This window comes from Hordeum vulgare, chromosome 7H (genome assembly GCF_904849725.1).
Source record: "Hordeum vulgare subsp. vulgare chromosome 7H, MorexV3_pseudomolecules_assembly, whole genome shotgun sequence".
NCBI lineage: Eukaryota > Viridiplantae > Streptophyta > Magnoliopsida > Poales > Poaceae > Hordeum > Hordeum vulgare.
This window is the reverse complement of record NC_058524.1, coordinates 288,959,982-289,032,070: the sequence shown is the minus strand read 5'-3', so window position 1 is coordinate 289,032,070 and position 72,089 is coordinate 288,959,982. Positions and strand designations below refer to the sequence as shown.

The 72,089-nt window shown below is 44.7% G+C and overlaps 1 long non-coding RNA gene across 1 annotated transcript; it reads left to right on the top strand.

Annotated features, from left to right (window-relative positions):
• The first annotated feature begins 39,234 nt into the window (after nucleotides 1-39,234).
• On the top strand, nucleotides 39,235-40,009 carry LOC123412383. Its single transcript, XR_006613488.1, has 2 exons — nucleotides 39,235-39,505; nucleotides 39,592-40,009. It is a non-coding gene; the product is annotated as an uncharacterized LOC123412383 (long non-coding RNA).
• The last annotated feature ends 32,080 nt before the right edge of the window (nucleotides 40,010-72,089 follow it).

Genomic DNA, 72,089 nt, shown 5'->3' with positions numbered 1-72,089 from the left:
TGCATCAGTTTGAGTTCTCCATGGTGTTAGTGGAAGTGAAAAGTTTTAGAATCTTGTTACCCTTGGGTACTTGGTTCCCTAGAAATTGTTCTTTGTCGAGGCTTTGGCGTCCTAGAAGCTTGACGGTGCCTCGGAGCTCAATCATTGTGGTGTAAAGCTCCGGGCAAGCGTCAGGGTATCCAATTAAATTGTGGAGATTGCCACGAGCATTTGAGGTCATCTTGGAGCCACAGACCATTGTGGTGAAGCTTTATGGTGTCGTTAGGAGCCTCCAATTAAGTTGTGGAGACTGCCCCAACTTTGTTTGTACGGATTCGGTCACCGCCCTCAAGAGTCCCTTGGTGGAATCATGGCATCTTGCATTGTGCGAGGGAGTGAGGAGATTACAGTGGCCTTAGTGGCATCTTGGGGAGCATTATGCCTCCACACCACTCCAAATGGAGATTAGCATCCGCAAGGGTGCGAACTTCGGGATACATCATCGTCCCCGCATGCCTCGGTTATCTCTTATCCAAGCCCTTTAATTATGCACTTTACTTTGTGATAGCAATATTGTTTCTTGTCATATATCTTGGTATCACTTTGTTGTTTATCTTGCTTAGCATAAGTTGTTGGTGCACATAGGTGATCCTAGTTGTTTTAGGTTTTGTGCTTGACAAATTAAACGTTACTTTTATTCCGCACTTGTTCAATCCTGAACCGTAATTATTTTAAAGCGCCTATTCACCCCCCTCTAGGCGACATCCATGTCCTCTCAGCTGCCACCTGTAAGAGGAATTTAACATCAAATTGACTTGATACCTGCCGCCGCACTACCCAACCGTGCACCATACCGGACTAATCCAGAGGAGACCAAGGAAATCGAGCGACAAGTTCAAGAACTACTCGACAAAGGTTACATTCGTGAATCGCTTAGTCCATGTGCGGTACTACTTGTTCCCAAAAAAGACGGTACTTCATATATTTGTGTTGATTATAGAGCCATTAATAATATTACAATTTGATATCGTCATCCCATTCCTAGATTGGATGACATGCTTGATGAACTTAGTGGCTTAGTTGTGTTTTCTAAAGTGGACTTGCATAGTGGCTACCATCAAATTCATATGAAACTAGGTGATGAATCGAAAACTGCTTTCTAAACTAAATTTGGTTTATATGAGTGGTTAGTTATGCCTTTCAGATTGACTAATACACCTAATACTTTCATGCGACTAATGGATGAGGTTTTGCGATCTTTCATTAGATGATTTGTGGTAGTATATTTTGATGATATTCTAATTTATAGCATGTCACTGGAGGAACACTTAGACCATTTGCATGTTGTTTTTTCTGTTCTGTGTGCTGCACATCTATTTGGTCATGTTGATAAGTGCACTTTTTGCATGGATCGAGTTGCTCTTCTAGGTTACGTTGTGAGAGCACACAGAATTGAAGTTGATAAAGCCAAGGTTTAAGAAATCCAGAGTTGGCCGACCCTTACCTCGGTCACACATGTTGAGAGTTTTCTTGGACTTGTTGGGTTCTACCGCCCTTTCGTGAAGGATTTTAGTAGCATTGCAACGCCACTCAACGAGCTCACAGAAAAATGTGCCTTTCGTATGGAGCGACGCACAAGAGCAAGCCTTCACTATTCTTAAAGATAAGCTTACACATGCTCCTTTGCTGCAATTACCTGATTTCAATAAAATGTTTGAATTAGAATTTGATGCTAGCGGAATTGGTCTAGGCCGTATGCTTTTGCAAGAAGGCAAACCAGTAGCATACTTTAGTGAAAAACTCGATGTGCCTAGTCTGAATAATTTAACATATGATAAAGAACTTTATACACTAGTTTGGACATTGGAGACCTCGCAACATATTTATGGCCTAAAGAGTTTGTCATACATTCTGATCATTAATTGCTCAAGCATATTAGAAGTCAAAGCAAACTGAATCGTATACATGTAAGATGGGTTGAATTTATTGAATCATTTCCATATGTTATTAAGCACAAGAAAGGGAAGGAGAATGTTATTGTTGATGCATTGTCTAGATGTTATACCATGTTATCACAACTTGACTTCAAAATCTTTGGACTTGAAACTATAAAAGAACAATACACTAAGATGTTGATCTTAAAAATATAATCCTCAATTGCAGAGAGGGTAGAACATGGAACAAGTTTGTTGTTAATGACGAATTTGTTTTTCACGCTCACAAGCTATGCATCCCAGATAGCTCTGTTCGTCTTTTGTCGTTACAAGAGGCACATGGACGAGGACTCATGGGACATTTCGGTGTCAAGAAGACAAAAGACATCCGTGCTGGTCATTTCTTCTGGCCGAAAATGTGAAGGGATGCAGAGAGATCTATTGCACGCTGCACGACATACTAAAAAGCTAAGTCAATCCACATGGTTTGTATATGCCTCTTCCTATTCCTAGCACTCCTTGGGAAGATATATCTATATATTTTGTATTAGGATTGCTCGGGCACGACGGGGGAGGGACAGTATATTTGTGGTTGTTGATAGATTCTCTAAGATGGCACACTTTATACCTTGTAATAAAAGTGACGATGCTACTCACATTGCTGATCTGTTCTTTAGAGAAGTAGTTCATTCACATGGGGTGACAAATTCAATTGTTTCTGATCATGACATAAAATTTCTTATCCACTTCTGGAGGGTATTGTGGAAAAAATTTGGGACTAAACTTTTATTTAGTACTACATGTCATCCTCAAACAAATGGTCAAACTGAAGTGATCAACCGTACATTGTCTACTATGCTTGGGGCTGTTTTAAAAAAGAACTTAAAAATGTGTGAAGAATGTCTACCTCATGTACAGTTTGTTTATAATCGTTCAGTTGATCCTACCACAAAGTTATGCCCTTTTGATTTTGTTCATGGATTTATACTGTGTGCGCCTATTGATTTATTACCTATTCCATCTTCAGAGAAGGTAAACCTTGATGCTAAAGAACGTGCTGAGTTAGTATTAAAAAGCAAGAGATGACTAAGAAAATATTGAACGCATGGATGCCAAGTATAAACTTGCTCGTACTGAGGGTAGGAAAAGTATTGTGTTTTAACCAGGTGAATTAGTATCGTTGCATCTCCGAAAGGAGTGTTTTCCTAATTTACGAAAGTCAAAATAAATGCCTCGTGCCGATGGACCTTTTCAAGTGATTGTAAAAATTAATGATAATGCCTATAAGCTTGATCTATGTGTAGAGTTTGGGGTTAGTCCCACATTTAACATTGGCCCTATTTGGATACTCTAACCTGGTTAGAGTTAGAGTTAGATTCTAACCCTTGAACTAACCTGAACTAACTCTAACTCTAAAGGTGTTTGGATGGGAGGGTTAGATGGACAATAAATGCTCTTTTTTAATCATTTGGCTACTTTGAACCTCTCTCTTTCCCTGGACCCCACCTACTCTAACCCAAAAAGCACCTCTTGGGTGGGTTAGAGTTTTTGGATGGGTTAGATGCATCTAACCAACTCTAACCCACCTGTTTGGATCTTTGAGGGTTAGATGGCTCAAATCTAACCCACTCTAACTCTAACCCTAGGAACCAAACAGGGACATTGTTGATTTAAAAACCTATTTTGATGAGGACGAGGAGATATCATCAAGGACGACTTCAATTTTAAGAAGGGGGAGATGATGAGGACATCACTACTCCCTGGGTGGCTCCTTCATCAATTGTTCCATCTCGGCCTATAACTAGAGCACTTGTGCGTCAAATAAACGGTCAGGTACTAGCGCTTCTTTGTGCATATGATTTAACTAATGAGAATATAATATTACATTCATGTTTTGATTTAATTGTACTAAGGAATAAAGGGATCAAACAATCAAATAAAGGGTCTACTATGACAACAGATGACCATGCATGTACACCCCACACCAAAGCATCCATACATGTACTTATGTGTACAAAGACCAAGTATGCATGGATCAAAGGACCTGGGTTAAGCTCTCAGCTCAGCCACGAGGCGAAGGTGGGCCTAGAAGTTTTGGGTGTTCGAGATACTCATCAAAACATATTGATTCATGCCTACAACAATTTTGCCTCGACATCCCAACCCGTGTACGCACTGACCTCAAGTAGTCCGTACGGGACATAATGATTAAACTCAGCCATGCGTCGACCAATAATAAATATCTAGCTTAGATTAGAGATTAGAGATTAGACCTGCGCCGACCAATGATTGTCTAGTTATTGCTATAAATCGCATCTACGGGACGTGTAGGACTACCGCCTTGTCAGATCCAAAGTGAAACTCCAATTTTCATCATGTTCGTGCACTCAATTTTTTATCCGCAATTTCAGATTACAAATCATCATTGCTCTTGTCGGTTCTTCGGTTCCTTGCAGGAACTTGAAAACCGTTGTTCAGGATGATCGTGGCTATGGCAAGATCAATAACCATTGAAGATTGGTTTAGCGATTACTGAGGTGTATCGTCGAGTACAGTATAGTCGGATCGTCAAGGTTAAAATCCATCAAATCGAAAATTATTCCCACTCTTATCGAAAGATCGGGTCACCGCCACATCAAGTGGTATCAGACTTATAGTTGTATAAAATTGCACTGAAACAACTTAATCAAAATCACACTACAGTGTTTTGAACTTGTGAGTAATCATCATCACTTTCAAGACTTATATATTAAATTTTTGGTACGATGGATGGTTCAATCGCTCACAAACAATTGATAAACTGGCACATACTTTATTGTAGTGCACTGGTGTCAATACCACAATTTTTTGTAATGCAACTTAAACTAAATAATCAATTGTGACTTCTTAACTATGTCATGTAGATGAGTAGTTGTGTGATATCATGGCCACTGATTTTATTTTCGATGGCTAGATGCAGACTGCTTAAGTTGTGGTAACAGTTCTAACTACACGCGATATGTGTCTTGTTTTTGTAGAAGTGATGTGGGTCAGTCGACCTGTTAAAACTTACTCATCATTTGACCCGTTGGATCTTTAGAGCGCAACTAAGAACATATATATAACGGAGTAGGAACATGATAAAAACAAACCAAAAACAAAATGCATATATGAAAATGGCTAAATATTGTTGGTCTCGGACTTGAGAAGCAAAGCCATCCGAGAAGTAGCAAGTATATAAATTTTCTAACAGTCATGTGGGTAAGCCCACCACAACCAAAAAAAATTGCATGTTAGAGAATGTTTGTCTTCCATCTAGATCGAGCTTCAAGATTTGAAAAATTGGTGGAAAGAATTTGTTTGATTGGTTAAGGGGGAGAAATGAAGGGGTATCTGAGGGAGTCCGAGACTAAGGGTTCCTCGAGACGCCGATATATCTATATCAGGCCATACTCATGGGCCACTTCGGACAGGCGATGCCATATACAAGGAAGATTCCACAAGACTTGGTGATCAAGACAAGGATTCCTCTACACCGACGTTACCGACTAGGACTCTTGTTATCCTAGTCCTATGGTGCATTATATAAACCGAGGCTGAGCTAGTTGATAGACAATCTCATATTGAGACACATTAAGCACATTACAATTAGGGTTTAGACCACAACATAAGATCTTGAAGTAGATCAACTCTGTACTTTGTACTTCTCCAGCAATACCAACAAGAGCAGGACGTGGTGTTTTACCTCCATCAAGAGGGCCCAAACCTGGGTAAAACACCGACTTCATCGTCTCTTGTTACCCATAGACCCTAGATCCATAGTTTGTACCCCCTACTCGAGATCGACCGGTTTTGACACCGACATTAGTCCTTTCATTGAGAGTTTTGTTGCGTGATCAGCAGAAGGATTGATGGCTCGTCTGGAGATTGATTGCAGTTTTTTACGGACAGCAAATTTGTGTTTGTCATCCCCATTTCCTCGAGCGTTTTATTGATGATTGGTTCTCTGGAATTGTGCAGAATTCTATTTGGAAAACGGTGCAAATTTTCATCGCGTTCCGATGGAGGAATCTCGAGCGATCTCTGATATACCGGAGCCATGCTGAATCTGGACAAGAATCTCGAGAGTTTAGGACGAGGGGTCTAGTATCTAGCACAGAAATCCGTTGGAAAATCCTAATGTTCATTGGCTGCGGAATTCCTATATCGATCACCCCTCAAAATTTCATCCCAATCCGACCGTCCAAACTCCAAATAACATCCGATGAGTACAAGAATTTTGGATATGTTTTATTCGCAAAAACAAATCCGAACCGAGTTCATCTTTCTTCATGAATGGGGTTTGGATACCCTTTTGGATGGAATTTTCTAAAGTATTATGTGTTGTTCTAAAACACATGCCCAGAAATTTTGATCCTTTTCCAAGGCAATCTTCACCATTATGCTGGTGTCAAACCAGCCCGATAACATTGATCCATGGTTGCCGACCTACACTGAACAAATCATCGCTTCTTCGAGTTGAGGTCAACCTCATCGGATCTACAATTCGGTGATCCGACCAAGAGTTCGGCATTGTGAGGGCCGAATAATCTCCGGAGATTCTTGTCGCCCACATGACACACTAGTCGGGCACACCGTTGCTTCATAAAGCCAACATTGACCACATTACAAATTTCGATGTCTGTCGGCATCGTTGTGTCGTTGCTTTCTTCAAACTGATACTTAACACACTGACCTGCTTCAACACATCGGCTGGGATGGGGCTCTAGGAACACCTTACCGAACTGCTCTGTTACCTCGGCTAGACCGAGGGCTTCGCCATCTCTTTATCAACCTCCTCTAGGGACTTCGGCATCATCAGCCGACCAACTTCGTCATGTTAGCTGGACTAACGGCTTTGCCTCGCCAGATCGATCGTGTTGCGTCACCACTTCATCAAGCCGAGCTCTTCGACAAGCTCGGCCCACGTCACACCGAGCACATTAACGAGCTTAGTCGCTTTCATGCTCAATCTCTTTTCAATTTTTAATTTCTATGCGGATTAACCAAGCATTATATTCGTGTCAAGAAAAAACGTTCTGTGTTAAAAACTTAGCTTGGTAAGAGCATTGTTTGTTAATTTTTTTTCCTTTACCCATGTTACCAAGGGGCTCATAAAGTTATATGAGCCGTCTTATAATAAATGTTTTCTTCTTGGTTCTTTCAAAGTCTTCTTCTACTGCTCCTTTCTCGACTCTATTGTTCGGTCAATAGCCGGATTGCCTGCTTTCTTTTTAAAGCCGCTGGAGTTTAGTTCACTAAATTGGTCATGAAGAAAAGCTCTGACTTTGAGATATGCAGGTTTAAGCCGAAGGCTGACCCACTTGAAATCTTGAGATCGAATGTATCTTGTTAAAGCACGACAAAAGCACAAACTAATTTTAAGACCAATTTTTGGATTGGAACAAAGAAACTTGATTTAGTTCGGAACATAATTTGTTGCTAAAGTTTTTTGGTTTTCCATGCGTTAGACACCATTAAACTATTTTTATGTTTTTTCTTTCAGGATGCGGGACGTCCTCTTGTTTGACGTGTTCTGCATGGTGGTTCTGCTCGGAAAATCTTTTCCGACCCACAGTTCGGTATCTTCCCTACCGAGTTCCACCTCGGTGTTGTCAAAACACACGTAAATGATGAAATGGTTCCTAAGGAGGTACGATCCTAGGGTTGGCCATGTTTCCCAACCCAAGTCTCGGGGCTACTGGTTATACAGCTCGTCAGAGAATAAATTACACCAACCAAAAAATGTTTTCCAACCCGCAGTTCAGCATATTTCCTGTCGATCTACACCTCGGTGTTGTTTAACCACATATAACAAGTGTAATACAGTTTCCGGGAAGATTTGATCCTCAAGCCGGTCGGCCTCACCCAACCTGAGTCTTGGGGGCTACTGCACACCATGTTTTAATTCCTAAAGTTTGTTGTCGAGCAAGGAATTGATCCTCGCGATGATTTCGCGAATCGACCTGAGTCTCGGTGGCTACTAAGATGAGCGGTTTTATGTTCTCCTTCAGGTGTATTTCAGGTTTTTGACCGACACGTACCTTGAGGGATACTAGCTATATATGCACAAAAAATAAGCCCACAGCTGAGGTGGTGCACTACCTCGGGATCAGTCCAGCATAAAGCTCGGGCGCAAGTGGCTCGCTCCATAGAGGGCATTTTCGGCGTTGAGTTTGGCTGAATTCCTTTAATTCGGAGACCGAGGTAATCAATGACACCTCGGACGCCGACCATCATCGGAGCTCGGCTCCACAAGAAGACACCTTAGATGGAGTTCACCTTGGGATCTCGGACGCAAGGGCTCATCGCCACATGGGAAATACTTCAAAACCGAGGGCTGACATAAAAATAACGAGGCATTAATAAAGGCCAAAATCTTAAAGCCCAGCTTGGCATGGGTGTATTTTTATACACTTGTATTTGTTTTACAGAGGTATTGTACCAGCCATAGTTAATTTCCACCTGCGAAAGAAAACGACCAATGGAGGTATGTATAATTTACAGGTGTATAGGGCTGTAAAACGCCAATCCAATCAGGGCATAAAGGGTTCCTCGGATGCCTGACGTGTGAACTATTCAGAGTCATCTCGGCGATCCTCAAGATCGAAGATGGGAAGACTTGTTGAACCAGTTTTGAAGACCGACAACCGGAAAGAAAGAACAGTTTCGAAGAACTGAGGAAGCATCCCCAACTTGAAGACATATGCTCGGAAATCGGGAAGTCATCAGCGGTCGAATTGGTGTTGGATGAACATAAATGGGGAGAAGAACTCGGCCCACAAGACGAAGACTTTGGACGCGTGAAAACGCTAAGGATCAAGACTACGACATTGGTGGCCAGTTCGAGGGCTACTTAGGGAGTCTGGGACTAAGGGGTCCTCGGGCCACCGACCTATCTCTACGGGCTGAACTCATGGGCCACTTTAGACAACTGATGATATATACGAAGAAGATTCCACAAGACTTGGTGATCAAGATAAGGACTCCTCTACACCGACGTAGCCAACTAGGACTCTTGTTATCCTAGGCCTATGGTGCATTATATAAACCCGGGACAGGCTAGTTGATAGACAATCTCAAGTTGAGACACATTAAGCTCATTACAGTTAGGGTTTAGACCACAACATATGAACTTGATGTAGATCAATTTTGTGCTTTGTACTTCTCCATCAATACCAACAAGAGCAGGATGTAGGGTTTTACATCCATCAAGAGGGCCCGAACCTAGGTAAAACTTCACCTTCTTCTTTTCTTGTTACCCATCGACCCTAGATCCACAGTTCTGCCCCCTAATCAAGATCATTCGGTTTTGACACCAACAGTATCCACTTACTGGTGGCAGTGGTGGGTAATTTTCTCTCAACTCCAGCTTCTAGAGTTTTTTGGAGCACTCTCTCAAGAGCTTCATAAAAACTTGAAGATGTACCCGAGAATCTAGTTTTTTTGCGGAGCGGCATATCACGGAGCTACCTCGTTTGGCTTGTCTTTTGTGGAGGAGAGTTGAATTTTAAGGAGCAGAGCAGCCCCAAACAAGCTATTTGTCTATATTACCATAAAAATCCAGCCCATACTGAATGAGATACGAATCTGAGACATGAGGGGCCAAATTGACCTCGCCCCGCCATTGCGCCAGTTTTTGCCACGGCGGTGATAGGACCTGCTCCAAAGGTTGTGGGAGCACACATGCAGGAGTTTCACCGATGGTGATGATAGCTGGGGTCAGTGACCTCGGGCATCATCATGGTTGTAGGGTGACAATGACAATGGTCTGCTTCGGCGGTAAGGGTAGCAATGAGGCTAGTGGAAGGTGTTGTCCTATCTGTAAAGGATCGTGGAGCGGCATGGCAAGATTTGGGTGCGGATCACTGCTCTTTCGAGAGGGTCAGTCTGGTGGTGGGTGTTGATGGGTCAATCCGCGGCTTGGTCCCATCTGTGGATGTTGGCCTGCAGCCTGTGGTAGGAACAAGCATCTTGAGCGCAAGGCGTCTTCAAGGGGAAATTTTCTTTTCGGGTTTTTCTAATCCGGCGGGGGAAATTTTGTGTTCTTTTCTCTTTAATCTCGTGACACCCACATGTGCCACAATTTGTTTGAAAACGTCATCATCGAGCTGTGCTCCTCCACTCTCTGCAAGACCTTGCCTCGGGACGGAAACCTCATATCCTTGGGATCAGGCGATTGAGGCGCCTTTGTATCTTTCTTCTCTGTGGGGTTAGTATCTTGGTTTGTCGAGGAAACTTGCGATAGGGTCATTAAGGTCGGTTTGGCAACGATGATGGCGTCAAGATGAGTTTTGTCGTGGCTAGAGCTTGCGTAGTTAATTTTCATCTCGTTTGATGTGCCTTTTTCTGGTTCACTTTGTTGATATGGGGTCATAGGCGTGATAGATGACATGCACTAGGTGGTAGTTTGCGGAAGACTAGGTTGGCAGCGGTCCTGCATATTTTCCTTGCAAAGGTCGCCATCAAAGTTAAAGCTATTGGCCGTTGTCGTGGGTGTCCGGTTGTTGGCATGGGCAGTCGTGTTCTCTACGTTGTTTGTGGAGATCGCGTTGTGGTGGTGCTCTACGGTGATGTTTGTGTCCCTTGTTTGGGAGGCAATGGGTGATGCACTATGAGAATCATGCTATTTACCGTCAGGCAACTACAAATGATAAAGGCAGGAATACACACGTGAAAGATTTCCTGTCAGTCAGCAGATGGCAAAGATTGTCGGCAAAGTCTAAATCGACAAATAGATTCTTTGCTGTCAGGTTTCTTTCCTACGACCAACGACAAATGGGGATTATGATTTTCTATTAACAGGTAGGCCCCCACAGCGTTTGTTGTCATCCTCATAGTCCACACACGACAAAGATTTTTTAGTTAATTAAAGGGTCACAATATTTACGCTACGTTAGTTACTTGCGGGGTGACACTTTTGTTACCCCTCGGGATGGCAACTTTAGTTACCCGGAATGGCAAATGTAGTTGTAAAAGCATGGCATCTCTCTTTGTTTTGGTTCACTATAGTTATCCGTGAGATGACACTTTAGTTAGTCAGGAATAATTGTCATATATGTTTACCTAGTTTCCACGTGTGGTCCAGACATAGTTTTCATGTATGGTTAATCATAGTTGTCATGTGTGGTTACGTGGTTGCCACGTACACGCAACTGTAGTTGTCATCTAATAACGAATTATAGTTATCATGTGTGATTACCTAGTTTCCACGTATGCGCAACTGCAGTTGCCATCTAGCAATGTATGAATGTCGTGTATGCAAAGAGCATTTCATCCACACACCCGTGAACTATGTGGTGACTCTATGGGTAGAAACTCGTTCATCCACACATCACAGCTGGCAACCGACGTTGTTGGTCGTGGAGGAGAACTCTCCAACGTCCCCACACACACAATGATGCCTACCCAAAAATCATGTGGGCATTATTAATTAAAAAACGGTGATGGCGTCCTCGGTTGTTCTGGGGACAGCGACATCCATGCGCTCCTTGGTTGTTCAGGCGGTAGAGAAGAGATATGGCCACCGACGATCTTGTGTTGCGCGCGTCCAGCGGAAAGTTGGCGGCCGGCGGTCCAGTGGTGAGCACACCCCGCATCCCACGGTGGTTCAGGTGGAGAGGAAGAGGCAGGGGGATCATCGGGTGTGGAGGGGTCTGGCATGGGCGGTCGCGGCATGGTCCGGCGATGGGCGGCCAAGGTGTGGTCCGATGAGGCGTGGCCGCGGCATGGTCCGGGCAGACAGAAGGAGGCCGGGGCACTGGCGCTCGGGGCAGAGAGTAGGAGACTGGGGTTGCTCGGTTGTGACGGGGTCCGAAAAGGGGCGGTCATGGCGGAGTCCGGTGAGGGGTGGCCGCGACGGAGTCCCGCCAGTTGTCCGACAAGGGGCGGAGTGGAGGAGGCCGGGGAGGGGCGGCTGCGGCGGGGTCGAGGCATTGTTAGGGTCGGTCTTGAGATTTCGGGGGCTCGAGAAGCTATAACCCAAGGCCCTTAATATAAATGTAGATATTAAAAAATTAATTAACTAATATATGTATTTATGAAATGTTAATAGTAGTACATAAAGTCAACAAAACACAATTTTCATATCAAATACTTCTTACGTACTATATTTAAAATAAATTCTAGCTCTATTTACTTTTCTTATAAGCCCCTTTTTGAGAACACACATTTGGAGCTCGGCCTCCATGGAGGCCGATTTTTTTTGAAAAATTCAAATTTCAAACATTTTGGTTTTTTTCTTCGAGAAAACACAAGGAGCGCTTGTGTTTCATTTCATTGAGAAGGTGGAAGATTACAGGCCTCCAAAGAGGTGGTGGTTACGAGGCCAGATCGTCATCAATGGACGTCACGGGAGGCGGGCAGCACAACTCTCAGCCCTTGTACCCCATCTTGTGCCCAACATTTGGCTCCTACTTTGATCTTATCAACTAATGCATCTATCGGGGGTCTCGCGTTGTTGAAGACACAATCATTCCGCTATTTCCAAATCATCCAAGGGACAAGCATTGTGATGGATTGTAGAGCCTTGTGGAGTGCGGGCGGGGTTTGCTCCTTCACTCGTTTCCACCAGTCCTGCAAGGTAGGTTCGTTACCTCGTGGTTGCACTGGTATGTGTGTCCAGTCCAGAATGATGTGCCAAGTTTGCTTGGCCAATGGGCATGCTAGAAGCAAGTGATGGATTGTCTCTGGCTCTTGGTCATAGAGGAGGCATTTCGGGTGGTGCTGTAGGCCGTGTCGGGCAAGTCTCGCTGCCATCCATTATCGGTCTTTGTTGGCGAGCCAATGAAAGAATATGACGAGGGGAGGCACCGAATCTTTCCAGATGAGTTTCCAAGAGGGGCAGCGAGTGGAACCCTCGAATGTGGCAAAGTAGCAAGACTATGTCGTGTATATGCCGCTGGCCGTCCATTTCCAAAGCAGTCAGTCGGGCTCAGTCGAAAGGGCGAATTGTTGGGCAGCCTGCCACAACATCAGTTATTGACCTATGTCGTGTATCCCGAGGGTTCCTTGGATGTCGCGGCCCTAGGTGTTCTCGTGGAGGCCCTCTCCCACCGTTCTTGTTCTGCATCACCGCTTGGGGATGCACTGGTGTAGCAGGGGTGCGAGTTCCCGGACTAATTTTCCGTGTATCCAGCGGTCCTCCGAGTAAAGGGCTTTCAATCCATGGCCAAGGGCCATACTGGTGGATGCAAAAAAACATCGCACTCTCCTCTTTCGTCAACTGTAGGTCTAGTCCTTGCCAGGACCATTCATCGTCCGTGCGGGCCAACCACATCTATCGGACCGAAGTGCCAAACCAGTGCGCTCCAGATTGCGGACCCCAAGTCCACCATATTTTACGGGCCGACAGGTGTGGCGCCAGTTGACATGGTAGTGCCCTCCATTGGCAGTGGAACGACTGGCTCAAAGAAATCCACGTTGTAGTTTCTCGAGCTGTTTTATGGTCTTCTTTGGACTGGCAAAAGCGAGCAGCTGGTGGATCAGTATTGAGCTCAGAACATACTTTACCAGTGCTAGTCGCCCAGCTTTGTTCAAGAGCCATGCCTTCCATGCCGGGAGCCTGGCCGCCACCGAATTGACGAGGGGTTGCACCTGGGTAGCAGTGGGGCGGCGGAGCATCAGCGGGATGCCCAGGTAAGTGATGGGCAATTCGACCACCGGCCATCCCAGTTGAGTGATCATTGCTGCAGTGTCGGGGTTGCCACGGATGATGGTAGCTAAGATCTTGGTGTAGTTTACTCTGAACCTGATTTCTCTGCCAAACAAGGCGAGGATCCGCTTGATGGCAGCCATGTCGTCCTACGTGGTGTGGCAGAACACCATGACATCGTGGGCATAGAGGGAGATCGTCGGTATGTCACATTTGTGGTGGAGAGGGCGAAGTATGCTACACTCATGGGCGCGTCGAATGAGGCGGCTGAGGGTGTCCACGGCGAGCACGAAGAGCTGTGGGGACGTCGGGTCTCCCTGGCATAGGCCACAGCAAAAAACCGAATGGGTGGCGCTTCGCCGTTGAGCATGACGCGGGTGCTGGACGTCGCAAGTAAGATCGCTAGCCACTCCCGAAGCCAGGTTCCAAAACCATACTGGATGAGAACCTCGAAGAGGAAAGGCCATGATATGGAATCAAAGGCCCGCGCGAGGTCCTGTTTCAACATGATCCATAGAGCCTTTAGGTGGTGTGTCATCTTGAGCGATTGCCTAACCAGGACCAAGTTGTCATGAAGACTCCGGTTGGGGATGAACGTGTTCTAATTGTGGCTGACCAGGCCACCAAGTCTAGGAGCGAGCCAGAGCGATAGCACCTTCATGAAGGTTTTTGACGTGAGGTGTATCCAACAAATCGATCGGTAGTCGCGAAGTTCACTAGCGTCAGCGTGTTTGGGCAGCAGGATCAGTAGCGCCTAGTTAAGCTTGCAAAAGCCGCGCCCGCATAGCTCATGCAGTTGTTGGAAGATGTCCATGATGTTTTGTCGAATAATACTCCAGCAAGCTCTCAGGAATTTGATCGTGAACCCGTCCAGCCCAGGCGTTTTCTGCGTCGGGAGCAGTTTGACTGCATTCCATATCTCCTCATGGTTGAATGGTGCATGTAGACTTGCTAAGTCGCATGGCTCGATGAGATTGTCCACGTTGAGCGAGCATTTGCGGTCAGCGGGACGACCCAAAAATTGGTCGAAGTGCGTGAATGTTGCTTGCGCCATCTCTTCCTGATGTGTGATGGTATGGCCGTCGCTGGAGCGGACGTGCACTTGGTTTTTTTGGTGGAGGTAGGAGCATTGCGTGTGAAAAAAGGTTGTGTTGGCGTCGCCATCCTTGAGCATGCTGATGTAGGAGCGCTGCAAAGAGATGGTGTGGTGAGGGAGGCCAGCCCAAGGTAAGATATCTTGAGCTGCTTCCGTAACCAATCCTCTTGAGGCAAAAGCGCACATTCTTCTTGGGCCGTATCGAAATGCGATATCAACTTGCAGGAGATCGCCATCTTGTCCTGTATGCAGCCGGTAGATCAGAGCACTCTGTCCAAGTGCACTAGCGTGGGTTGAGACTGCTGGTTCGACCACATGTAGCGTCGTCTTTCTTTACTTTTTGGTTTTATAGAAATCTATAAAAATATGCAAGTAAAGAAGGATGTTATGTGTATGTGTGTAAAATTTTAGGATGAAAAACTTGAAATACGATCTGCACAAAAAATACAAATTCATGGCGTGGAATGATGGATAGTATCATGTGTTAAAAAGCCTCACATTATCTTTTTTGTACAGCCCACATTTTAATGTGTTTTTTTAAAAATTTACACACATGTGTGTTACCCCCTTACTTATCTGTGTATTTGTTTCTCAATTTTTGTGAGATGCAAAAATATGAATTTTCTTGAAATTTGAATTTCAAATCTAAAGGCGTGCATGGAGGCTGAGCTCCAAAAGCAATTTCCACCCCTTTTGCACTATTATTTTGCTTTATTTGTTTATAATAAATTTTTCCCAAATCGTTTTCACATAGATATACATCGTAAAATTTGATTTTCAGTTAAGACTAGCAAATTCTATAAAAGAGGAATTAAATATCTGCACATAATCACTTACATTGTTATCATATGATGGTTGCCCTTGTCTTCTCGACTAAGACCAGTTGTTCCTTCAGAACAGATGTTAGTCCCAGATTCCTTTAACTGCTTGTGTTATTCCTAAAACAGTGGATCCTTTCTTTAGCTACATCAACTGATCTGCTTGTTCCTCTATATGTTTTCCTCATCATCGGGTGCATCAGTTTTAGATGGCATGCGATGGTAAAATTCAAAGAAGAAAAATAGTAATTGGAAATTAACGCAAAAGGGACAAGGGTATTAAATAAATTCAATCAAATCTTACCTACTATCATCTTATCATGGCACACTCATAGATTTCAAATCCCAATACCGAGGAAGATGATGAAGACTACGCAGGCTGTCCATCTTGGGCGATTGTCGGAAAGGTTCTGGCTCCTAACACCCTTCATATCTCAACGATCAAGCCAGTTCTAAGGCCGGCTTGGGGTAATCCTAGGGGTCTTGAGTTCCATCCGTTGTGGCCGAACAGATTTCTGGCTGAATTTGGGTGCAAAGCAGAAAAATATCGGGTGTTGATGGGATCGCCTTGGACGATTAGGAGGCACTGTATTTTCTTCAAGGAATTTGATCCAGCCCTTCGTCCGAGTAATGTTCATTTTGATACTCTTTCGATGTGGGCTCATATTATGAATCTTCCTTTTCGATTTATGAATGATGTTCGAGGAAAAGCCTTGGCATCTAAGTTGGGCAAGGTGTAGAAGATGGATGTTGATGATAAAGGGCGTGCATGGGGGGATTTCCTTTGTGTCAGGCTCTATGTTGATGTTAATCATCCCTTGATGCGATGTGTATCAGTGTTTTCTCATAAGCGGAATGCTACTGATGTTTACCAGGTGAAGTATGAAAGACTCCCGTTATTCTGTCTCTCCTGTGGCTGTGTGGGGCACTCGTCCGTCCTGTGTCCATCGCCAGGTGTACGTGACGCTGAAGGACTCCTTCCGTATCACAGTTCAAGATTGTGTTTCCAAAATGACAGGAAGAAGATGCCGGCAGGGGCTAAATCATGCCAGAACTCGTTTTCAAAGAATACTGCTCCGGGGTCACGTGGTGGTGTACATGCACTGGATAATATGCAACCTGGGGTGGGTGGTAAGGACATTGCGGGTGAGGGTATTCCTCCCCTGAAACCAAGGAAACCTAGAGCTACTCGGGCAAAGAAGGTTGCCGCTTCTGATGTGAATATGAGGAGGTCTGATGGCTCGGCAGGCAGTGCGTGTGCAGGGAGTCTTGCTCCGTCTAGTGGGCAGAAGCACAAGGAGTACCAGCCGATTGTGCCGGTGCAGCAGGATGTGCAGGAAACCTCTCCATTGCCTATGATTCTGGTTAGTAACAAGGGATCGCCGGCCGCTTTTCAAACCACCATATCTGACAATGGCCAACTTCCAGCAGTCGAGACTAATAAGAAGCAGAGAACATCAACCTCAACTAGATCGGCGGATTAGGCTGCGGCTGCGGAATAACCCAGCCAGACGCAATGAGTCTTTTATGCTGGAACTGTCGAGGGCTTGGGTCGGACTCGACAGTTGGCGAGCTTCGCTAGTTAGTGAGGTTCTTCCGACCTTCCTTCCTCTTTCTGTCAGAAACGAGGATGAACAATACTAGGGTTCAAAATTTCATGTGGTCTCTCGGATACTCGGGTAGTTTTGTTGTGAGCAGTGTTGGTCTCAGTGGAGTTCTGGCTTTATTTTGGCAGCATCAATACACTGTCTCTCTTAAGGGTTTTAACTCTCATTTTATTGACGTGCTTATAGCACAGCAAGAGTGCGCCCCGTGGCGTGCGAATTTTGTGTATGGTGAGCCTCGCCGTGAGTTGCGTCACGAATTCTGGAGGTTGTTATCTCGGCTGCGGTCAGAATGTAGGGGACCGTGGATTTGGTGTGGAGATTTTAGTGAGGTTCTTTGCAGTGATGAACATCTTGGGATTACTGATCGATCGGATGCTCAGGTGTCTCAGTTTCGTGATTGCTTGGATGAATGCGGTTTGGTGGATCTCGGGTTTGTTGGACCAAAATTCACATGGAATAATAGACAGGCTCGTGATGGTCTAGTGAGACTCAGGCTTGGTCGAGCTGTGGCCAATTGTGAATTCATGGAGTTGTTCAGCAATTTCAAAGTGGAAAATGTCATCACTTCTACGTTTGACCATTTTGCAATTTCTATCAATCTATCTACCCTAGCTGAGGAGATGCGGGCAACACCGGTGCAACAACAATTTCGTTTTGAAGCGGCTTGGCTACAAGCACCAGAGTATAGGGAGGTAATGGAAAAGGCTTGGGTTGATGGGCAGGATAATTCTTTGTCCCTGCAATCCACATGTGATAACCTAAGACGTCTTGCCATTTCTCTTAAGAGGTGGAGTCATGTTTCCTTCGGATCTGTTCATAAAGGAATTCTAAAATTAGAGCGTAAGTTGAAGGAACTTCGGTGTTCATCGCAGCCTAATACTCTTGAGATACGAAGGACTCAACAATCTCTATGTGAATTATTTGAAAGGGAAGAGGTAATGGCACAACAAAGATCAAGAGTCGATTGGCTTCGGGAGGGCGATAGAAATACTGCTTTCTTTCATGCACGGGTTTCAGCGAGGAAGCGTACGAATAGAATCACTAGCCTTTTCCGTGATGATGGATCCAAGTGTGAACACATGGACGAGATCAAAGGTATGGTACACCATTTCTATGGTAATTTATTCAGTTCGGAGCCATGTCCTTTTGCTTCTTCCGTCCTTGATGCTATTCCTCCTAAGATCACTGATGAGATGAATGAGGCTCTTTGCAACGAGTATACGGATGATGAAATTAAAACTGCTTTGTTTCAAATGGGTCCCATGAAGGCACCGGGTCCAGTTGGTTTCCTGGCTCTATTCTATCAAACTCATTGGGACTTCCCGCAGAAGGAGATTTGTAGTGTTGTCCGAAGTTTCTTGAATGGTGGATCCATACCCACTGGTTTTTGTGATTCAGTGATTGTGCTCATTCCGAAGATAAATAATCGACAACGTCTCAAGAACTTCCGACCAATCAGTTTATGCAACGTCCTATACAAGATCGCCTCGAAGGTACTCTCAAACCGTCTGAAAGTTTTTCTGCCGGAGGTGATTTCAGAAAACCAAAGTGCATTCATTCCTGGTTGCCTTATCACGGATAATGCTCTTATTGCTTTTGAAAGTTTACATACGATAAGATCTCAAAAAGTGAAGAAGCCTTACTTTGCCATTAAGATCGATATGATGAAAGCTTATGACCGTGTGGAATGGAATTATCTTCGTGGATGCCTATATCGTTTGGGTTTTACTGAATCTTGGATACAATCGGTTATGAGGTGTGTTACTTCTACTCTCTATGCTATCCGGGTCAATGGAGATCTCACAGAGCCTGTCATACCAACCAGGGGTATTCGTCAAGGTGATCCAATCAGCCCCTACCTTTTTCTTGTTTGTACTGAAGGGTTGGCATGTCTGCTTAAACAGCAGGAAGACCAAGGAGTGGTACATGGTATTAAAAATGGTCGACTTGGTCCTCCTATTTCCCATTTACTGTTCGCAGATGATAGCATTTTCTTTTCAAGAAGTGACAGGAGGAGTGTGGAGGCTTTGAAAGAAACACTTCATCTATATTGTCAGGGGTCTGGTCAAAAGATTAATCCGGATAAATCTTCTATATTCTTTGGTAATGGTTGCCCAGAGGTGATCAAGAATGAGGTTAAACATAGTCTTGGTGTTTTTAATGAGGCTCTCCAGGATTCATATCTTGGTATGCCAACTGAAGTGGGGCGATAACCTACAATGACATTCAGATATTTGTATGATCGAATGTGGCAGCGCATCAATGGTATGTCTGATCGACCTTTATCTAGGAAGGGACTGGAGATCTTATTAAAGTCTGTGATTCAGGCGATTCCTACATTTGTGATGAGTTGCTTCCTTATACCTCTTGGTTCATGTGAGCAAATGAGGAGAGCTATTTCTGATCAGTGGTGGGGCTTTGCTGATGGTAAAAGGAAAATGCATTGGATATCTTGGGATTGGCTGACATGTCCAAAATCTATGGGTGGACTGGGCTTCAGAGATATGAGCATGTTTAATCAAGCAATGTTAGGCAAACAATGTTGGCATTTACTCACAGAATCAGATTCTCTATGTGCTAGGGTCCTTAAAGGACGTTATTTCCCAAACTCTGATTTCTGGGATGCAAAATGTCCACGATCTGCTTCCTACACATGGCAGAGTATCCTTCATGGCATAGAGCTGGTCAAAATTGGAATCCGTTGGGTGTGGGTAATGGTTCTACAATCAAGATTCAGGAGGATAATTGGATCCCGGTGGTGAATTCTCAGTTCTTGCATTTGCTTTCTCCTATCTCGGTTGGCCAGAAGGTTAATTCTCTTTTTGCCGAGGATGGTTTGCATTGGAATGAAGAGTTGGTTCGGTCAGTCTTCGATGTTGCAGTTGTGAAACAAGTGCTTCAACTTCCTATCAGTCGTTTTGGTGACAGTAATTTTGTTTCATGGCCACACACTCGTTCTGGTACATATTCGGTCCGTTCAGCATATCATTTGGCTAGAATGACAAAGGTTTATTCCTCCCGCAGTATCACAGGCCGTGGTATGTCTTCTACTCTCCAATGCGAAGCCAATTCTTGGAACAAAATTTGGGCGATCAAGGCACCGGGGAAAATGTTGACAACTCTACGGAGGTTTGCCCATGATTGCCTCCCAACTGGGACGCAGCTTCACCGGAGACATATTCCTGCATGTAAGGTTTGTGTCCACTGTTCTGTTGATGAGCTTGTTGAACATGCTTTGCTTTTTTGCACCTATGCACAAGCTATTTGGTCTGATATCAAAGATTACTTCAACGTGCATCTTTGTCAGCAAGGATTCACAACTTGCAAATCATGGATTTTTGATTTCATGGCCCGATGCGATGACCTTGCAGCTACAGTTTTAGCAGACACATGTTGGCATATTTGGGATGCTCGTAACAAACTCAGAGAAGAAAATATTCACCAGCACCCGTCTAGTCTTGTTCTGAAAATCAAAGCATATGTTGACATGATTGTGGAGCACTTTTTCATTACCACACCTAACCATAGGCGTGAACCCTCTTCAACAACATCTTGGGTTCCGCTGCCGGCGGGTAAGGTGATGATAAACGTTGACGCTGCCCTCTTTACCAATACGAGGAGCATGGGGGCAGGTGTAGTGATGCGAGATCATTTGGGCGCTTGCATTGTTTCCTATGGTATTGGTGTTCCTGAAGTTTTAAATCCTGAGCTAGCGGAGGCAATTGCTATTAAGAGAGGCTTGCTATTTGCTTTGAGTGAAGGTCTTCAGGAGGTTGTTCTCGCTTCAGATTGTTTGACGGTGATTCAGCGTATCAATTTGTTGAACATGGATCGATCTCTTTGTGGTCCTGTGATTCAAGACATCAAGCATCTTAGAACTTCTTTCAGTACATGTTCTATATTTCATGTGCGTCGTGAGCAAAATGTTTCTGCACATTTGTTAGCTAGATCTTGTAATCAGCTAGGGTGTCGTGTTTGGCGTGGTGTGTCTCCCGAATGCATCTAGAAATCTATTTGTATGGACATTAGGCCATAATATATAAAGTGGGTGTGTTATAAAAAAATCCAGCATCGCACAGGAGGCGATCACAGCATGCCAAACGCCGAACGACATACGCGTTGCCCGCGCTAACTTTATTAAGGAACCACCCAACGTTAATGCATCTGATTGTCCGCTACTCACGGCCCACCACGCTAGTTTTTCATAAGAATTACCCATGACATTAAAATTGACAGGCCCGAGTACATAACACCCACCTGATAGGGGGCCTTCGTTATCGGGGGCCCGGGGAGCCGCCCGGCTCTGGCCTGGGCATGGTCCGGCAAGGGGCAGACGTTGCTGGGACGCGCATGCGAGGTACTTTTTCCTGTTTTATTCTGCGCATAACTTCTTTCTTATTAGTATGCGTGTTCTGCATATTTCTTCCCAGTTTTCAAACGTGTCTTACTTTGACAACAGTATTTAGCTTGGTTTTAACAGTAGCAACGAAGCGACAACCAACCAGTCATGCCATGCAGCAGGCCGCTTGCTCCACACATGGGATGGATAAAAGCAACCGCCGGGAATGGCCAATCCACTACATGCAATAGTTAAAACAACTCATAACTTTTCATGCATGCACATGGGTAAAACAATCCAAGAATCAATCAATAAGGCTCTCCTTGGTATCCGAAATGCTATTTCCTCCGTCACGATTTAGAAGGCGTGTTTAAAAATTCTTTGGAACTTAGGTGGTTATCAATTGACTATAAGATGGGTTGAAAGATAGCATTCACACTATGCATGCATATAGAAGTAGTATAACGGAGTACTAATTAACTACTAGGAATAAATGCAATGCGCCTTAAACCTTGTCTATTGTGGAAATACACGTAAATTTAATTGTGTCTTCTAAACCGTGATAGAGCGAGTAGTTATAGACAGAGAAAAATGGATCGGGGGAGTACAAGAAAATATCGAGGGAGATGGGAGATGCGCCTCGGGGTGAGAACGTGGGATGCGTGGTGGTCTTGTTTTTCTTTTTGGACAAGCAAATGCACTGAGGTGCCAATTCATTCAGCTCATAGTGAAAGTACAAAGAGAATTACATAGATCTGCTAAAGATATAGAGAAGAAGAGTAGCAGAATCTAGAAGAGAGAACTGAAGAAAGTGAATATTCTGTTAGATAAAACGAGGTCAACGAGACACGAGAGACAAGGATTTTTACGTGGAAACCCTTGCGGTAGAAAAGCACGGACGCACGAAGGCGTACTCACTATGAGGGTGGAGTATTACAAGCACGAGACGACATGCCGTCTTTAGGTGCGACTACAAGGAGTATATATGAGGGGCAATACATGAGAGTCCTTGTAGGACAAGTAAACGAGTTGTACTCGTACGCGTCGGTACAAACGCAAAGGTCAACACTATATGTACTACGTCTAGTCCAATACGGTAGAATTTGGATCACAATTTAACAATCTCCACTGATGGGTTTATAGTCCTAGGATAGGGTCATAGGCCTGCCCTATGGGTCCTACCCAAGGACTATCCTTCATAAATGATAAGGCCCTTAGTCAGTTCCGACTGAATTAAGGACTTCCCATCATCCAGTCGGTGACGATTCCTCCATCATCTAGTCGGAGATGAGCATTCGGAGCGTATCAAACTTACCGACTGGATTCCACTCTGTACATCGTAACCCCCCTGGAGGGCAACGGTCATACGTTTCCATGTACCTTTATTAGCATTTAAGACATACGTTACCTGTAACGTAGGCATTTATTCACCACTACTCCACCCCTGTGCACCGAACCGTTGTGAAGGGCAGCGCACTCTATATAAGCCGCCCTTCCCCACTGGTGCAGGGGTTAGCAATTCACTGTAATCCATATTCCACTCGACAACAAGCTCCCAAGAGCACTGAGACGTAGGGCTTTTACCTCCACCATAGAGGGGCCTGAACTCATACAACCTCGCCGTAGCTAAGGCTCTGCCCATCCTTTCATACCCTACACATCTACTGTCAGACTTATACCCACGACAGTTGGCGCCCACCGTTGGGCATGGCGTCTATCGAGCTATGATGCAAATGGTTTTTTGTTCAATCTTTGGCAGCAGATCGACGACAATCGCGAGAGAGATCGTCTGGTGGAATTCCGACCATCGCGCCATTCAAAAGGATCAGGGAGGTATCCATTTCATATATTTGTTTTGCAATAAATTATTTAACAATGAGTTTGTCTTTTCCTCCTGTAGGATGAGACTCATCAATATAATACATGAATCGTTCATGAAGAAGAGAAAAAGGGGCAGGGACAAATCATTCCCCATATTTCTTGCCTTCTCATGGGATCATCATCAGTGATGGCCGCAAAAAGGCCACTGACGCGGTCATCCCTTCGTCTTCAACCTCGTATACGACGTCGTCGAGCCGTCACAGCCACCGACGCCGTCCGCCCGTCTCCATCTTCGATGCCCGGTCCGGCCCGCTCCACCAGTGTCGAAGTGTGAGTCCGACTGGCACACAGCTCCGGCTCCGCGACAGTGAAGCATCGACCTTACCCTTGGCTGCGCCGGCATACATCACCGGCGACTGGACTGCAGCCTGCCTCTCGTCCTTGTCGTCGCCTATCAGCTGCGGACTGGTTCCGAGCAGATCGGCAGTTTCCACCGCGGCAGAGCTTTCCTGACTCCAGGCTGCCTCTACAACTCTCCTAATTTAAATTCCGTTTGAGTAGTTGACTGCAGGTCATCTCCAGCGACGTCGCCTGATCCAGATCTCTGGACTTAAATGAATAGTGGACCTCCCACGATTTGGCAATAAACGACATGCAGGAAGATAAATGGCTCGTGGAAGAAGGAAACTTCCATTGCAATGAGTAGCACGGCTTGAATTCTTGCTTAATTAGCGCTGGTAAGCGCTAACACCTTTTGCATGCAGGTCCTAAATGTGTGCAATTCCTTCAATGCGGTGGTCAAGGTCGTGGGGTCATGTTTGCATGCAAGGCTGGAAGCCGAATAGAGCTGCCCACCTCCAGCGAGCAGGTTCCACGTCCGATGCTACCTGAACGCCTCTGCGTCACCATTATGAGAGATGCTTCTACAACACTCACACGCCCCACGCGTCGCCGCTCCGACGGATGCTTCTACAGTACTTAGACGCCCCGCGCATCACGACTCCAACGGATGCTTCTACAACACTCTGACACCCTGCGCGTCGCCATTCCCATGGATGCTTCTAGAATACTCAGACGCCCCGCGCGTCGCCACTTTGTTGGATGCGTCGTCATCACTCGGCCGCCCCATGCGTCGTCACTCGACTGGACGCTCCTTCGTCACTCAGCCGCTCCTGTGCCATCAAACAGCTAAGTCATTCTTCATATGTTGCATTCAATTGAATAGTTGTTTCTGCATCACCGAGTGTCGAGGAAGTCGGACATGACGTCCACTCAGAGGCCACGCCACCGAGTGTACCTATGTGCTCGGTTGTTTATTTTTATGTGAGAACACTTCAATTCCGCTTCGTTTGGGTCCAGTACTCAAACAAGTTCAGTCGGATCCTGCACTCTGTTAGACCCTTGTTGATCCCGAACCAACAAGTACCTAGCGCACCCAGCGGGTGTCAATGGGTGTTATTTACACAAATTATTTTAGCAAACTCATATTACTTTTATAATTTTTTATGTTGGTTTGTGAAATTTTTCATACACAGGTTACGCGATCACTCGACGCATCTGTGCGCCATCTTCGTCACTACTCAGGCTCGGTCACCGCAACGATCATTCGTGCGTTTTCACGTCTTCGGAAGCCCCTTCGATGACGTAGTGGACACGGCCACCCCGTGTGCCGTCAGTGGGTCGGACGCCTCCTCGACATACACCACTTGGCCGTCCCGCGCGTTGCCACTCAGCCGGACTCGTCTACCTCACTCGGATGCCCCGAGCATCGCCACTCTGTGTGGCACGTCTTCATCATTCGGCTGCCCCGCGCACCACCGCTCAGCTTAGCTGTGATTCTGTATCGCCTAAGTTAAAAACAACTCGGAGTGCGGACATGCTCCACACTCAGGGGCTTAGCTGCGACTCCGTATCGCCTAGGTTAAAAAAAACTCCGGGTGCGGACAAGCTCCACACTCGGGGACTTAGCTGCGACTCTGTATCGCCTAAGTTAAAAACAACTCCGAGTGCGGACATGATCCACACTCGGGGACTTAGCTGCGACTCCGTATCGCCTAAGTTAAAAACAACTCCGAGTGCGGACATGCTCCACACTCGGGGGCTTAGCTGCGACTCCGTATCGCCTAAGTTAAAAACAACTCCGAGTGCGGACATGCTCCACACTCGGGGACTTAGCTGCGACTCCGTATCGCCTAAGTTAAAAACAACTCCGAGTGCGGACATGCTCCACACTTGAGGACTTAGTTGCGACTCCGTATCGCCTCTCCACTCTTAGAGACTTGACTTTGATCTAGAAATCATATAATGCAGATACAACAAACATTCAACATGATGAGCTTTGGATGACTTAAACCCTCTGCCGGACTCATCTAGTCCAACAGAGGCTCGGGGACTACACCCAGTGGGTGCACTTAGCGTGCCCCCACTAGAAGAAAAAACAAAAAAGAAACATTCTGCTTGGTCAGGTCCACCAACAACATCCAAGTTCTACAGATTCAACAGATTCCAACCGACTACCAGCAGTCAGTCAGAGTCTCAAGATCCTGTTGGTCACTCGGATCTACTTCAATTCTTAAGTTCACTCGGACGTACTACTCAGCGGAATCGATCAGGGCGAATGAGGAAGACTTCAATCAACGCATAATTTTGCAAGGCCCTGAAGCACGTTCAAGTTTGGTCTGCTGCTACAAGATTTACATCGACACCTTCACCACTCGGACCCTGATCCATTCGGGGGCTAATGACGGGGATATAGCCCTAGGGTAGGGTCATAGATCTGACCAATACGTCCTACCCAAGGGCACCTCATTACTAGTTTAAGGACTACAGGGGAAATTCCTACTGGATCGTGACAACATGTAATCCACTCGGTACGGATCCACTCAGACAAGTACAGTCCATCCACTCGGATGACAGTCAACCACTCGGCCGTATGACTCACTCGATCATGCAAATACCAACAGTCGGCAAGACATCTGTAGTGGGCTGACATTATGGCATCAATGCCCCATCTTGTAACATAAGAGGTGAGGAGGTGGCACACTCTATATAAGCCACCCCCCTCCACATAGCTAGGAGGCAACTTCTCCCCCTCGGGCTCATTCTTTCCCTAGAGCTCTAGCTCTCTCTCTATACCATGTAACTCATGTCCATGACAGATAAAGTAAAGCCTCTCCGGAGCACGAGACGTAGGGTTGTTATCTCCACTTTGAGAGGCCCGAACTCGCTAAAACCACCGTGTCACCCATGTGCATCTTGATAGATCATGCTCTGTTATCTTACCCCCTTTCTATTGTCGGAATCGTTACCACGACAGTTGGTGCCCACCGTGGTAGATAAAAACTCGAAGTTCTTCAGACCCCTGGCGACGCAAGCAGTCAACAGCGGTCTCGGGGACTACACCCAGTGGGTTCACTAAGAGTGACCCCACTGGCATGAAGCTCAAACAGGTCCGCCCTATTGAGATACATAACAAAAACAAGCCTATGAGGCTACTACTACCCGACCTGAGTAAAATTACTCTCGGGGACTAATCCAGTAGGTGCACTTGGAGTGCCCCCACCGGTAACATTCGAACAGATTAGTTTTGATCTGATCAACTTAAAGAAAATGTATATAAAGACAACTGCCGGTGCAAGCACTCGACAGAAGTCTCGGGGACTACACCCACTGGGTTCACTAAGAGTGAACCCACTGCAAAATAACCATCCTGCATACGAGTATATTGCTTAAACACCCAGTGGGTTGCAAGGGGAAAGCAAATACTTACTAGCCCACTTACTCGGATATCTTCCCGGAGTTCCAAGATTCGCTTGTACACAGACGCGATGGAGTCGTACGCTCTCTTGGCATCACCCGCCATCAACTCCGCCTGCACCATGGCCCCCTTGGCAGCTCCCACCTGATCTTCCGGAAGGCGCTGGGCGTCGAACTGGACGGTCGACGGACCTGGCACCACAAGAGACTCCTTGGGCATCCCAAGTCCTGCTCCAGTCGGTTCAGCAACGATGAGCGCCGTGTCAGTCAACGGCATCGTCTCGGTTGGCGGCGCTTCCATGGCGGGAGTAGTAACAGACGGAACAACCTCAAGGACAAGTGCCGCAGCTTGCTCGGACCTCTTCTGATCGTCCTCCTCCACATGGATCACCTCTGAAGGAAGCCCGACCAAACAACGTGAGACCACAGGAAAAAGGACAAGACCAAAGACAGAATTCGTGAAACAATGATGTAAGCTCTCAGAGTCGCCACGACGTACCTTGCTGGGATGTGACAACGTTTTCCGTATCCATGGGATCGTCCCCCTGGCGTGGCAGAGAAGTGGCGAAGGTGGCAGCTCCGTCGAGTAAAATTCACTCGAGCAATAAGCATGAGTTCAATCAAATACTCGAAGAAGATAGAAGAACAATACACTGACGCTGAGGCGACGGGAATGGCGATCCTCATCCGCGGCAAAGCCTTCCGAGGCTTGGATCCACTCGGTTTGGCCACCTTAGAGGGCTGGCCCGCGAGCTCAGCAGCAGAGTCCCTGGTCCTCTTTGTGCTCCGAGCACTCGGAACCACGGGAGAAGCTGGCAAGGCACTCGGAACCACAGGAGGAGCTGGCGGGGCACTCGAGGCCGCTGGAGGAGCCGACGGAGCCACGGGTTCGTGGCGGCGTTTAGTTCGAGGCTCTGGTGGTGGGGGTGGCGAGTTCTGTTCCTCATCTTCCCCCTCTTCTTCTTCGGACTCCTCCTCCGTCTCCCCACTGTCGGAGACGTACTCAACGCTCTCCACGCTGCCCTCCTGGCTGCCTTCCTCTTCCTCAGCCGGATTCCCGTTCGAGACGGGAGAAAACCAGTTGGTCCATGCCTGCACGAGATACAGTCGACAACACCAGACGTCAGACAGTGATACAAGAAAAAGCGATAAATCTAAGACAATCGTGTGCACTCGACAAGTTATACTCACCTCATTCGGAGGAGGGTTGTCCGCGCGGAAGGGCTTCACTCGTCGGGCTCCTCTCGGGTTGTCGCAGGCGCCTGTGATGTTGCGGACCCACGACGTCACAAGCTCCCCGGTCAAGCACTCGGGTTAGTCCGAGTGGAGTCCTCAGGCCCCGCGTAGTGCCACACGGCGTGGTGTCGAGCTTGCAAAGGCTGGATACGCCGACCCAGAAAAATCTCCAGCAAATCTATGCCAGTGACTCCCTTTCGGACGACCTCTACCAGCGCATCGACCAGAGGCTGGATCTGGATCTTCTCCATCTTCGTGAGCGCAAGCTGCCTAGGCGGAGCCGGACGGTCTAGGCTAAAAGGTGGCAGTCCAGTTGCGGCATTCGGACACGCAACGTCCTGGCAGTAGAACCAAGTCGATAGATAGTTCCTAACTGATTCAGACAACTGAAGAGCGGGATAGCTTCTTTTACTTTTCGTTTGGAAGCCTAAGCCTCCGCAGAGCTGGAGGAGGTGAGTTTTGTCGTCTGACTGGCTAAGTCTTTTGATGGTTTGAGATCTAGCAGAGAAGATGTGCTTGAAGAGCCCCCAATGGGGAGGACAACCGATAAAACACTCGCACAGCACGACGAAGGCAGAGAGATGAGCTATTGCGTTGGGAGGAAAATGGTGGAGTTGCACCCCGAAGTGGTTCATTATACCTGTGAAGAAGGGATGAGGAGGCAGAGAGAAGCCTCGGTACACGTGACTGAGCAGCAGGACGCGCTCCCCCTCCTGGGGTGCCGGCTCCGTCTCGCCCTCCGCCGGCAGCCTCCACATCTTGTGCTCGATCATGCCTTGCTCCACCAGCTCCAGCATGTCCTCCTTCGTCATCATGGAGGGGAGGAAATCCCCCTGGATCCAACCCGCCGGCAGTGCTCGGTGCCGCCGCTGAGCAGGAGCCGCCGCCGCCTTCTTCTTCTTCCACGCCTCGAGCTTTCTCGTCTGCCCCTTCGTCATGGTGGAGGCTATAGATCCGCGGGGGAGGAGGGGAAGGAAGGAGCTTGGGATGCGCGGGAGTGTTGGGGAACGTCGCATGGGAAACAAAAAAATTCCTACGCGCACGAAGACCTCTCATGGTGATGTCCATCTACGAGAGGGGATGAGTGATCTACGTACCCTTGTAGACCGTACAGCAGAAGCGTTAGTGAACGCGGTTGATGTAGTGGAACGTCCTCACATCCCTCGATCCGCCCCGCGAACAATCCCGCGATCACTCCCACGATCTAGTACCGAACGGACGGCACCTCCGCGTTCAGCACACGTACAGCTCGACGATGGTCTCGGCCTTCTTGATCCAGCAAGAGAGATGGAGAGGTAGAAGAGTTCTCCGGCAGCGTGACGGCGCTCCAGAGGTTGGTGATGATCTCGTCTCAGCAGGGCTCCGCCCGAGCTCCGTAGAAACGCGATCTAGAGGAAAAACCGTGGAGGTATGTGGTCGGGCTGCCGTGGAAAAGTCGTCTCAAATCAGCCCTAAAACCTCCGTATATATAGGTGGGAGAGGGGGGGCCTTGCCTTGGGGCTCAAGGAGCCCCAAGGGGTTCGGCCGAGCCAAGGGGGGAAGGTCTCCCCGCCCAAACCGAGTTGGACTTGGTTTGGTGGGTGGGAGTCCTTCCTTCCCTTCCCACCTCCTTCTTTTTTTTCTCTTTGATTTTTCTTCCAATGCGCATAGGGCCCTTTTGGGCTGTCCCACCAGCCCACTAAGGGCTGGTGCGCCACACTCAAGGCCTATGGGCTTCCTCGGGGTGGGTTGCCCCCCCCCCCCCCGGTGAACTCCCGGAACCCATTCGTCATTCCCGGTACATTCCCGGTAACTCCGAAAACCTTCCGGTAATCAAATGAGATTATCCTATATATCAATCTTCGTTTCCGGAATATTCCGGAAACCCTCGTGACGTCTGTGATCTCATCCAGGACTCCGAACAACATTCGGTAACCAATCATATAACTCAAATACGCACAAAACAACGTCGAACCTTAAGTGTGCAGACCCTGCGGGTTCGAGAACTATGTAGACATGACCCGAGAGACTCCTCGGTCAATATCCAATAGCGGGACCTGGATGCCCATATTGGATCCTACATATTCTACGAAGAACTTATCGTTTTGAACCTCAGTGTCAAGGATTCATATAATCCCGTATGTCATTCCCTTTGTCCTTCGGTATGTTACTTGCCCGAGATTTGATCGTCAGTATCCCCATACCTATTTCAATCTCGTTTACCGGCAAGTCTCTTTACACGTTACGTAATACAAGATCCCGCAACTTACACTAAGTCACATTGCTTGCAAGGCTTGTGTGTGATGTTGTATTACCGAGTGGGCCCCGAGATACCTCTCCGTCACACGGAGTGACAAATCCCAGTCTTGATCCATACTAACTCAACGAACACCTTCGGAGATACCTGTAGAGCATCTTTATAGTCACCCAGTTACGTTGCGATGTTTGATACACACAAAGTATTCCTCCGGTGTTAGTGAGTTATATGATCTCATGGTCATAGGAACAAATACTTGACACGCAGAAAACAGTAGCAAGAAAATGACACGATCAACATGCTACGTCTATTAGTTTGGGTCTAGTCCATCACATGATTCTCCTAATGACGTGATCCAGTTATCAAGCAACAACACCTTGTTCATAATCAGAAGACACTGACTATCTTTGATCAACTGGCTAGCCAATTAGAGGCTTGCTAGGGACAGTGTTTTGTCTATGTATCCACACATGTAAATGAGTCTTCATTCAATACAATTATAGCATGGATAATAAACGATTATCTTGATACAAGAATTATAATAATAACTATATTTATTATTGCCTCTAGGGCATAATTCCAACAAGGAGGTCGCGAGAGAAGCGAGGCAAGTGCGAGCTATCTGGCGAGTGCAACAAAAAACCCTCGCTGTAGAGGTTTAAATAAGGTTCCGACTGGGTCACTAGCAGGTGGCCCCGAAATCTTATCCCCCGACCGATTGCTCCGATATTAGTGGAGGAGATGAAGGCGTGGAAATCGAGGCGGCAGATACTACTCGATTGCGATGTCGTCATCCCCGCTGAGCGCGCGACAACCAAAATTTGAGGATCCCAGAAAATCCGCCGCTGTCAGTTGACTGGTCACGTCAAAAGATTCCACGGAAGCACTCGGTCCCTGATGGTTCGTTTCACAGATACATCCACTCGGATCACTAGTCAAGAAGATAAAATGGATCGAGGCAGACAACGCCAAAGTCGCATCCATACCAGTCGGACCCGTACTCCAAGCATCGCTTGTTCGTTCCAACCCCAAGACATTCGGGGACTAATGATGGGGTTATAGTCCTAGGGTAGGGTCATAGGCCTGCCCTATGGGTCCTACCCCAGGACTACCCTTCATAAAGGATAAGGCCCTTAGTCAGTTCCGACTGAATTAAGGACTTCCCATCATCCAGTCGATGACGATTCCTCCATCATCCAGTCGGAGATGAGCATTCGGAGCATATCAAACTTACCGACTGGATTCCACTCTGTACATCGTAACCCCCCTAGAGGGCAACGGTCATACGTTTCCATGTACCTTTATTAGCATTTAAGACATACGTTACCTGTAACGTAGGCATTTATTCGCCACTACTCCACTCCTGTGCACCGAACCGTTGTGAAGGGCAGCGCACTCTATATAAGCCGCCCTTCCCCACTGGTGCAGGGGTTAGCAATTCACTGTAATCCATATTCCACTCGACAACAAGCTCCCAAGAGCACTGAGACGTAGGGCTTTTACCTCCACCGTAGAGGGGCCTGAACTCATACAACCTCGCCGTAGCTAAGGCTCTGCCCATCCTTTCGTACCCTACACATCTACTGTCAGACTTATACCCACGACATCCACCTTGAGAAAAATTCCCTCCAGTAGTCGAAGGAAGTGAATAACTCCATCCAAATCAGCATAGACACCTTGTTCCTCAAAAGTCGAAAGGACTAGGAAAAATACCAACTAAGCCCGAGCAAAGCTCAAACTTATTGGTAGGAACTGGCTTTGTCATCATATCAGCAAGATTATCATGAGTACTTATCTTGCATACCTTCAAATCACCTTTAGCAACAACATCTCAAACATAGTGAAATCTGACATCAATATGCTTTGTTCTCTCATGATACATTGGATTCTTTGTAAGATATATAACACTTTGACTGTCAGAAAATATGGTAGGGCAAGATGAGTCTCCACAAAGCTAAGTGTATAAACCTCTCAACCAGATAGCTTCTTTGCATGCCTCAGAAATAGCCATATACTCGGCATCAGTAGTGGAACAAGACACAATAGACTGCAAAGTTGCTCTCGAACTCACAGCACAACCACCAATGGTGAAAAGATAACCTGTGAGTGATCGCCTCTTATCCAAATCACCAGCAAAATCAGAATCATCAAAACCAACAAGTCCATCTCCAGTTTTCCCAAACTGTAAATAAGCATTAGAAGTACCTCGCAGGTATTTGAAAATCTAGTGAACTGCTTTCCAATGCTCTTTTCCAGGATTAGCCATGTATCTACTAAAAACACTCAATGCATAAGATAAATCCGGACGAGAACAAACCATGGCAAACATAAGTGAACCAACTGCACTTGAATAGGGAACTCTACACATGTACTCAATATCTGCATGTGACTCAGGACATAAGGCTGATGATAATTTGAAGTGTGCAGCTAACGGAGTAGTTACTGGCTTGGCATTATGCATATTAAAACGACAAAGAACTTTATCAATATATCCCTTCTGAGTTAGATACAATTTTCCACACGGTCTATCTCTGGATATTTCCATGCTAGGTATTTTCTTTGCTCCACCCAAATCCTTCATCTCAAATTCATTACTCAATTGCTTCTTTAGTTCATCAATCTCTGACATGCTCTTTGCAGCAATTAACATATCATCATCATAAAGGAGCAAATAAGTAGCTGAACCATCGATAGTTTTCAAATAAACACAGCTATCATATTTAGACCGATTGAAACCTTGAGAGACCATAAATGTGTCAAATCTCTTGTACCACTGTCGAGGGGATTTCTTCAATCCATAAAGAGATTTCTTTAACTTACAGACAAGGTTTTGTTTTCCAGGAATAAGAAAACCTTTAGGTTGTACCATATAAATATCCTCTTCTAATTCTCCATGTAAGAATGCAGTTTTAACATCCAATTGTTCAAGCTCAAAATCATCCATGGCAACAATACTAAGTAAAGTGCGAATAGAGTATGCTTCACAACAGGGGAAAAGACTTCGTTATAGTCAATACCTGGAATTTGGCTATAACCTTTGGCAACTAACCTTGCTTTATATCTTGTCTCCTCATTGGGAGAAACAGCTTCCTTTATTTTGAAAACCCACTTGCAACGAATAGGTTTCTTCTCTCTAGGTAATGTTACTAAATCCCAAGTGCCATTCTTTTCAAGTGATTCTTTCTCATCATGCTCAGCATTCATCCACTTATTACGATCACTAGAAATAATAGCCTCGGAATATGAAGAAGGCTCAACATTACCTTCAATTTCTTCTGCAACAGATAAAGCAAAAGAAACAATATTGCACTCCTCAATTAACCTTTCAGGTGCATTGATACCCCGCCTAACTCTGTCACGTGCGACATTCCAACCGGGTGGAACAATAGGCTGATTTGGTGTGACATGTTCATCATCAAAGACGGGATCGTCATGTGCATCAACATTTTACTTTTCAGAAGTATCACCTGAATCAATAACATGCTCCACCTGAACAGTAGGCTGCTGAACAGTAGTCTGTTGTTCACTCTCAACAAGAACATTAGTAGATGCAACATCATGTAACATATCAGATTCATTAAAGATAACGTTTCTGCTAATAACAATCTTGTGTGTTTCAGGATTCCACAATTTAAAACCTTTAACACCAGATTTATAACCAAGAAAAATGCACAGAACAGCCCTAGGCTCCAACTTTCCATTATCAACATGAGCATGAGCAGTGCAACCGAAAACTCTCAATTGTGAATAATCAGCAGGTGAACCAGACCATACCTCAATTGGAGTTTTCTTATTAAGAGGAATAGATGGTGAACGGTTGATGAGATAACAAGCAGTGGAAGCAGCTTCAGCCCAAAAACGCGTATGCAAACCTGCATTAGACAACATGCAACGGGCTCTAGAAATAATGGTCCTGTTCATACGCTCAACAACACCGTTTTGTTGAGGAGTATAAGGAACGGTGTGGTGTCTGTCTTGGGGCCCACTCGGTAATACAACATCACACACAAGCCTTGCAAGAAATGTAACTTAGTGTAAGTTGCGGGATCTTGTATTACGGAACGAAAGAGACTTGCCGGTAAACGAGATTGAAAGAGGTATGCGGATACTGACGATCGAATCTCGGGCAAGTAACATACCGAAGGACAAAGGGAATGACATACGGGATTATATGAATCCCTGGCACTAAGGTTCAAACGATAAGATCTTCGTAGAATATGTGGGATCCAATATGGGCATCCAGGTCCCACTATTGGATATTGATCGAGGAGTCACTCGGGTCATGTCTACATAGTTCTCGAACCCGCAGGGTCTGCACACTTAAGGTTTGACGTTGTTTTATGCGTATTTGAGTTATATGGTTGGTTACCGAATGTTGTTCGGAGTCCCGGATGAGATCACGGACATCACGAGGGTTTCCGGAATGGTCCGGAAACGAAGATTGATATATAGGATGACCTCATTTGATTACCGGAAGGTTTTGGGAGTTACCGGGAATGTACTGGGAATGACGAATGAGTTTCGGGTGTTCACCGGGGGGGCAGCCCACCCCGGGGAAGCCCATAGGCCTTGGGGGTGGCACACCAGCCCTTGGTGGGCTGGTGGGACAGCCCAAGAAGGCCCTATGAACCATAGATAGAAAATCAAAGAGAAAAGAAAAAAAAGGAGGTGGGAAAGAAGAGAAGGACTCCACCTTATCCTAGTTGGACTAGGATTGGAGGAGGACTCCTCCTCCCTTGGCGGCGCAGCCCTTGGGGCTCCTTGAGCCTCAAGGCAAGCCTCCCCTCCCCTCCTCCTATATATATGGAGCTATTAGGGCTGATTTGAGATGACTTTTGCCACGGTAGCCCGACCACATACCTCCACGGTTTTACCTCTAGATCGCGTTTCTGCGGAGCTCGGGCGGAGCCCTGCTGAGATTAGATCACCACCAACCTCCAGAGCGCCGTCACGCTGCCGGAGAAATCATCTACCTCTCCGTCTCTCTTGCTGGATCAAGAAGGCCGAGATCATCGTCGAGCTGTACGTGTGCTGAACGCGGAGGTGCCGTCCGTTCGGCACTAGATCGTGGTACGGATCGCGGGACGGTTCGTGGGACGGTTCGCGGGGCGGATCGAGGGACGTGAGGACGTTCCACTACATCAACCGCGTTTCTTAACGCTTCTACTGTGCGATCTACAAGGGTACGTAGATCGGAAATCCCCTCTCGTAGATGGACATCACCATGATAGGTCTTCGTGCGCGTAGGAAAATTTTTGTTTCCCATGCGACGTTCCCCAATAGTCTGACAATGCCTTCACACTTGCAATAATTCCCAAATTGCTTAGAACAGAATTTCATACCATTATCAGTGCGAAGTAGTTTTACCTTCTTTTCAGGTTGCCTCTCAATCATAATCTTCCACTCCTTAAAAGCTGAGAAAGCTTGCCATTTATGCTTTAAGAAATAAGGCCAAACTTTTCTCGAATAATCAATAATCAACATGTAACTAGCACCACCTAGTGACTTTTTGCGAGATGGTCCCCATAAATCAGAATGCACATAATCAAGAATACCTTCAGTTGTATGAGTCGAAGTGTCGAACTTCATCCTCTTGTGCTTGCCGAAGATACAATCCTCACAAGATTTCAATTTTCCAATTTGATATCCTTTAAGAAGACCTCTCGTATTTAACTTTGCCAAACCAAGTTCACTCATATGTCCAAGACGCATATGCCAAAGGTTAGAAGCATCACAATCAGAATTCTTTGAAAAAACCAGAGTAGTATTACCTGAAATGGTAGAACCTCAAATGTAATAAAGACCATTGGTCGAACTTAAGTCACATTTCATCACAATGAGAGAAACTTTGGTGACCTTCAAAATGCTATATCCACCTGAATACTTGTACCCCTTTGCATCAAGGGCACTCACGGAGATAGGATTTCTCTTCATCTTCGGAATATACCGAACATCTGTCAAAGTTCTGATTATGCCATCAAACATCTTGATTCGAATGGAACCTATGCCTTTAATCTTGCATGGTGAATTATCAAAATCCAAAACGGAACCATCAGAAGTAGTAGAATCAAAAGTAGTAAACCAATCTCTATGCGGGCACATATGAAAAGTACACGCGGTGTCAAGTACCCACTCATCATTGTTCTCAGCACATCCAGCAATAACAACAAGAGCATCATTGGAACTATCATCACGAGCAACATTAGCAGAATTTTCACCTTGTTTTTTACCTTTCGGTTTATACGTACCATTCATCTTTTCCTTGTTCTGCAACTTGAAACATTCCGAGATGTCATGCCCGTCTCTCTTGCAATACCTGCAAAGACTGCTTCCTGTCTCTGGGTTGCGACCGGCCCCTCTGGCCGTTCTTACTTTTGCCTCGGTTTCCATTATGTGAGTTCTTCTCCTTTGTCCCGCCATGAACAGATATTTCCTCGGCTTGGGATGAACTTGAACCATCACGAGGCACCATTAATTTCATCTTCTTCTTAGAGTTCAAAGATTCATAAACTTCATTAAGTGTGAGAGTATCACGACTGTACAGTATGGTGTCTCGAAATTGGTATAAGAACATGGCAGTGAACAAAGTAACATTAAAGCAGTATCTTCTTCATCATACGTAACCTCCATTGCAGCTAGATCGGATATGATCTCTTTAAATTCTGAAATATGATTTAAAACATTACCTCCCTCGGGTAACCTGTGCATGAATAATTTTTGCTTCAGATGCATCTTGCTAGTGAGATCTTTGATCATGCAAATCCCTTTCAGCTTTAACCATAGAGCGGCGGCAGTTTTCTCGCTCAAAACTTCCTCCAACTATTATTATGCAAATGGAGTTGAATTTGTGACAAAGACTTGTGTTCCCTTCTTTTCTCCTCAGCGGTCCAATCCTCAATTCTATTCTTCCCAAAACTATCCAGTGCATCATCATAGTCAGCCTGCGCCAACAACGCCCGCATCTTGACTTGCGAGACGGTAAACCTTGTATCATGGTCCAGCAGCGGAAGAAAATACTTCATGGATGCCATAAGTAGATAAATCTATGTACTCAAAGCAGTACAAGCCGGCAGAAAATTCTTAAAGAATTAATATGTCGATGAAACGAAATAGGATAAGTAGCACCTGGTAGTCGTAGCAGTTGACCAAGAAGAAGAAAATAGCCGTGTAGCGCGACGTATACTAGTACTAGTGGCTTCACGTGAACGACAGCAGCAGCAGCTCCTCTCATGGGGTTCTACAGCGGCAACAGCAGCAGAAGCTCCTGTGGTGGTTTGATTGCTCTCTGTTGATCTGGTCTTCACGTCCCGATCGGAAACAGCAGCAAAGACGGATTGGACGACGCAACGTACAACAGAACAGCGGCGGCAACTGAGCGAAGAGCTGTAGCATCGACTTCACGAGGGATTTGTATGCTGTGTACGATTAGAGATTCTGTTGGTCTCGACTTCATATAGCGGCTGTTGCGGAAAAATGAATTCCAGTTGGAATCGATGGAACGCCTGGCAGCGGACGTAACCCTAGCTCCTCTAGTCTCAAACGAATCTCGTATCTGTAGAACCTCAGCACTGATACCACTTGTTAGATAAAACGAGATCAAAGAGACATGAGAGACATGGATTTTTACGTGAAAACCCTTGCAGGAGAAAACCACGGACGCAGGAAGGCGCAATCACTATAAGGATGGAGTATTACAAGCACGAGACGATAGTCCGTCTTTAGGTGCAACTACAAGGAATATATATGAGGGTCAATATATGAGAGTTCTTGGAGGATAAGTAAACGATTGTACTCGTACGCGTCGGTACCAACGCAAAGGCCCACAACGTTTGTACCACTGGCGGAGCTCCCCGGTGGGCAAGGTATGGCACTTGCCATACCTTGATTTGGAGAAAAAAAATTAATACTAGTAGTGCTAATAACTAATGACTCAATGTTTCAATTAACACAACCAAAAGAGGCCAGCCTGGATACCTGGTGCGTACCTGTCCCGTGCCCACCACATCGCTGGATGACTTAATGACTTGATGGTTTGTTATATTTCCTCCGTCACGGTTCAGAAGACACGGTTAAACTTGCGTGCGTTTTTAAAATAAACAAGGTTTAAGATGCGAAAGCAATTATTCTTATTAATTAGTACTGGTACTACTCATGCATGTTTCATCCCAATTTACTGCTCAAGCATTAGTATTAGTATTTTCTCAGTTGATTAGGCGCATTAGCATCTACACCTGCTACATCTCACAACCAATCGGTAATTACCTTGATCCGAGTGATTTTTCAAGCGTGCCCTCTAAACCGTGACAGAGAGAGTATTGAGCGAGAGATCTTCAAAAGTATTGAACTTGATAAAATTAAGTAAGATTTTCAGAATGAGGGTAGAGCATTGACATTACCTGGGTCTTCTAGACGTCATTGAAAGCTTCATTATCGGTATGTTTTAAGTTGTTTTTTATTTAAACATGTTTACATTTTTATTGTATTTGGTTTTTATTTGTAATGTGTATTGACTCTTTCGATTTGCATTAAAAGAATTCTTTTCTTAAAACTTCGCCACACCTTAATTTTTTTTCGTCCTCCGCCTCTGGTTTGTACTACGTCTAGTTCAATACGATAGAATTTGGATCACAATTTAACATATTCGTTTCTTAGCTCGAGCTCAGATGCTCTCGAAATCATTGTCCTTCGCCCGCATGAAGTTCGTTCCCTCACGGCTCGGGCATTTTCCTATTCCACTCTGAGCCATGCCCATGAGCGGTGAGCCGGCTTCCGTGAGGACCACCCGCCCCAGCCCTCCATAACCACTGCAGCCCGCCATCGTGCTCCCCTGCGCAACCAAAATTACCAGACAAAATTCCTCATCGCCGCCGGCGCCGCTCCCTTCGCCCTTATTCGTCTGCTATCATGTCTGACATGTCTTCCTGCTCACTCTCTCACTATCCCAACAGACTTCACGACACAAAGATTGGAGACAAGGCGGGTCGTCGTTTCTAAGAGTGTAGACAATACAATGTAAGCAAATCTGAAATTTCTCGGTTTGTTCTTGCTTTAGATCTATGTTCACCGATCCTCTGAAATACAGTCAATGACTATCACAGGTCCGCCTGCGCCGTTTCTTTGATTTCTAGAGGGCGTATGTTAAGAGGCCAACTCTGCTTCAGCTTGCCTGTGCTCAGCAGCAAGCCGGCGTTCGTCCATGCTGCCAACCTACCCATGTGCAGCTAGGAGATGGCGGAGGGCAAATAGTTACCCCTCCAATATACGTGCATATCCTGTCTTTGCCACCGATGCAGAACGAGCTGGTCAATCATGTCTTGAAGCCGGTTGCTGAAGTTGCAGTTGCCCACAATAGTAGTACACTGTTTCATACTGTATATCCATTACAGTACCTTTTTCCCGGTCCTGTTTGGATGCATGGATTAGAGTTAGTTTGAATTAGTTTGTACTGAACTAACATCAAAACATCCAAACATAATTATTACATTTGATTAGATACATCCAACTCACCTAAAAGAACTATTATATCCAAGAGGTACTCCCTCCGTCCCAAAATAAGTGACTCACTTTATACTAACGGTGTACTAATGTTAATACAAAGTTGAGTCACTTATAACGTTAGTATAAAGTAAGTCACTTATTTTGGAACGGAGAGAGTATTTTTTTAGGTTAGAGTTAAGTGGGTCCAGAAAAAATTAATTTCCCGCATCCCCACCTGCACCGATCCCGTCTCCCCCATCCATCCCGCTTCCGTCGCCCCCATCCATCCCGCTCACCGTCCTGCCACCACAGCCATCCCATCCGTCGGCCCTACTCTGCAGCCCGGCCAGCCTCCCCATCCACCCGACCGCACCTGCAGATGCCCAAGACGTCCTCAACAAGGCCCCAAGCAAGGCTGCTGTCGGCACCAGCCCCACCCTGTTCCTCCGCCTCCAGCAAGGCCCCGAGCAAGGCTGCCGCCAGCACCAGCCCCATCCCGTTCCGCGAAAAACGAGCGAGTTGGATTTGTCCGCATCCCGAGCATCGAGCGGACGAAGACGATTTCGGGAGCAGCTGGGCTCCGGGCTCCGGCACTGAATCGACACTTATGTGAAGAAAGACCATATATATTAGGCATGTTTGGGACTGCTTCCATTTATCAAAATTAGCTTCACTTCATCAAATTCACTTTGAAGCAGTTTCATACAGAAGCTATAGCACTATCAAGAGAATGTTTGCCTTTCATTTAGCTCCAGCTTCAAGAATAGAAAATTTGGTGGAAACAATCTATTTGATTGGTTGAGGGGAAAAAATGAAGGGGTGTCTACTTACTGGTGGCAGTGGTGGGTAATTTTCCCCCAACTCCAGCTTCTAGAGTTTTTTGGAACACCCCCTCACGAGCTTCATAAAAACTTTGAAGTTGTACACCAGATTTTAGTTTTTTTATGAAGCGGCATATGGTGAAGCTATCCCGTTTGACTTGTCTTTTCTAGAACAGAGCTGAATTTTAAGAAGCAGAGCAGTCTCAAACAGACTCATAAGGCAATAGATCCGGGCCCGTAGGTGCGCAACCTGAGCGGGCCGTAGAGGGCTCACAATATTTAAGGCCCCAGAAATTCGGTGCGCACATGCCAGCTTTGCTCTTAATGCTACAATCCATCAACGAATCAGCCAGCCAGAAGCCGATTGTTCCCCTTGGATGCAGGCCCATCTACTATATATTATCCGGAGTACTATCTACTATCTACTCCCTCCATTCATAAATATAAAACCTTTTAGATACTTTAAAATATATCTATATATATTCATATATAGTCTACAATGAAATTTTTGAAAGGTCTTATATTTTGAAACGGAGGGAGTATCTCTCTAGGGAAAATCGGAAGAGGAAGTGCAAGCATAGGCTGGGCCCGCAGGCTGTAGCATGCATTTTTCTACATGAATCTACTGTGCTGGTCTGCAGGACACTGCAGCACAGTACCTGCAACAGATAAAGTAACATGAAATGTTTTATACACGATTTGTGTAAGTTAGCATTTATCTTTACACCACGCATAGTTGGTTGGTACAATACATATAATATTTTTTGCAATGCTTATCTTTGATTTTTCTTACTCTAGTTATTGAAACTCAACGTGAGATCATTACTAGCTATCCCAAAAGACCTAATACTTAATTTGTAACCAATTTTGTGCATCCTACACTAAAGTTATCAGCTAAACTTTTTTCTATTAAATTCAGTAACTATATTAAAGACCGACAACCACATCTGATTAAACTGTCGACGACATCTATTTAAACTCGGCAACCATGTGTATGCATTTCGACAACTATACCGTTTTAACTTGACAACAACGGCTCTTGGAATATGGAGCTGCTAGAGAACTACTTCATGCCGGCTAATGTAACTGAAATCTTGAAGATTAGAGCATTGCCAAGGCCTGGGGAAGATGTTGTTGCATGGGCACCTGCAAAGATGGGGGGTATTTACGCTGAAATCTGCTTATCTATTTGCCTTTGAGGAGATCAACAGAGAAACTGCGGTGTCGTCGAGTTCGGCGCCTCATGGGAGCAGAAGAAGCTGAAAATATATATGGAGCTGCAATGTGCCACCAATAGTGATTTATTTGAATGAATGGTGATTTTTTTTTGCTTGGAGACTATCGATTGATTCATTACCAACCTAGAAAAACAAACATAAGATTGGGCTTGAATTGACTAATCATTGTCCAATCTATGGAATGGAAGAGGAGGATAACTTCCATCCTTTCATTAAGTGCCAGTTTGGAAGGGATCTCTACTTAGCAATGTCTGAAGTTTGGGTATTACCATCTCTGGAAATGATGGAATATAATGGGAAGGAGTGGTTGCTTCATGTTCTCGCTCCACTTTCATATATTCACAGAAGCTTGGTGTTGCTAATCTTCTGGAGAAGTTGGTATGTATGCAATCAGTTGGTGCATTCTAAACCTGCCCCACTCATGATCGTCTTGATGAGGTTCTTGCAGGAATACTTTGCGGCTTTATCAAGCATTAGTGAAGGTCCAACTCATGATCAGTTGAAAGGGAAACATAGTTTATGCTTCAATAAAGCTCTAACTCAGCGCGACGGCGAGCCTGCCTTTGCAGTTCCATGGAAACCACCACAGCTAGGCTGCGGTAAGTTGAACACTGATGGTTCCTACTTGCCGGATGGTGGTGCAGGAGCAGGCATGATTCTAAGGGACAATATGGGGGCCATCATTTTCTCCTCCTGCAGATTTCTATATTCTTGCAGAGACGCTTTTGGAGACTGAATTGTGTGCTTGTATGGAAGAGATTTCCTTTTCTATCCAATGATCAAACATCCAATTGCGATTGAGATGGACTCAAGCATGGCAGTGGCACTGATTTCAAGTGATGAACCAGACCGGTCTGTGTATGCTTTGATGGTCGCTGAAATAAAGTATCTATTCGGCCTTAGGCAAACTTGTATTACTCTTATTCCTCGAACTCAAAATAAATCTAGTGATCGGTTAGCTAGTTTTTGTAGACTATAAATTCGAACTATGACTTGGGTTAGATCGGGTTGGGAGGACGTTTTGATGTTGGTCCCAGATGGTTGTAAGGACTTGCAAATTGAGTATTACTATTGGAAATATGCCCTAGAGGCAATAATAAATTGGTTATTATTATATTTCCTTGTTCATGATAATCGTTTATTATCCATGCTAGAATTGTATTGATTGGAAACTCAAATACACGTGTGTATACATAGACAACACACTGTCCCTAGTGAGCCTCTAGTTGACTAGCTCGTTATCGAAGATGGTCAAGGTTTCCTGGCTATAGACAAATGTTGCCACTTGATAACGTGATAACATCATTAGGAGAATGATGTGATGGACAAGACTCAACCAATGAACATAGCATATGATCGTGTCAGTTTATTGCTACTATTTTCTGCATGTCAATGTATTTGTTCCTATGACCATGAGATCATGCAACTCCCAAACACCGGAGGAATAGCTTGTGTGTATCAAACATCGCAATGTAACTAGGTGACTACAAGGGTGCTCTACATGTATCTTCGAAGGTGTCTGTTGGGTTGGCGTGAATCGAGACTTGGATTTGTCACTCCGTATGACGGAGAGGTATTTCGGGGCCCACTCAGTAATACAACATCACAATAAGCCTTGCAAGCAATGTGACTAAGGAGTTAGTCACGACATCTTGTATTACGGAACGAGTAAAGAGACTTGCCCATAACGAGATTGAACTAGGTATAGAGATACTGACGCTCGAATCTCGGGCAAGTAACATACCGAAGGACAAAGGGAGTATACGAGATTGATTGAATCCTCGACATCGTGGTTCAATAGATAAATATCTTCGTAGAATATGTAGGAGCCAATATGGACATCCAGGTCTCACTATTGGTTATTTACCGGAGATTGTCTTGGTCATGTCTACATAGTTCTCGAACCCGCATGGTGTGCACACTTAAGGTTCGACGGCGATATAAGTATAGTTGAGTTGTTATGTTGGTGACCGAAGATTGTTCGGAGTTCCAGATGAGATCATAGACATGAAGAGGTGCTCAAGAATAGTCCGGAGGTAAAGATTGATATATCGGATAATAGTATTTGGTCCCCGGAATGATTTCGGAATTCACCGAAAGGGGTTTCGGATGTTTCCCAAAATGTTCGGGTACGAGAACACCTTTATTTGGGCCAAGGGGTAATGCCCATGAGGCTTTAGGAAGGTGCAAAAGGAGTTTTGCGAAGGCCACGGGCCAGATGCCAGGGACCCTGGCGTTTGGGGCCACACACCAAGGACCCTTGCGTGTGGTCCTGGAGTCCAAGGAGGACTCTTGCCTTGCGTGCCAAACTGACTTTGAGGAGGCTCTTTCTCCAAGAAACGACTCCAGGGCTCAACATATAAATAGAGGGGTAGGGCTAGCACCCAGGACACATCAAGATTGCCCCAAGCCGTGTGCCGGCAACCCCGCCCCTCTAGTTTATCCTCTGTCATAGTCTCCGTTGTGCTTGGCGAAGCCGTGCGGAAATAGTTTCACCACCGCCGACACCACGCCGTCGTACTATCGGAACTTATCTACTACTTCGCCCCTCTTGCTAGATCAAGAAGGCAAGGACATCATCGAGCCGTATGTGTGCTGAACACGGAGGTGTCGTCCGTTCAGCACTAGATCGAGATGGATCGTGATGGGATCACAGGATGGATCATGATGGGATCGCAGGACGGACTGCGATTTGGATCGCGGAGATGTTCGACTACATCAACCGCGTTATATACGCTTCCAGTTAGAGATCTACAAGGGTATGTGGATTTAATCTCTCCTTCCGTAGATGGTCAACACCATGGATAGATCTTATGTGCACGTAGGAAATTTTTTGTTTCCCATGCGACGTTCCCCAATAGTGGCATCATGAGCTAGGCGTATGCGTAGATGACATCTCGAGTAGAACACAAAAGAGTTTCTGGGTGCTGATGTTCAATTTGCTGCCCTCCTTAGTCTTTTATATATTCGGCAGTATTGTTGGATTGAAGCGGCCCGGACCAACATTGCTCGTACGCTTACGAGAGACCGATTTCATCAACTAACATGCAACTTGTTGCATAAAGATGATTGGCGGGTGTCTGTTTCTTCAACTTTAGTTGAATCGGATTTGACAGAGGCGGTCCTTGGAGAAGGTTAAATAGAAATTTGCATATCACCGTAGTGGCTTTGCGTAAGTAAGATGTGATCATACTAGATAGCCATAGCAGCCACGTAAAGTTTGCAACAACAAATTAGAGGACGTCTAACTTGTTTTTGCAGGGTATGCATGTGATGTGATATGGTCAAAGACATTATATGATATATTGGATGTATGAGATGATCATGTTGTAATAGTTTAATATCGACTTGCACGCCGATTCTACGGCAACCGGAAGGAGCCATAGGGTTGTCTTTAATTATTTTGTGCTTGGAGATGCTTTGCTTTATCACTAGTCAGTAGCTTTAGTACTAACAACATAGTTAGCGCGACAAGGTCGATGGAAGCACAATGATGGAGATCATGGTGTGGTGCCGGTAATGATGGAGATCATGTCAGTGCTTTGGTGATGGGGATCAAGAAGCACAAGTTCGTGCCCATATCATGTCACTTATGATGTGCATGTGATGTTAATCCTTTTATGCACCTTATTTTGCTTAGGACGACGGTAGCATTATAAGGTGATCCGTCACTAAGATTTCAAGATAAAATTGTGTTCTCCCCGATTATGCAGCGTTGCGACAGTTCGTCATTTCGAGATACCACATGATGATCGGGTGTGATAGACTCTACGTTCACATACAACGGGTGCAAAATAGTTGCACACATGGAACACTCGGGTTAAACTTCACGAGCCTAGCATGTACAGACATGGCTTCGGAACACAGGAGACCGAAAGGTTGAGCATGAGTCATATAGTGGATATACTCAACTTGGAGATGTTCACCATTGAAGCTAAACTCAACTCACGTGATGATCGGACTTGAGTTAGTGAATTTGGATCATGTACCACTCGAATAACCAGAGGGATGTCAATTTGAGTGGGAGTTCTTAAGTAATATGATTAATTGAACTCATTATCATGAACTTAGTCAAAATGTCTTTGCAAATTATGTTGTAGCTTGCATTGCAGCTCTACTGTTTTTGATATGTTCCGAGAGAAATCTTAGTTAGATGATAGTAGTAATTATTCGGACTGGGTCCGTAAACTGAGGATTCTCCTCATTGCTGCACAGAAGGCTTATGTCCTTAATGCACCGCTCGATGTGCTAAACCCCGAGCATGGTCTGTAGATGTTGCGAACAACTGCCATACACGTTTTTGATGACTACATGATAGTTAAGTGCATAATGCTTAAGCGACTTAGAATTGAGGCACCGAAGACATTTTGAACGTCACGGGACATATGAGATGTTCTAAGAGATGAAATTGGGATTTCAGGCTCGTGCCCGTGTTGAGAGGTATAAGACCTCTGACAAGATTCTTTGTCTACAAATAAGGGAGAAAATCTCAATCGCTGAGCATGTGCTCAGATTGTGTGGGTACTACAATCGATTGAATCAAGTGGGAGTTGATCTTCCACACAAGATAGTGATTGACATTGTTCTTTAAAGTCACTGCCACCAAGCTATAGAGCTTTGTGATGAACTATAAGATAGCAGGGGATAGAGATGATGATCCTTGAGTTATTCGCGATGTTTGACACCGGGAAAATTGAAATCAAGTAGGAGCATCAATTGTTGATGGTTAGTAAAAGCACTAGTTTCAACAAGGGAAAGGGCAAGAAGGGATACTTAATGACTGGCAAACTTGTCGCCACTCTAGTGAAGAAACCCAAGGTTAAACCCAAACTCGAGACTAAGTGCTTCTAATATGAGGGGAATGGTGACGAAGCGGAACTGTCCTAGTTATGTGGTAGATGATAAGGCTGGCAAAGTCGACAAAAGTATATTGGATATACGTGATATTGATCTATACTTTACTAGTACTCCTAGTAGCACTGGGGTATTAGATATCGGTTCGGTTGCTAAGTGTTACTAACTCAAAATAGAAGCTACTGAATAAACGAAGACTATTTAAAGGCGAGGTGACGATATGTGTTGGAAGTGCTTCCAAGGTTGATGTGATCACCATCGCATGCTCCCTGTACTTTCGAGATTAGTGTTGAACCTAAATGTTTTTTGGTGTTTGCGTTGAGCGTGAACATGATTGGATTGTGTTTAAGGAGAATAATGGTTATTTTCTTTACTTGAATAATACCTTCAATGGTCATGCACCTAATATGCATGGTTTATTGAATCTTGATCGTAGTATTAAACATGTACATAATATTTGATGCCAAAAGACACAAAGTAGTAATGACAGTACCACTTACTTGTGGCACTACCGCTTGATTTATATTGGTATAAAACGCATGAAGAAGCTCCATACTGATGGATATATGGACTCACTCGTTTTTGAAATGTTTGAGACATGTGAACCGTGTCTATTGGTGTAAACGCATGAAGAAACTCCATGCAGATGGACCGTTTGGACTCACTTGATTTTGAATCACTAGACATGCAAATCATGCCACATGGGCAAGATGACTGAAGGCCTCGTTTTCCAGGGAGATGGAACAACAAAGTAACTTATTGGAAGCAATACATTTTTATGTATGCAGTCCAATGAGTGCTAAGGCACGCAGTGTATATTGTTATGTTCTTACTTCAGAGATGATTTGAGTAGATACTGTTATATTTACTTCATGAAACACATGTCTAAATTATAGAATGGTTCAAGTAATTTCAGAGTGAAGTTGAAGATCATTGTGACAAGAGGATAAAATGTCTACGATATGATCGTAGAGATGAATACCTGAGTTGTTAGTTTGGTACACATTTAAGATAGTGTGGAAATTGGTTCACAACTAATGCCACCTGGAACACTATAGTGTGATGGTGTGTCCGACCGTCATAGCCGCGCCCTATTGGATATGTTGCATGCTATGTTGTAACTTATCGAATTACCACTATCGTTTTTGGGTTAGGCATTAGAGAGGACCGCATTAACTTTAAATTGGGAACCAATTAATTCCATTGAGATGACATCGTATGAACTATGGTTTGGAGAAACCTAAGCTATCGTTTCTTAAAAGTTTGGGGCTGCGACGCTTATGTGGATCGTTTCTTAAAAGATAGGGATGGATCGCTATGGGATCGCGGGACGGATCATGATGGGATCGCAGGATGGACTGCGATTTGGATTGCGAAGATGTTCGACTACATCAACCGCGTTTTATACGCTTCCGCTTTGCGATTTACAAGGGTATGTGGATCTAATCTCTCCTCTCGTAGATGGTCATCACCATGGATAGATCTTATGTGCGCGTAGGAAATTTTTTGTTTCCCATGCGACGTTCACCAATAAATATAAGTATTATTCCCGCAAAAAAACTTGACAACAACACCTGCTAAAACTTGGCAACCGTGTGAATAGATTTTTAGCAACTACAGTTGCCCCGACGACCATGTCTCTACCTAATAATAAAGCAAATACTGCTTCTAGTCGTACGTCGTGGCGTTTTTGCAAAAAGCCCTTATGATTATGGGTATTCAACCCACAGTCCTCATAGTAAGTCAATTTGAACTGGTACGTGGGACAAAAAAAACTAGCCGCATCCTACCTCCTGATCCAATCTAGAACTCCAGCCCGCCACCATCGATGGGTCCATTGACTTTTAATCTTCTCTTGTGCTACTCGTAGCCTCCTTGATCTTCAACCTCCTGCTCCCGTGCCATGCTCCTTCGATGTGTGCTCTCCGATTTGGATTGAAGTTGGGAGAGGTTGCAGAAGGTTGTTCCGACATCGGTCGGGGGAGAAAAGAAGACCACGTGGTGGGGGACGAGCTCGCCCCTACGGAGATGCGCCAGATCCGCTAGTCCAACCCCCGCTCCCCGTCCGCCCTGGCCTCCACCGGAAGCATTAGAGAGGGTGGAGGCGCGCAGGTGTTGCTCGGCTGCCGCTCGGTCAGAATTAATGGAGATGGGGGGATGATGGTGGGCATGTGGAACGGGGCGGTGTGGTGTAATATTAGGAAGCAAGCACATCAAGTGTAGCGTAGCCAAAGCTACTGGGAGGATTTACTTCCCCACCACGGGCGACTGCCTGATCCCCTTCATGCCGCCACTCCAGACGTACTTGGAATATTTCCACGAGATCCGGATGGCTATGGGCCTGGACGTTGGGGAGTGACTACGGAGGATGGGGTGAACATTGAGGCTGTGTGCTAGCTGGTTCTGTCGTTGCTAAATATGATGTTCTGCTATATTGCTATTGCATATATAGATAGGTCAGAGCAGAGAGCAGCAACCTGCTGCGATTTTGTTCATGTTGTTGCCTGCTTTGTGCTACACATCTGTACAAAGAAGGTGGTTGATTGCTCATTACAATTGCTTCATTATATGTACATATCCTCATGTGTATACTGTTGCTAGGTACTCGTGAACATGGTGACATGGAACCAGTGAGAGAGGCGTCTCTTGGCCTTGCAATGGCAACTCTAGCCCGTCATGGTGAGAATACTTTGATCTTCATATGTAAGAAACATACACCACAAAAGTTCCTCCTTTTGTTGTTGTCTACAGGTGAGATTTATCCATCTCTACTATGTGACACAAATTGGATCTGCATGATGCATTCTTTTTTTATTAAGTTGTGAAAGTGCGTCATATCGACTAGAGGGGGGGTGAATATGAGATCTTTAGAATTTCATCACTGAGGAAATTCATTTTGAGGAAATTCCTCACTGATGACTAACTCAAAGCGAAAAGAGTAAAGGATCAGAAGTGCAAAGTTTCACAACAGTAGTTTTTCAGTGTGAGGAATGTGAAAACAGATTGCACAATGAGCAGGCATGCAGAAAACAGATGAGGATTAACTAGCGTGAAGAATTTGGGGTTGAGGAATTTCAGAGAAAGTCTTCAGAAAATTCTTCAAACAGTAACAGTGAAAGTCATCAACACATAATCTGAGGAAAGTAAGGAGTTAAGGAATTAGAACCCGTTTCACAGCGAAGACAGTAGTTGATAACCCAGTTCCAACTATTGTGACAGTTGTACATCTGGTTTGGAGCGGCTTGGTATTGAAACCAAAGGACACACAGTCCCAGGACACACAGTCCCTACCGTGTTCTCCTTGGGCTAAGAACACACAGTCCTCGCCCAACACTCGTGGTAAGTCTTCAGGGCAGACTTCCAAACCCTCACAAACTTGGTCACCCGGCGATCCACAATTGACTGCTGGATTGCTCTAGACCATGACGCCTAACCGTCTGGAGGATGCACAGTCCTCAAAGGTAAAAGGCTTCAGTCCCACACAGGAATAACTTCTTCAGTGATGCTCAATCACTTGGTTCTAGGTTTGTGGTTTGGTGTTTGGGGTATTTCCTCACTGATGAATTACTCTCGAAGACTCTGAGGAATTGGGTTGCTCTTATGACAAGCGTTAGTTTCTAACGGAGCAGCCAACCAACTAATGGTTGTGGGGGGCGGCTATTTATAGCCTGGGAGCATCCCGACATGATTTGACACTAATGCCCTTAAATAATATGACCGTTGGTGTGGATAAGATCAATGATGTGGCGTGGCTATCAAAACGGTCGGAACCCTTAACTATGAGAGTCCTCATGTCACTCGTATTCCTCACTTGAGGCTTTTGGTAGGATTAGGCTTGGGTTGAGCATCATGAGGAAATTCATTCCAAAGTGTAACTTCGACCCCCTTTAACAGTACGGTGTTCCTATTACTCAAGTGTGAAGAAAATAAAACAGAAAGAGTAAATCTTCATGCTTCAAAGTCTTCAATATGATTTTCTTCAGGACACACCGAATTCCTCAATTTCAATATCTTCATGAGGAATATCAATTTCATCGCAGATTCTTCGCGATTCAGTTCTTCAGCTTCAGACCAATTTCTTCAACCGAAGATATACATTTTTAGGGGTCGATATTCATCAAATATCTCAAACTCCTCAGTGACTTATAAATCATGTGTACACTCATAAACACATTCGATACTTAACCTATAATTCTTCAAACCACCAAAATCACTAAGGGGCACTAGATGCACTTACAATATCCCCCTTTTTGGTGGTTGATGACAATTAGGTTAAGTCCTCAACAGGGATAAAAATATGAAGTGAAAATACTTATTTGAGGAATTTGAAATCAAGGTTCAGAGAGACTCCCCCTGAAGATGTGCATATCTTGAGGATTTTTCTTTTCACAGCAAATGCACATTGATGATTTTTATCATGGAGATCTTCCCCTGAGTCTTGTAAATCATGCATACATGTAACATATAGTATGAAGAAAATGAAGCTGCATGATGACAAATGGTATCTGACGAATTCCAGCATGCGTGCATTAAAACTTGAGGAATGAGCATGCGAAGAAAAACGTTCAAAAGCGTCAGAGTACCATCGGGATTAAGTTACAACTCATTACATAAAAACTTCAGAAGATCCAAGACTTTGTAACTTAAATATAGTTCACAAGCCCCAAAATATCCCGCTTGAAAACTAAATCTCATGTTTCTCCCCCTTTGTCATCAAGTGACAAAAAGGGACAAACTGAGGACTAACGCCCGTGAAGACTTCACTTCTTGGCGGTTGATGAAGTGGCATGATGCTTCTTGGGAGTAGTCTTCTTCCTTGGACTGGTGCCAGTGTCGAGCTGTTCTTCATCAGATTCAGTAGTGCGGAATGAAGAAAAGGAACTGTCTTCAAGGTCTGGAACTGGAATTGGCCTGAACTTCTTCTTGGGAGGCCACGACCAGTCAAAGTCTCGCTCAAAGTCCAATTCTTCAAGTTCTGTCTGAGTCTTCAGATGAGCAAGTGCAGCCCAGGTGCGATCAAAAACCTCATGCAGATAGTGATGGTTAAGCTTCACAGAGTTCTGTGTTTCAGTGAGGGTTTTCACAATGGCGCCAAACTGGCGTTTGACCCACTTGTGATTGCGATCCACCTTCTGGTGAAGACTGAGGAGAAGCTCTCTTGTATTCATCACGCGAGGAGCGACAGAGCTTGGTGGGCGAGTCTCAGTATCATCCCATGAAGAATAAGCTTCCGGCTCTCTGAACTGGCCATCAAGGGGCCTACGGCCTTCATCAATCACTGACTTGCCTTTTCCTTCATCTGGCTCGAAAGTCTTCTTGTTGACCCTGATAGCAGGCATATAACCAACATGGTTGTTAAAATCAGCGTGGAAGTTGATGCCAGTCCTTGTCCTGATGAATCTCATGATCCATGGGGCATATATCTTGTGATCAAATGGACACATAGCATTGTCGGCCAAAGTCCTCAAGAAGAAATCATGTATGTTGATAGGAATACCATGGATGATGTTGAAGAGGATATTCTTCATGATGCCTACGACATCTTCTTCATCATCATGGCCTTTGATCGGCGCGAGCACACTGCAGAGGATTCTGTAAACTAACCTTGGTGTATATTTGAGCTCGTGGGCGAGGAAGGTTTTTCTCGGTGGTTGCCCTTCAGCCAAAGGCTTCATGAGGACTTCCATCATCCCGTTGGGCAGTTCACACTCACCGTAAAGATTCACAGCCTCCTCCAAGGGAATTGATACTGGCAGTTCACGGAGGAGCTGAGTAGCAGGAGCCTTGTAGTGAGTGTTTCGCGTCATCCAGTCAAACACCCAGGTGTTAATGTCTTCAGGATCGCCAGATATGTGAAGAGTGGCATAAAACTGAAGAATGAGCTCACTGTTCCAATCAGAGATGTCTGAGCACATTGGTAGCAGGCCAGCTTCATGAAGGACATTTAGGACTGGAGCTAGGAATGGTATTGCTTCAAGTTCAACGTGAGGAATATGCATGTGCTGGAATATCTTGTTTGTTCCACATGGCACAGAGGCATAGTAATTCAGCTGTGTCCTCGTCCAAAACTTCAGATGTCTGATTTGAGGCTTATCATAGGGATTTCTCCAATGAAGTACATGCGTTCTTCAAATAAGTTCTCCTTTTGAAACTGCGGTCGCTTGGAGAATGGCTGACGCTGCATTGGCTGAAGATTTTGCTGAGGAACTGGAGGGGAGACAACAATTGCAGTCTCTGGGTTCAACACGACAAAAGCAGTTTCTTGGTCTGGTGCATTTTCCTCAGCATTGCCCTCAGGGTGAGGAATTTCATCAGCATGGGCTTCAGGCTGAGGAGCTTGCTCGTGTTGTGCTTCATGTTGAGGAATGGGATCTGGCTGGGCATCAGACAGAGGAATTTCATCAACTGGAGCATCTTGTTGAGGGTTCTGCTCCGGAGAAGGAATAGGTTCATTCTGAACCTCAGTGTGAAGATCTTGCTCAGGTGGAGGAGTTGGGTCAGCCTGTTCCTCATCTTGAGGATTTTTCTCACGACTTTGAATTTCATCAGCTTGAGGAATTTCACATTGCTCTTCCTCAGCTTGCTTGGTCAGAGAGGCAGTTTCATCAGCTGGTGCAGCTGATCCTTGTGCAGTGTCTTCCTGAGGAATGGAGGGCTGAGGACTGTCGTCAATACAAATTTCTTCGTCACTGTGTTCCTCAGATGCGGCATCCTTCATTTCCTCATATGTCCCTTTCTCTTGGTATGCAAAGGTGACCATTTCATAATATGGAGCGACGTTGAGGGGCACAGGGTCCGGTGGAGCATTATCTTCAAGCGCTTTGAGGCGCTTGGCCTCAGTTTCTTCTTCTGCTAAGGAGGCCTTTCTCTTTTTGGCTTCCTTCTCAGCAGCCCTGGTCTTCTTCACGTCTGATGCAGACGGAGTCATCTTCTTCACCTTTGAAGCTTTTGGTGAAGGGGTTCTCTCGACGGATTCATCAGCTGGCTTTGAGGAACCAACTGGTGCATAGTCGTCAGCTTGCTTTGATGCAGCAGCTGGATCAGGGGCAGTCTCACCAGCTGTAGCAGATTCATCAGCTGGATTTTTCGTGGTGATTTCTTCAATAGTCGGTACATCCACACGGCTTTCTTGGGGTATTTCCTTAGCTTGAGGAGTTTCATCAGCTTGAGGAGATTCATCAGCTGGCTCTTCAATCAGAGGCTGAGGAGTTGGTGCTCGAGGGGCAGCCTTCTTGTTGTAGTCATCAACAGCTTTAGTGGCAAATTTGATGAAACTGCTCTTGAGACTCTGACGATCAGATAGCTTGGAGTACTTATCAGTCAAAGTCTTCAACTCAGCTTGTGTTGACAGCAGTGCATCAGGCGTCAAGTTGAGGAGATTCTGCTTGAGGAATTTCTCCTTCTTGAGCTTAGCAACTTTGGCCTGTTTGGCTTGCTGCTCCTTCCACTTGGCCTCGTTGATGAATGTGCCCACCATGTGGCTGATGCCAGGGAGAAGTTTCAAATCATCAAGCGGAGTGTTGGGGTCCTCATACCAGATGTTTATGTAGTCTAGGAGAACCTTGGGGTCCATGGCCAGAGGAATGGCGCTACCAGAAGCTTGAGCTACCCTCTCCTGCTTGTTTCTGATTATTGCTTGCAGGGTTTGATCATCATATTCATCACTACCCTCTGATGCAGACGGGACTGTGATGATTTTGCTGGGGCTTGGTTGTGTTCCTCTTTCAGCAGACACCTGAGTCTTCACAGGAGGTGGTGAAGACTTTGTCTCCGAGCTGGTTGCAGCTGGGAGTGAGGAGCTGGAGGTAGCGGGCAGTGGCTTCATGACCGGCTTTAGTTCTGGTTTCTCTTGAGGCTTTGGTGGTAGTGCTGAGGATTTTGGCGCCGAGGATTTTGGCGCTGAGGGTTTTGTAACTGATGCCTGAGCAGATTTCTCTTGAGGCTTTGGAGCCCTTGGTTTTGACGGCACATACTTTGGTTGAGGAATTGCTGAACCAGAGGTCTCAGCGGCAGAGGAAGTAGCTGCAGTTGAAGCAGCAGCTGAGGATTCATTGAATTTCCTCACCACCGCATCTGCCTGCTTCTTGAGCTTAGCCAAATAGTTGTCCTTTTCATCAGGATAGTCATCAAGGGTCTTGAGGCTTGAGGGATGTGCTAATTGATGAGCCTCAAGTGGGGCCCGTTTGCCAGGAGGCTTCAGAGTGAATTTCTTCGCATACTTGGCACTGACAAATCTGTATTCCTTCCATTCCTTAGCCCATCGGCGTTCTATCTTCTGAAGCCGAATCTTTCTCTTGGCCATTGTTTCATTTTCATCAGGTGTGCAATAGTCCAAGTAAATATCCTCAGGGATATCCAAAGCTGTATTATGCTCAAGTTTCTTCCCTCCCTTCTGTTTACTGTCATCCTCCATTTTCTTCAGCTGAGGATTTTGCTGATGAGATTGAACTCTTGAGGATTCTGATGAGACTTGAAGATTTTCTTCAAGAAACGCTGCAAATGAGTTAATGTGATGAGAACCGAGATATTCATCAGCTGACATGTGTGTGCCTTTGAACAGAGTATAGTTGCGAGGAATTCAGAGAGGTCATATGCGTTCTCAGATTTGAAGAAAATGAAAAAGTTTGACAGTTGAGGAATTTAACGAGTGATTGAGGAATTTGCCTAAGCATACTGTTCTTGGGTTCCAGAGTTGTACAGATCCGAAAATTCGCACAATTGAGGAATCTCGTGAAAATCTTAGATGCTTAGTGAAGTTCATCAATGGTGTGGTGATAGGCAGTGTTTGAGGAATCAGGTGCATATGGATTCTTGAGGAAATACAGATTTCACATGAGAGATGTAAAATAGTAGATCTAACTTGCTGTAAAAAGGATTTTTATTTACCCTTGAAGGCGCGCACGAAGAAAACAGGAAAGTTGTAGAGAGAAGCTCTTCGGTGCGTGTCCAATGCGCCCTAACTCGGCAGCAGAGGACGTCTACTACAGCGGCGAACAAAGATGGTCCGACTCCGGCGTGGTTCCGGCGACGGAGAAGTCGAGGCAGTGAAGCTCTTCCTCGCCGGCGATGAGACTTCCAGCGGTGGCGCTAGGGTTCGGTGCTTTTTGTTGTAGGAGGAGAGCGATGGGGCGAAGAAGTGTTTGCCGAGGGGGATAAGGACATATTTATAGCCAGGCAGTTACTGTTGGCGCGAAGAATTCGGACCAAACAGCCCCTGCCTCTACGTCTGCCCAGGACACGTGTAGCTCCCGAGCAAGGCGGTGGAGATAGTGGAGATCGTGGTTATCCGAACGTGGGAAGTGGGGTTTAGTTACTATGCATTAAAGAAACATTTTTGAAGAGTTGAGGATTTTGTTATATAATCATCAGCTGACAAGGACGCAGTGAGGATTTTGAACAAAGTTTCAAGTAGAACACATATGAAGAATCGAATGGACTGGATGAGAATAACATAGAGGGAAAGTAGGGTCCGATCACATTCACTTAGATGAAATATCAACTTGAAGAAATAGCTATAAGTGAATGCTGTTGAGGACTTGAAATCACAGTCTACCTAGTCAAACGAAAGTCATCAAGAGTTTTTGAAGATTTGAGTAACTTGAGGATTTTGTGGTAAATCGTCACAATGAAGAACAACTGTTTTGAAAAAAACACATTTTGAGGAAATGGAACATTGAAGAAAATCAACTTGAGGAATTTCACGTTGGGCGGTGGCGTGACCCACCATATAAGAATGTTGATTACAGACGCCGCGTACAATTGTCATAGGGCCCTGAGAATCAATTTCTTCGTTGATTTCTTCACATTCAGAGTGATATTCTTCATCAGTTGAAGAAAATCGATTCATCATGTGTTGCACATCTAAGTCATCAATTTTGCATAAGTGTTAGGATGTGTGCATGTTTTTACAAAACATTTGAAGATTCTAAGATATTTAGCTCACATCGCAACTTGCAAAATCTTTTCTCATCCAAGGGCTTAGTGAAGATATCTGCTAGTTGATCATCAGTCTTCACATGGTCGATGAGGATATTTCCCTTGAGGACATGGTCCCAAAGAAAATGATGACGAATCTGGATGTGCTTAGTCTTCGAGTGCTGTAGTGGGTTGCATGCAATCTTGATTGCACTCTCATTGTCGTAGTAGAGTGGCACATTCTTCATGTTCATGCCGTAGTCCTTGAGGGTTTGCTTCATCCATAGTAATTGAGCACAGCATGAACCAGCAACAATGTACTCAGCTTCGGCAGTGGAGAGTGATACACAGTTCTGCTTCTTTGAGGACCAGCAAACTAGTGCTCTTCCGAGGAAATGACATGTACCAGAAGTTGACTTGCGATCCACACGATCACCAGCATAGTCAGAATCAGAATAGCCTACCAGATGAAGATTTGAGCCCTTGGGATACCATAATCCTAGTGTTGGTGTGTGAGCTAAGTATCGAAGAATATGCTTCACAGCCTTATGGTGTGATTCTTTCGGTTTTGCTTGAAAACGTGCACACATGCAAACACTAAGCATTATATCTGGCCTAGATGCACATAGATACAATAAAGACCCAATCATAGAGCGATATACCTGCTGATCGAATTCTTTACCATTTTCATCAGTGCCGAGGTGGCCGTTGGTAGGCATTGTAGTCTTGGCACCCTTGCATTCATGCATGTCGAATTTCCTCAGAACATCCTTGAGGTATTTCTCCTGTGATATGAAGATTCGATTGCGTTGTTGACGAATTTGAAGACGTAAGAAGAATTTCAGCTCCCCCATCATAGACATGTGATATTCTTCACTCATCATGTAAGCAAATTCATCACTGTATCGTTTGTCAGTTCAGCCAAATATGATATCATCGACATATATTTGGCACACAAATAGCTCATTATCATAGGATTTAGTGAAGAGAGTTGGATCGAGTGAACCAGGTTTGAAGCCTTTCTTCATGAGGAATTCCTTCAATGTGTCATACCATGCCCGAGGGCCTTGCTTGAGACCATAGAGCGCGTTTTTGAGTCTGAAGACTTTGTCTGGATTCTTTGGATCCTCAAAACCTGGGGGCTGAGGAACATATACTTCTTCCTCAAGCTTACAATTGAGGAATGCACTTTTCACATCTATTTGATATAAGATGATGTTATGATGATTAGCATAAGCAAGTATTCTTCGAATAGCTTCAAGTCTATCTACAAGTGCAAAAGTTTCATCGAAATCTATCCCTTCAACCTGGGTGTAGCCTTGGGCTACAAGTCGTGCCTTGTTCCTCACCACATGACCGTCCTCATCTTGCTTGTTTCGGAAAATCCACTTGGTACCGATGATGTTGTGCTTGCAAGGATCTGGTCGTTTGACGAGCTCCCACACGTCATTCATCTTGAATTGAAGAAGTTTGTCTTGCATAGCTTGAATTCACTCCGGTTCCAGGAAAGCCTGAGCAACTTTTGAGGGTTCTGTGATGGATACAAAGGAAAAATGCACACAAAATTTAACTAAGTGTGAAGCTTTTGAGCGAGTGAGAGGACCTGACGCGTTGATGTCGTTGAGGATTTTGTCAAGTTCTACTTCATTTGTAATCCTCGGATGAGTTTGTTGAGGATTTTATCTGGGCTGAGGAAGTGGTTCTGGAGCAATTTCCTCCGGAGCATCTTCTTGATTTTCATCAGTGATGGGGCTGGTTTCTTCATCAATTTCCTCAGTGGGAACAATGTCTTCAGTAGCTTTGAGCTTTATTGCTTCCTCAGGAGACAGCTTATCTGGATCAGAAGGCAATTGCTCTCTTTGCGAGCCATTAGTTTCATCGAACCACACATCTACAGTCTCAACAACTTTGTTGTGATAGTTGTTGAAGACTATGTAGGTGTGCGAGTCCTTTCCATAACCGAGCATAAAACCCTCATGTGCCTTAGGTGCAAATTTTGAGCTATGGTGAGGATCTCTAATCCAACATTTTGCACCGAAGACTTTGAAAGAACTTACATTGGGTTTCTTATCAGCGAGGAGTTCATATGAGGTTTTCTTGAGGAATATGTGAAGATATACCCTGTTGATGATATGGCATGCACTGTTGATTGCTTCAGGCCAAAAGCGACGAGGAGTCTGATATTCTTCAAGCATAGTTCTTGCCATCTCAACCAGAGTCCTGTTCTTCCTTTCGACGACACCGTTCTGCCGAGGAGTATAAAGAGCAGATAATTCGTGAGTAATACCAAGTTCATCAAGATAATCATCAAGACCAGTGTTTTTGAACTCTTTTCCATTATCACTCCTGATATGTTTGATCTTGATGCCAAAGTTCGTCGAGGCCCTTGAAGAAAATCGTTTCAAGATTTCCTGCACTTCAATTTTATATACTATGATATGCACCCATGTATATCTGGAATAATCATCAACTATGACGAAGCCATATAAAGATGCTGCATTGGTTAGTGTGGCATAGTGAGTAGGTCCAAATAGATCCATATGAAGCAATTCGAAGGGACGAGTAGTGGTCATGATAGTCTTCGAGGGATGCTTGGATCTGGTCATTTTCCCAGATTCACATGCACCACAGAGATGATCCTTGAGGAATTTGACTGATTCGATGCCGATGACATGCTTATTCTTCGCGAGCGTGTGCAAATTCCTCATGCCTGCATGACCTAGTCTTCGGTGGCACAACCATCCTTCTGAGGTTTTTGCTACTAAGCAAGTGGCTGGTTGAGGACCTGTAGAGAAATCAACAATGTACAAATCCCCTCTTCTTACACCTTCGAAGACTTTGGATCTGTCTGATTACATGATGACTACACATCTATATCTACCAAAGATAACAATCATATCAAGATCACAAAGCATCGAGACTGACATGAGGTTAAAACCAAGGGATTCAACAAGCATCACTTTGTCCATATGCCTATCCTTGGAAATAGCCACTTTGCCAAGTCCCAATACCTTGCTTTTACCTTTGTCAGCATATGTGATTTTCTTCAGAGGTGATGGAGTTAGTGGCATATTCGTCAACAAGATTTTGTCACCAGTCATGTGATGTGTGCAGCCACTATCAAGAACCCACTCAGTATTCTTGGGTTTATCATCCTGCAGATGAATTAGTACAGCTTACCATCTCATATGATTCAGATTTGAAGAATATGATATCAATTTCATCAGATAAGAATTTCATCACAACAGACTTATGAGGACATGTGAAATATTTATATTTCATCAATATTAGCTTGCGTCCTATCAAGCATTTCCTCAGGTCTCCAGCAAATTCTTCAGATGATGATTTTCATCTGGAGACCTGACCTGCAGAAGTGATTAGTTCGATTTCTTCACCACCCACATCTGAAGGGGTGGTAAAGCATTCATCATCCTGCGAGCACCATATGAGAAAGGTGGCATTGAAGCTAATGCACTTCTCTTAACAGTAGGGGGGTTAAGTACTCATATGAAGATGCAGAGAACTGGTTTGAGGATTTATGAACATAATGATTTGAAGAGTAACGCTCATATTCATATTCCTTGTAGTTTCCCTGCATGTTAGACGCATTAGCACGAGTACGAGCATAATTTTGACCAGTTGAGGATTTTGATCGTCTTGAAGACTTTGATCCTCCTGAGGAATTTGATCTGGGGTTCAGATTCTTCATCGGTGGTGTCATGAGGACATTCACCTGAAGATTTTCAAGATAGCTTTTGGGAACCCAGATTTTCCTCAAGGGAGGACCATTCCTGCAGTTAGTTCCAACATATCGAGCAAATACTTCACCAGATTGATTTTTGAACAATTTATAGTTGGAGTCAAATGACGCATCTGAGGAATAGGATAATTCACATGAAAAGCCAGTTAGATTGGATGGATCAAAAGTAGGCCCAGTAGCAGCAACCCATGAGGTTTTGGGATACTGCTCAGGTTTCCAATAAGATCCATCAACATTTAATTTCCTCTCAAAGGCAATTCCTTCTTTTCTCGGGTTCCTGTTCAAGATCTGCTTTTTGAGCACATCACAAAGGGTTTGATGTCCTTTGAGGCTTTGGTATATGCCTGTCACATACAATTCCTTCAATCCTGCATTTTCATCAGTAACATTTGTGTTTTCCTCAAGTGAGGAAATAGACACTACAGGTGCAGTTGAAGAATTTGTAGCAATAGAAGCATTTGATGATTCTGGTGAAGAATTAGCAGTCTCGCGTTCAATGCATTTAAGACATGGAGGAATGAATTCAGATTGAGCAGCGCTGATCTGTTGAGTTAGTAATGAATCATTTTCAAGAAGAAGATCATCATGAGAAATCCTCAGCTTCTCTAGATCAAGCTTCCTTTGAAGAAATTCATAGGAAAGTTTCTCATGATCAGCGAGGAGTGTATCATAACGATCTTCAAGATTATCAAATCTAGACTGAAGACTTTTCACATCTTCAGTGAGGATTTGGGTAAGATTCATTTCATCATTCAACAGATCATCACTTCTATCTAGCAGTTCCTGAAGCTTTTCCATGGCAGTTTGTTGTTTAGTGGCAATGATAGCAAGTTTACTGTAACTGGGTTTTTTTATAATCATCAGGTTCACAGTCACTTGAATCAGAGGAGGAAGCATCATTCGGTACCTTTGAACCTTTTGCCATGAAGCAATAGGTTGGAGCGAAGTCATCAGCATAGTCAACAGTGTGGATGGTGTTATCATCTTCTTCAAGGTTGAAGATTGACTTGCTGACGAAAGTGGTTGCCAGTGCAAGACTAGCCTGTCCGGATTCTGAGTCTTCATCAGAACCCTCTTCTTCATCACATTCCTCTGATTCTGCCTCGGAGTCCATTTCCTTGCCAATAAGTGCCCGAGCCTTTCTGAAACTAGTCTTCTTGTGCGATGAGGGCTTTGAAGATGAGGATTTTGAAGATTTCTTCTTCTTCTTTGAGTCATCAGAACTGTCATCCTTGTATTTCTTCTTCTTTGATTCCTTTCCCCAACGGGGACAGTCAGCAATGTAATGACCTGATTTCTTGCATTTGTGGCAGGTACTTTTCTTGTAGTCCTCAGATGAAGATTCTGATTTCCTCATGTCTCTTCTTGAAGATTTACCGAACTGGCCACGTCGTGTAAACCTCTGGAATTTCCTAACGAGCATTGCAAGCTCCTGTCCAAATTCTTCAGGGTCACCAATGCTATCATCCGAATCTTCTTCTACAGATGAGGAAATTGCTCTAGCGTTCGGTGCACGTGGTCTAGAATAGCTTGGTCCATATAGATCTTTCTTTTCTTCTAGCTGGAATTCATGAGTATTGATTCTTTCGAGTATATCAGCTGGATCAAGCATCTTGTAGTCTGGTCTTTCTTGAATCATCAGTACTAAAGTATCAAATGAAGAATCCAAAGATCTTAGAAGTTTCTTCACAACTTCGTGATCAGTAATGTCTCGAGCTCCCAGTGCTTGCAGTTCATTTGATATGTTAGTAAGGCAATCAAAGGTGTCTTGGCAGCTTTCATTGTCATGCCCCTTGAAGCGATTGAAGAGATTGCGAAGAATATCAACACGAGAGTCACGCTGGGTTGATACTCCTTCATTTACTTTGCACAGTCTCTCCCAGATTAGTGTTGCAGAGCCCAAAGCACTCACTCTTCCAAACTGGCCTGGGCTCAGATGGCCACATATGATATTCTTTGCTTGAGAATCAAGTTGCTTGAATTTCTTCACATCAGCAGCAGAGACACTAGCAGAGATGATGGGGACGCCATGTTCCACAATATACCAGAGATCATTATCAATAGCTTGTGGTTGCATTTGCATCTTGTTCTTCCAGAAGGGAAAGTTCTTTCCTTCGAAAGTAGGACATGCTGCAGTCACCTTAAACATGCCTGCAGTCGACATAACTAAAACTCCATGTGGTTAAACCAAAATCACACAGAACAAGGGAGTACCTTGCTCTGATACCAATTGAAAGTGCGTTATATCGACTAGAGGGGGGGTGAATAGGAGATTTTTAGAATTTAATCACTGAGGAAATTCCTTTTGAGGAAATTCCTCACTGATGACTAACTCCCAGCGGAAAAGGTAAAGGATCAGAAGTGCAAAGTTTCACAACAACAGTTTTTCAGTGTGAGGAATGTGAAAACAGATTGCAGAGTGAGCAGGCACACACAAAATAGATGAGGATTAACTAGCGTGAAGAATTTGGAGTTGAGGAATTTCAGAGAAAGTCTTCAGCAAATTCTTCAAAAAGTAACAGTGAAAGTCATCAACACATAATCTGACGAAAGTAAGGAGTTGTGGAATTAGAACTCGTTTCACAGCGAAGACAGTAGTTGATGACCCAGTTCCAATTGCTGTGACAGTTGTACATCTGGTTTGGAGCGGATTGGTATTGAAACCAAAGGACACACAGTCGGGGGACACACAGTCCCTATCGTGTTCTCCTTTGGCTAAGAACACACAGTCCTCGCCCAACACTCGTGGTAAGTCTTCAGGGCAGACTTCCAAACCCTCACAAACTTGGTCACCCGACGATCCATAATTTACTCTTGGATTTCTCTAGACCATGACGTCTAACCGTTTGGAGGATGCACAGTCCTCAAAGGTAAAAGGCTTCAGTCCCACACACGAACAACTTCTTCAGTGATGTTCAATCACTTGGTTCTAGGTTTGTGGTTTGGTGTTTGGGGTATTTCCTCACTGATGAATTACTCTCGAAGACTCTGAGGAATTGGGTTGCTCTTATGACAAGTGTCAGTTTCTAACGGAGCAGCCAACCAACTAATGGTTGTGGGGGTGGCTATTTATAGCCTGGGAGCATCCTGACATGATTTGACACTAATGCCCTTAAATAATATGACCGTTGGAGTGGATAAGACCAATGATGTGGCCTGGCTATCGAAACGGTCGGAACCCTCAACTCTGAGAGTCCTCATGTCACTCGTATTCCTCACTTGAGGCTTTTGGTAGGATTAGGCTTGGGTTGAGCATCATGAGGAAATTCATTCCAAAGTGTAACTTCGACCCCCTTTAACAGTACGGTGTTCCTATTACTCAAGTGTGAAGAAAATAAAATAGAAAGAGTAAATCTTCATGCTCCAAAGTCTTCAAAATGATTTTATTTAGGACACACCGAATTCCTCAATTTCAATATCTTCATGAGGAATATCAATTTCATCGCAGATTCTTTTTGATTCAATTCTTCAGCTTCAGACCAATTTCTTCAACCGAAGATATACATTTTTAGGGGTCGATATTCATCATATATCTCAAACTCCTCAGTGACTTATAGATCCTGTGTACACTCATAAACACATTAGATACTTAACCTATAAGTCTTCAAACCACCAAAATCACTAAGGGGCACTAGATGCACTTACAAGTTGATTTAAGAGAATATATAGAAACAAGAACAAGTTATTGGTGTGGTTCATGTGGGAAAATTAGTACTTTGTTTTAGATGATGAAATAAAGAGAAGAAATTTCTGTGATGGATTTTAAACTTATCGTCAGCTTGATCCAGGAGCCTTAATTTGACGCCTCATTTGTTAGATGCGCATAATCAGTTGGCAATTGGCAGCAACCTTCATCTCTAGAATTAAATAATAATACAACGCTTCAGTTTTTTAGTCCCCTTAGAGCATCTCTAGTGGAACGTGTAAATTTGGACGTGTATATCTTTATATACACGTCCATATACACCTTCCTAAATTTTACACCTCTCAGTTTTTCAGTGGAACGTGTATACAGGATGTGGAAATCAGGACGTGTATATTCCAACGGCTATATTTTCAAACGGCTATATTTCCAGATGTCTTTGTAATGCAGTGCTATCAATAAAATAGGATAAAGCATCAAATAGTTCTTACAACAACTAGGATAGAGCATCAAATAGTTCTTACAACTAGGAGAAAGCATCAAATAGTTCTTACAACAACTAGGATAAAGCATCAAATAGTTCTTACAACAACTAGGATAAAGCATCAAATAGTTCTTACTCTAGGCGACGAGCAAGGATCTCATTCTGCTTAGCTTGGTAGAACTGCTTTTGCATATCAGTCATACCACTAGTGTCTATGAGCATGACCCTCTCATCTAATTCAAACTGTCTTCGTGCATCCTCCCTCTCGTTTCGTGCATCCTCCTTCTTTTTCAGTGCAATCTCCTCTTTTCGCAATTCAAATTGCTGTGCATAGCGAGCATTTTTTGCCGCCTCTTTGATGTCATCCTTCTCTTGCTTTGCTGCCCACACAGTTTCTAATGACAACTTGCAAGCACTGTCATCAGCTTTACCTTTCCGCAATTTGTCCTTCTTCACACCATCAGGTCTTTGCTCATGTTCAAGAGCATCCCTGTGTATTGAGGTAGCATCAGTGCGTACCGAGGATGCATCAGCTAGATCTTTGGTGGATGTGCCCGGACTTGCACCAACGGTCTTCTTTTGTTTCTTATGAGAAGTTTCAAGTTCTTTTGTCTGCCACTTTGGATACTTCGAAAGCTCGACATAGCAATGCATCAATGTGAAAGGCTTCTTCTTTTTAAGATCCATTTCCTTGAACATAATGTGTGCATCGTTTGTCTGCACATACAAATGTATTGTGAAAATCTGCACATCACATATAGAATATTGCACAACACATATAGAAGTACAAGATAGACACATACCTTTTCTTCTATAGTCCTTCCGCTTTCTTCCCTATTTAAAATCTGTTGAAGGCAACCACAAAATCTAGCGGTCTCTTTGTTAATCAATGTGTAACGGCAATTGATTGCATTAGCATTACGCTCCGGCCATGATGACATCTTGTGTGAGTTGTAGTACTCTGAAATTCTAGCCCAATAAGCATCTCTATTTTGATCTGTCCTGACACTATCCAAACTTGTATTTCCCCATGCTGCTATCAAAATCTTGTCCTCCTCACTAGACCAATTTTTTCCTTTGTTGGATTTTGCTTTCTCTGTTATTGGTGTTGCTTGATGCTGCGTTGATGGCGTTGGTTGCTCTCCAATTGGACTTTCTAGTTGTGTTTCTGTGTAACCAAAATCAATGACGTCCAAGAAGGTTTGGTCATCATTCATCTGCAAGCAATAGACAAAATTGACAGCAATTTTAGACATCTATTTTAGACATCAAATTTTAGACACCTGAATTAACTGACTGATAGTGCCATTTTTCTGTAGATTGTATGGCTGCCACTGATTGTTATCATGGTCCATAGCTGCATCGATGCTGAATCAACAAGATGCAGAACGATGCTGAATCAAAAAGATGCAGAACGATGCTGAATTAACTGATAGTGCCATTAATCAACAAGATGCATCTCGCCGCCCGCACCCAGAACGCAGAACGATGCAGAACGCAGCGCGTGCGCGCAGCGCCGCCGCCATCGCCCGCACGCAGCGCCCGCACGCAGCGCCGCCGCCGCCGCCCGCACGCAGCGCCCGCACGCAACGTCGCCGCCGCCCGCATGCAGCGCCCGCATGCAACGTCGCCGCCGCCCGCATGCCGCTCGCACGCCACCCCCCGCACGCAGCCCCCCGCATGCAGCGCCGCCGCCCTACCCCCGCCCCTCTCTCCCCGCCCTCCCCTCTCCATGGCGCGCGCCGCCACCGCCAGATCTGGCCAGCGGTGCAGCGGCCGCCCGACGTCCCGCGCCTCCTCTCTACCGACGGGAATGGAAAATAGAAGGAGGGAGAGAGCTTACCAGAGGGGAGTGGTCGCCGGCGAGCTTCGATGGCCTCTGGACGGAGGCGGGAGGATGGCAGGAGCAGGGTGGGAGGATGGCTGGGGCAGCTCGTTTCCATGCACGAGCGTGGCTGGCTCGTGTTTATTTCCACGAGGAGTAGCCTCGTGGATGGACGTGTATAACTTCCACGCCCGTATACACGTTCCACTGGGAAGCGTTTTTCTGTTTGCAACGTGTATATTTACCATCCACCTCCATATGCACGTTCCACTAGAGATGCTCTTAGGACACAATTACTTTCAAATCGTTCAACTCCAACTACACTTGTCAAAAGTTGAGAACATTGCCATACTACTAAGTTGGAACTTATGATATGCCACTATCACCAACTTGGCAACCAAGACAAGATGGAGATGGTGGTGCATATTTCCTTAATTCCGCTACCACTACATAATCAATTAGCCTTAATTGTCTTAGTGCCGGTTCATTTTAGCAAATTATTTATTTGTATGGTTTTGGAAATTGATGAGATATTGGATTTACTGATGTGGGAATTGTCAATTTGAATTTTCTATGTTAGTAGATTACTAGCGACAGCAATGCACGATGGTGGCCGGTGGTGGAGGACAGATTCACCCTTTTCATCTATGCAGTCGACCACCGAGTATTAACTGTCATAACTTCAGGTTACTTCGATAAACTGATTTATACACAACGGTACTGATCTTGAAATGTGCTCGACGTAGCGTCCTGTTTTCCTTGTTGTTGCATAGGAGTACTATCAATGTGAGCTTCGGTTACAATGGGCACATATGGTCAAATGTCCATGTATCAAAATATGTGTTATAGATGATATCAAGAGCCACCATCCCATATTTTTTGCTGTATATTTTGATGTATGATCAATATTTGTTTTGTAGGAAACAACACAACAACGCTACTGGTTGGGCTGAAGGAACTGATGAAGGTGTTTAATGGTGATATCATTGTGGAGTTGGACTGCATGTCGCTGGTGCAGGCACTTGAACCTGAAACGGTTAATAAGTCCAAGTTTCTCTCTGTTACTTGTGACATCAAGGAGGCTTTGAAGAAATTCAAATTCCACCATATTAATCGGGTCTATAGGGACCAAGACAAGTATGCTCATTGTCTAGTCGATTGGGCCAGTAGATAAGGTGTTTTCTTCAGTCTAGCAGACGTCCCAACTGAGTTCAGATAGCTTTTACAAGTTGAATGTAATCCCGGTGTATGATCACCTTAAATGATCATTGTTCTAAAAAAATATTTTGTGTTGTGGGCAGATGGAACTAATGATATATTTCACTCACGAGATGCATATGTTGATAGAATTATGTACATCGAACTTTTTATGGTAGACTAGCATATCAGGCACAAAGTTGACATTGCATCCAAGTACGCGGTGATAGCGGGCCTCACGCCCAGCTGGATGAGATTGTTCATTAAGTTTTAAACATTTCTTTACGCTAGCGCGGTTCAATACCATGTGTGTGATGTGGTGATCGAGTTCATCGCTTTGAGATTTATTATGTTTGAATGCGTTGTGGACTTGTGATTAGGTGAACATTACGACCACCATTGGAAAGGGTCAGAAGTAGGATAAGCAACGACATGAATGGGGTCGCATGTTAAAATGGAATACATTGTCTGGGGAAGGGTTTGAGCCTTTTGGCATGGGTGTTTTTTTCCGTTGCAACGCATGGTTTTTTTGTTAATCTCTACCTAATAATAAAGAAAATACTGCTTCTGGTTGTACGTCATAAAAATTGCCCTCAAAGTTGACCTAAATTACCCACTATGCCACCCATAAGTGAGGAAAACGATTCGATTTTTTCCTGTCAAAGTCGCCGTCCCGCACGGTTCTTAAAGCCCGAGACCGTGATCTACCATGACTATGTTTGAGGTGTAGTGGCTTGAGCACCTCTCTTCTAGCAAGGAGAACTAGGTTCAATCCCCGGTTCTAACACTTTTTTCTCCCTCTTTTCTTTTTTTAGGGAACATTTTCTCTCTTTTTTAGCAGCAAGCATGCACCTCCTTTTTTTCATGTTACACAATCCACCTTCCTCTTTTACACAGATTTCGACCAGTTTAGATAGGATCACATGTTTCCTGAAATATCAACAAGAGGCCTAAATAACTACAGCGGGAAGGTGCATTTAAAGGATAAATGGGAAATTATCCGCTATCTCTAGGGTATGAAAGGATGGAAACCAAGGATGGAAACCTTAAAAAAGAAATGTGGAGATGGCTTTCAGATGCTTGTGATGCCTCGATGGGATGGAAGGAAAAGGAATTGTAAAGCGAGGTTCAAGAGGTTCCTACACGTTGGTGTTGGAATCTCCATTAAAGGGACGGATGTAGCGACAATGGAGCTAGGTAACTACCTAGGATCAAGAACGCACCCGAGAAATGAGGTGGTCCACAATGCCATCCTGTTGAGATGGACGTCGATCTGGACCAACGGCTGGCGAACCAGAGGAAAAGATTGTTGGACTGACACAAGAGACCGTCAGTGTCAAAAGGAGTCCGCATCCCTTCCTCCTATACTCTTCCATAAGATTCTCAGGATTAGCATAATCTAAATATTTTGATGCTCAAAACTCTACAAAATATCTTGGAAAATTACACAGATTTTACTACTTACACTAATATAAAGGAGTTTAGATCACTACTTTAATTATTTAAATGCTCCTATATTAGTTGACACACGGAGTATACGTAGTATTCTAATATCAGGGAAAGTTATATTTAAATCGTTAATATATTGTCGTGTCTGAAATGAAAATTGCAAACAAAACAGAGTCACGGTTTGTATTTGTGATGAATAACTAAAGTTTCAATTGGCCAATTTAAACTAAGGTTTCTAAAATACATTGTGCTCTCTAGGCTAGCCGCATGTAATCCATCAACTAAGTGTATTAAACAAGTGCAACCAGCATTCAAATTTAATTGATTTTAAATTAACAAGGTTGACTATACATTATGTGTTATCAATAGCTTGGTTTGAACATCATAGAATTGCTAATCCATTGCTTCACACGGGCACTTTCTTACTCTAGATGGGGACCCACCAACCATACCTCGATGACCCGTGGTGTGTAGATGTGTAGACAGTACAGCAGGGATGTTCCTACGGATGAGGATGAGCTCACTATTTCCTAGGACGAGGAGGAGCTTGCGATTTTTACACTCCTCCTGCCCGACATGCCGACACACTAGGAGTACTAGGGTCCGATGTTTTACTTGTACATGCTCCCAGTGCAACGCACGTGCTCTTTTACTTGTTTGACAAATGATTATTTCCTCGTAGCAATTTTTGTTATACATGATATAAAAGCATGTCATAGGTTGTGTTTGCTAATTTAAATATGTCAACTTGTCATATTTACATACAACTTTGCCAGAAAATTATTTTGTGTGCTTGCTAGGTTAACTATGTCAAGTTGTCATATTTACAAACGATTACCAAAAAATATTTGTTGTGGTCGTTGGTTCTAAATATGCCAACTTGTCATATTTTTGCATGTAATCGCCCAAATTTTTTTGTTTGTGCTTGCCAGTTTGAATATGTCGAGATGTCATACGCAATTTCCAAAAATATGGCGAGTAAGTTATTTTTTATCACACAAGTACTTACTAATATAAAAATTAAGTGCAACAAATGTGGTAAGTACGAGCAAAAAAATGTTGTTGAAACATGTCGACATGGAATCTAGTTTTGAAGATTTCGTCGAAACTAAGCTAACGACGAAAATGGATCCTTGATCGAATTATCGATCATCGACATAGGATTAAATTAACAGCGGAAACAACACTACCCCATGCGCATGCACTGCGCCCGGCTGCCGCCACTTCCGCCTCTGCCATGCACGTGCACCACTGTCGGTTCCGGCTCTTCCATGGACGCGCGCCACGGCCACCGCCTCCAGGTACTGGGGTTCCACCACCGACACCTCGCCCCTCTATGCGTGAGCCGCTTGTTAAGGCCTAGGTTCACTTATAGTTTTAGTTCAGACAGAGAGAGAGAGTTTGGAAGCCAATGGCCTGGATCGCGCCTCAGTTACCGTTTCTTCGCTAGCCGTTAGATAGTTACTGTAGTAAAACTCTTTATTGTTTACCGGTTGGTCAAAACCTCAACTTGGAAAGCAGCCGGGCTGTGGATGAGTGAGATCATCTATCGTCTATTATTTTGCCATCGAGCAGAGCATATACTCTTATATGGAATATACTGCAATATAAATCAGATCTGAGATACTACTTTTCCTTGTTACATACACCCAATTCTCCTAGAACTAGTCGGGTCCTGAAAAATTGGTACCATGAGCAAACGATTCTCGGCCGAGGAGTGTTTTGATTGAGATTTTTTTCTTAGATCCATGATGACCACCCTATTCCCACCCTTTTCGAGAGTGACAGTGAGGGTTCAGGCGGCGTTGGCGGCGGAGTAGTTTGGATTCGCATGGTTTTGATGGCGCTGGTGGTGGTGAATCGTTCGGGCATAGATCGGTAGAGCAGGAGTGGTTGAGCGAACATACTGTTCGATCGGTAAAGTTCCACGTCCGTGCGTTGATTTGTGTGCCTTGCGGGTCATGAAGATCGTGGAGGCGGAGGGTGATGACCCGCAAGTATGGGGGATCAATCATAGTCCTTTCGATAAGTAAGAGTGTCGAAACCAACGAGGAGCAGAAGGATCTGACAAGTGGTTTTCAGCAAGGAAATATCCGCAGGCACTAAAATTGTCGGTAACAAGTGATTGTGTTGTGAGATGATTCGTAGCAAGCAACAAGTAACAAAAGTAGCAACGGTGCAGCAAAGTGGCCCAATCCCTTTTGTAGCAAGGGACAAGCCTGGACAAAGTCTTATAGGAGGAAAAATGCTCCCGAGGACACATGGGAATTTCTGTCATGCTAGTTTTCATCATGTTCATATGCTTCGCATTCGTTACTTTGATAGTTTGATATGTGGGTGGACCGACGCTTGGGTACTGCCCTTACTTGGACAAGCATCCCACTTATGATTAACCCCTCTCGCAAGCATCCGCAACTACGAAAGAAGAATTAAGACAAAGTCTAACCATAGCATTAAACTAGTGGATCCAAATCAGCCCCTTACGAAGTAACGCATAAACTAGGGTTTAAGCTTCTGTCACTCTAGAAACCCATAATCTACTTACTACTTACCAATGCCTTCCTCTAGGCCCAAATAATGGTGAAGTGTTATGTAGTCGACGTTCACATAACACCACTAGAGAAAAAACAACATACAACATATCAAATTACCGAACGAATACCAAATTCACATGACTACTATTAGCATGACTTATCCCATGTCCTCAGGAACAAAAGTAACTACTCACAAAGCATAATCATATTCATGACCAGAGAGGTAATGAGTAGTATCAAGGATCTGAACATAAACTCTTCCACCAAATAATCCAACTAGCATCAACTACAAAGAGTAATCAACACTACTAGCAACCTTACAAGTACCTATCGGAGTCGCGAGACGGAGATTGGTTACAAGAGATGAACTAGGGTTTGAAGAGGAGATGGTGCTGATGA